The sequence below is a fragment of the Cucumis melo genome, chromosome 6 (assembly GCF_025177605.1).
Source record: "Cucumis melo cultivar AY chromosome 6, USDA_Cmelo_AY_1.0, whole genome shotgun sequence".
Taxonomy (NCBI): Eukaryota; Viridiplantae; Streptophyta; class Magnoliopsida; order Cucurbitales; family Cucurbitaceae; genus Cucumis; species Cucumis melo.
Window position 1 is genome coordinate 28,972,929 of NC_066862.1, and position 71,241 is coordinate 29,044,169.

Consider the following 71,241-nt stretch of genomic DNA (forward strand, 5'->3'; position numbering starts at 1 on the left):
ACATCATGTACAAAGAATCTTTTATTTGGGTAGGCAAATGTAACGATCGTGTATCAAAGAATCTGAAAAAAAAATAGAATTGGATAAGCAAATCTATACGATTATGTAGACAATGTAAACAGCAATCCTGAAAGAAAAATCGTTTAGATTTGGATATTCAAATATAAACAATCATGTAATAAAAATTTTGGGAAAAAAATCACTTCGAAATTATGTGTAGTCAAATCTAAACGACGTAAACAATCGTGAATTGCTTTGTTATAGTTTTTATAAAACCCTTAAATTTTTTGTATTTTCTATTGTAGGGCTATGTTTTTTTTTTTCATTTTCAAAATTGTTCTGCAAATATTTTTCCGTTTTGTTATATATTTTAAAAAACCCCTAAAATTGATCCTAATTGTCTATTTCTCCTCCAAAGTGTTGAAATTTTATTTTAAAATGGTTAAAATCACTTTGTGTAACGACCCAACTCCTTATGCTGAATCGAAGTCATTACTAAATATAGAACAAGTGGTTTAAGTCTAAAAATTTTATTAAAAGCATACGGTTCAAGAAATTCATTTATAAAAACATAAACAAGGTAGTCATGCAAAAATGTAAAAACGTTCGGAAATCCTACTCGGGCCCTATCTACATAAAAGATAGTGAAAAATAAAAAGTACTCAAACTCAAATGCTAAAATCTGAAATAAGAAATAAGCGGAAGCGGTAGTCCCTATGGCCCTCCTCGGTCTCACTTCGGGTCGCTCGCCAGCTTGCCCTTGCCCTTGCCTCGTCCTCTACCTGAAAACATGAAATGGAGAGAATGAGTATAAAAATACTCAGTAAGGGACCCACTACTAGTCCCACTAGGTGCCTGTTAACTTCCTGTTAGAGTCCTGATAACTGGTACCCAATCTCTGGCACGTTCCCGAACACGTGCAATCATGCGCTCCCGTAGGAACGTAACTCTGGTCTTCGGTGCCCGGGGGACACCTAGGACAGTCGGGATGCGAGGACCCCGTCGAGTCACTCGAGTCATGTCTATATCATGCTGGACTGGCGTCCCGTCGGACCACACAGTCCTCAATAGGTGGTGATCCCGAAGGACACCCATGCAGGTACGACTCTAACAGAATCGAGCTAACAGGTACCCTAATTGCAGTATACATACACATGGCATCAGCATATAACATGTCACATAAATCATTTCTACACTCTCCGTCCCGACATTCGTCGTAACCATAATAAATCTTGCCACACATAACAGGCTATAGCACAACTATATCGTCATTTGCATCATACTAACATTTATTTCAGGCATCATACTGTCAATTCTCAATATGCAACATAGGGCATACACAGTCTCATACTTCAAACATGAAACTAGTAGTAGAATCTCTTACCTGGAGATCTACTTGTCGAGTCCTAACCGCGAGGCAGTACGCTTTCCAAGCGACGAAGTCCTAACTGTTTCATAAGTCAAAATTCGTAAATAGGTCGCCAACGACTAACGGTTCAAGACTCAATTGAAATAACTTACCCTAGAGAGGTTGCAGTGCTCGAGCCCCTACTGAAGAAATCCCGCGCTGCAGCAATTTCTTGGTCCAAGACGTCCCTTGAGGAAAAATAATTTAATTTAGACCCAAATTAATTTAACTAACGTCCGAGCATGGAGTCTTACCGGAAAAACCACAATAATTAATTAGATTACCAAAATTTAGGTGGATGGAGCCAAATTAGTCCTGGCGGCTCGGCTGGAAGAAGACAGGACCGGCTCGGCTTGGGCAGACGCGGCTCGGCTCGGTACAGGAAGCTACGCGGGCGGCTCGGCTTGCAACAGGGAGGAGATGCGGCTCGGCTACGCGGAACGCGCGGCGCGGCTTCCCACGCGGACGCGGTTCACACGCGGGGAGGGCCGGACGCGGCGCGGCTTCAGTTTCGGCTTCGGGCGCGCGGACGGTGGAGCGGCTCCGGGTTCGTTCGTCGGCTGGAGTGAAGCGCGGCGGATCGGCTTTGAGCGGCGGCTGCGGGAGACGGCTGGGCGCGGAGCGAAGCGGCTCCCTTCGGCTCGATCGGGTGGCGCGGCTGACGGAACTCCTCGGATCGACGCGGCGCTGCGAGCTTCGGCGGATCGGCTTGATCGAAGCGACGCGGCGCGGCTCAGCTACTCTCCTGATCGGAGCGGCGCGGCGTCGGCGGTCCCCCCCTTAGGTCGAAGCGGCGCGGCGGGTTCCGGCTCGGCTGGCGGCTGCGGACTCGGCTGCAGACGCGCGGAGGATGGCTCGGCTTCCCTTCGGCTTGCAGACGCGCTGTGGATCGGCTCGGCGCTTGTCGAAGCTGGCGGCGTGCGGCGTGCGGCGGCGGCGTGCGGCGGCGACGTGCGGCGGCGCGGAGGGTGGCGGCGGCTAGGGTTTCCCTTTTTTTTTTCTTTTCTTCTTTGGGGAGATGAGGAGTCTCACGTCTCCCAATGCCTCTTTTTAAAAGAAATCCCAAAATAAAAAGAATTTAATAGCCCCCTTTTCCTCTCTCTCCACCCTTGACCCTTTCCAAGGCAATTAATTAATTTGCCACTCCATTGATTTACTAATTTACCCCTAACTTCAATAGTTTATAAAAAAGGAAACAACTTTAGTTTAATAAGGATAATATTAACTACACTTAGTATTAATATTATTAGTGGTCCAAAATAACAAAGGAAACCGAAAAATGTTGGGCGTTACAATCTTCCCTCCTAAAAAAAAACTTTCGTCCTCGAAAGTTCTAATCCTCGAACAGCTCGGGGTGCTGGGCTCTAATGTCCTCTTCTTTCTCCCACGTTGCCTCTTCCACTCCATGGTTTTGCCAAAGGATTTTGACCAGTGGAATTTCTCGACTGCGAAGCTTCTTGACCTCCCTTGCCAGGACCTCGACAGGCTGCTCCTCGTAGCTCAGATTCTCGCTAACCTGCAGTGGCTCGAAGTCCACCACATGTGTTGGGTCTGCGACATATTTCCTCAGCATGGAGATATGGAATACGTCGTGCACTGCAGCAAACGATGGGGGTAGCGCCAAGCGGTAAGCCACGGGGCCAATCCGCTCCAATATCTCGAACGGCCCTACGAAGCGTGGGCTCAGCTTCCCCTTCTTTGCGAACCTCAGAACACCCTTCATGGGTGCAACCTTCAGAAAGACCATATCTCCCACTTCAAACTCGAGGTCCTTACGTCGTACATCAGCGTAACTCTTCTGTCTGCTCTGGGCTGTCAGCATACGAGCTCGGATCTTCTGTATGGCTGCGTTGGTCGTCTGCACTAATTCGGGGCCTAGCATCCTCTGCTCTCCAACCTCGCCCCAGCAGACAGGGGATCTACAGCACTTGCCATACAGAGCCTCGAACGGTGCCATACCGATAGTAGCCTGGTAGCTGTTGTTATAGGCAAACTCCATCAGATGCAGATGGGAGTCCCAACTTCCTGAAAACTCTAATACGCAGGCTCGCAGCATGTCTTCTAAAATCTGGTTCAATCTCTCTGTCTGACCATCAGTCTGAGGGTGGAATGCCGTGCTGAAGTCCAACCTTGTACCTAATGCAATTTGAAGTCCTTTCCAGAACTTCGATGTGAAACGGGCGTCTCTGTCTGAAATGATGGATACGGGTACTCCATGTAGTCTCACAATCTCTGTCATATATAGCTGCCCCCACTTACTGGCAGTGTAAGTGGATTTCCCTGGCACGAAATGGGCCGACTTCGTGAGTCTGTCGACCACGACCCAGATCACCGTGTAGCCCCTTAGGGTCTTGGGCAGTCCCGTAATAAAATCCATCGACACACTCTCCCACTTCCACCCTGGCACACTCAAGGGTTGCAACAATCCTGCTGGATGCTGCCTAGGTGCCTTCACCTGCTGGCACACCAAGCATCTACTGACAAAGTCTGCCACATCCCTCTTCATGCCCCTCCACCAATAGACACTCCTTAAGTCCTGGTACATCTTCGTACTCCCAGGGTGCATGGTAAACGGGGAACTGTGAGCCTCAGTCAAAAGCTCCGTCTTAACTGCGCTGTCTTCCGGCACACACAGGCGTCCTTCAAACATAAGGCCATCGTCAGAGGATATGGAGAAGCCTTCACCTTGCTCTGTCTCTACCACGCGACGCTTCTCTGCCAAGTAAGGGTCATTCAGCTGAGCAGCAATGATCTTTTGCCTCAAGGTTGGCTGAACTGTCAACTGAGCCAACTGTGCGGTAACCTCACCTACTGAGACTGCAATCTCTGCCCTCTCAAAGTCCCTGAGTAAGGGGGTCTGCTTGGTGATTAGCGCTGCTGAATGTGCAACTTTCCTACTCAGCGCATCAGCCACTACGTTTGCTTTACCTGGGTGGTATAGGATCTCGCAGTCGTAGTCTTTCACCAACTCAAGCCACCTCCTCTGCCTCATGTTCAACTCCTTCTGGGTGAAGGAGTACTTCAGGCTCTTATGATCGGTGTAAATCTGAATCTTCTCACCGTACAGATAGTGCCTCCATATCTTCAGTGCAAAGACTACAGCTGCCAACTCCAAGTCATGGGTAGGGTAGTTCTGCTCATGGATCTTCAACTGGCGGGAGGCATAAGCAACTACCTTACCCTGCTGCATCAGGACACAACCTAGTCCCTTCTTGGAGGCGTCACTATAGATTACAAAGTTTCCCGAACCATCGGGCACTGTCAGGACCGGTGCAGTCACTAGCTTCTGTTTGAGCTCCTGAAAGCTCCTCTCGCAAGCTGGGCTCCAGACAAAAGGGGTTCCCTTCCTGGTCAACTGGGTCAACGGGCTGGCTATACGTGAGAAGTCTTCCACGAACCTCCTGTAGTAACCTGCCAAGCCCAGAAAACTTCGAATTTCACTAACCGTGGACGGTCGGGTCCAGTTGGTCACCGCTTCAATCTTTGCGGGATCTACTGAAACTCCCTCACTGGAAACCACATGGCCAAGAAACGTCACCTTCCTTAACCAGAATTCACACTTGGAGAACTTGGCATACAACTTGTTGGCTCGAAGGGTCTCCAAAACTTGGTGTAAGTGCTCCTCGTGCTCAGCCTCAGTTTTTGAGTAAATGAGGATGTCGTCAATGAAGACTATGACGAACGAGTCTAGAAACTCCTTAAACACCCTGTTCATCAGATCCATGAATACTGCAGGAGCGTTAGTCAAGCCGAAAGACATCACAACGAATTCGTAATGTCCGTACCTCGATCGAAAGGCCGTCTTGGGGATGTCACCGTCCCTAATCCTCAACTGGTGATAGCCTGATCGCAGGTCGATCTTGGAGAAGACGGTGGCTCCCTGCAACTGATCGAACAGGTCATCAATCCTGGGCAAGGGGTAGCGGTTTTTGACTGTCACCTTGTTCAGCTCTCGGTAGTCAATACAAAGGCGCATTGACCCATCCTTCTTCTTCACGAACAATACTGGGGCTCCCCCAAGGCGACACACTGGGCCGGATGAAGCCTTTGTCCAGCAACTCCTGTAACTGGACCTTTAACTCCTTTAGCTCAGCTGGAGCCATTCTGTAAGGGGTCCTCGAGATAGGAGCAGTGCCCGGCTCTAACTCGATGGCGAAGTCTACCTCTCTGGGAGGCGGAAGTCCTGGGAGTTCGTCTGGGAAAACGTCGGGGTACTCTCTTACCACTGGTTCGGAAGATAGGGAAACTTCTGGCTCTCTCACATCCACTACGCTTGCCAAAATACCCCAAGTACCCTGGCTGAGTAGTTTACTAGCCTTCATGGCTGAGATGACCTTGGGTATACATACCATGCCTGCCCCCCTGAATTTGAAACTAGCCTCGGAGGGAGGGTTGAAGACAACTTCCTTGCCATAACAGTCTATATTGGCATGGTTGGCTGACAGCCAATCCATGCCTAGTATCACATCAAAATCCTGCATGTCTAACACTAGTAAGGTCACGTCTAACATACGATTTGCTATCTCTACCCGACATGCCTTTATTTGTTCTTTGGATAACAGGACCTCCCCAGATGGAGTAGAAACCGACAAAACACTACCCAAAGGCTCTACCTCTAAACCCACATGCTGAACGAAAACGGAGGATATAAACGAGTGGGATGACCCAGAGTCAAATAGCACAAAAGCATAGTGCCCCAAAATTGGGAGCGTACCTGTCACCACAGTGCCAGCTCGCTCGGCCTCCTGCCGGGTAGTGGCGAAAACTCTCCCCTGCTGGGCCGCAGAAGGCTGGGGCGGTGTCGTCTCAAAGGGTTTCCGAGGACACATATCAGCAGTGTGCCCCGGCTGTCTGCACCTAAAGCAGACTCCACTTCCAGCCAAGCAACGACCTCCGTGGACTCTCCCGCAGGTAGTACAAGCGGGTAGCTCTCTCAGAGTCCTCCCGGCTGCTGCAAGCTCCCGTCGGTGTCTCTGGAAGACACCTCCTGACCTCAGTGTTCGCTGCGGTGCTACGTCAGGCTGCGTCTCAACCTTTCTCTTCTGTCCCAAGGCTGACCCTCTGCCGGCAGCCTTAGACGCATCGGCTCTCTCAGGCAGGCTCAAATCCAGTGCTATACGTAGTGCATCAGCATGCGTGGCTGGGCGGAGGGCTCTGACAATGCCCTGAAGGTCTAGCCTGAGTCCTCTAACAAATTTCTCCGTCCTGGCAGCCTCATCTCTTACCATATCGGGAGCAAAGCGGGACAGCATATCGAACTCGGCGTCGTACTGCTCCACCGTCATGTCGCCTTGCTCCAAGTTTAGGAACTCTTGCAGCTTGGCGTGCTTCACATTGGCGGAGAAAAACTTAGCATAGAAGTTCTCCTTGAACTGCTCCCATGTTATTTTGCTTACATCGCCCCCTAGCATTCTCTCCGCGGTCTCCCACCAGGCGGTGCCCCTGTCCTCCAAGAAGAAGACTGCACACTGCACCTTCTGGTCTTCTGGGCACTTCATGTACCGGAAAATAGTCTCTATGGACGTCAACCACATTTGGGCCTTTGTGGGGTTGTCCATGGATCCGTCAAAGGTCTTGGGATTATACTTCCTGAAATCCCGTAAGTGTTTCGCCTCGGCCGACAGTTGAACTGGTACTGGTTGAGCTTCCTCAGGGGCTGGAGGAGCGACGGCCTGAGCCTGAACAGGGGCGGCCTGGGCCTGAGCAGGGGCGGCCTCGGCCTGAACAGGGGCGGCCTCGGCCTGAACAGGGGCGGCCTGGTTCTGCTGGGCGGCAAGGAAAGGCGCCAAAGCAGCTTGCAGCATGTCCTGATAACGCTGCTCCATTGCGGCGAGATCCGCCTGGGTGACCGGTGCGTTTGGGTCGACTGCCGGTGCAACAGGTGGCGCCTCCGGCTGGCCACGACCGGCTCCTCTGCCTCCCCTACCACCTCCTCGGCGTGTACCTCTACGTGGCGGCATTCTCCCTAAAATTCACCAACAAACTTTTCACCACAAGAACTTAACACCCTATATCTAGGTCTTAGACTATTCAGGCAAAATTGTAATCTTAACATTAGCAAGGCTTTAGACATACCTGGCGAGTGCCGAAGGACCGTATAGCCATAGGGTGAAGTAAAACCAAACAAAAATGACTTACATCGTAGGTCAGTCTACAGAACCTAAAACACTGTGCTCTGATACCAACTGTAACGACCCAACTCCTTATGCTGAATCGAAGTCATTACTAAATATAGAACAAGTGGTTTAAGTCTAAAAATTTTATTAAAAGCATACGGTTCAAGAAATTCATTTATAAAAACATAAACAAGGTAGTCATGCAAAAATGTAAAAACGTTCGGAAATCCTACTCGGGCCCTATCTACATAAAAGATAGTGAAAAATAAAAAGTACTCAAACTCAAATGCTAAAATCTGAAATAAGAAATAAGCGGAAGCGGTAGTCCCTATGGCCCTCCTCGGTCTCACTTCGGGTCGCTCGCCAGCTTGCCCTTGCCCTTGCCTCGTCCTCTACCTGAAAACATGAAATGGAGAGAATGAGTATAAAAATACTCAGTAAGGGACCCACTACTAGTCCCACTAGGTGCCTGTTAACTTCCTGTTAGAGTCCTGATAACTGGTACCCAATCTCTGGCACGTTCCCGAACACGTGCAATCATGCGCTCCCGTAGGAACGTAACTCTGGTCTTCGGTGCCCGGGGGACACCTAGGACAGTCGGGATGCGAGGACCCCGTCGAGTCACTCGAGTCATGTCTATATCATGCTGGACTGGCGTCCCGTCGGACCACACAGTCCTCAATAGGTGGTGATCCCGAAGGACACCCATGCAGGTACGACTCTAACAGAATCGAGCTAACAGGTACCCTAATTGCAGTATACATACACATGGCATCAGCATATAACATGTCACATAAATCATTTCTACACTCTCCGTCCCGACATTCGTCGTAACCATAATAAATCTTGCCACACATAACAGGCTATAGCACAACTATATCGTCATTTGCATCATACTAACATTTATTTCAGGCATCATACTGTCAATTCTCAATATGCAACATAGGGCATACACAGTCTCATACTTCAAACATGAAACTAGTAGTAGAATCTCTTACCTGGAGATCTACTTGTCGAGTCCTAACCGCGAGGCAGTACGCTTTCCAAGCGACGAAGTCCTAACTGTTTCATAAGTCAAAATTCGTAAATAGGTCGCCAACGACTAACGGTTCAAGACTCAATTGAAATAACTTACCCTAGAGAGGTTGCAGTGCTCGAGCCCCTACTGAAGAAATCCCGCGCTGCAGCAATTTCTTGGTCCAAGACGTCCCTTGAGGAAAAATAATTTAATTTAGACCCAAATTAATTTAACTAACGTCCGAGCATGGAGTCTTACCGGAAAAACCACAATAATTAATTAGATTACCAAAATTTAGGTGGATGGAGCCAAATTAGTCCTGGCGGCTCGGCTGGAAGAAGACAGGACCGGCTCGGCTTGGGCAGACGCGGCTCGGCTCGGTACAGGAAGCTACGCGGGCGGCTCGGCTTGCAACAGGGAGGAGATGCGGCTCGGCTACGCGGAACGCGCGGCGCGGCTTCCCACGCGGACGCGGTTCACACGCGGGGAGGGCCGGACGCGGCGCGGCTTCAGTTTCGGCTTCGGGCGCGCGGACGGTGGAGCGGCTCCGGGTTCGTTCGTCGGCTGGAGTGAAGCGCGGCGGATCGGCTTTGAGCGGCGGCTGCGGGAGACGGCTGGGCGCGGAGCGAAGCGGCTCCCTTCGGCTCGATCGGGTGGCGCGGCTGACGAAACTCCTCGGATCGACGCGGCGCTGCGAGCTTCGGCGGATCGGCTTGATCGAAGCGACGCGGCGCGGCTCAGCTACTCTCCTGATCGGAGCGGCGCGGCGTCGGCGGTCCCCCCTTAGGTCGAAGCGGCGCGGCGGGTTCCGGCTCGGCTGGCGGCTGCGGACTCGGCTGCAGACGCGCGGAGGATGGCTCGGCTTCCCTTCGGCTTGCAGACGCGCTGTGGATCGGCTCGGCGCTTGTCGAAGCTGGCGGCGTGCGGCGTGCGGCGGCGGCGTGCGGCGGCGACGTGCGGCGGCGCGGAGGGTGGCGGCGGCTAGGGTTTCCCTTTTTTTTTTCTTTTCTTCTTTGGGGAGATGAGGAGTCTCACGTCTCCCAATGCCTCTTTTTAAAAGAAATCCCAAAATAAAAAGAATTTAATAGCCCCCTTTTCCTCTCTCTCCACCCTTGACCCTTTCCAAGGCAATTAATTAATTTGCCACTCCATTGATTTACTAATTTACCCCTAACTTCAATAGTTTATAAAAAAGGAAACAACTTTAGTTTAATAAGGATAATATTAACTACACTTAGTATTAATATTATTAGTGGTCCAAAATAACAAAGGAAACCGAAAAATGTTGGGCGTTACACTTTGATCATTTTCAAAATAATTATGAAATGAATTTTAACTATTCTATACCGATTTTGATAAATGAAAACTAGATTTAAAAGCGTAAAATTATAAATCAATCATTCTTTTTGAGTGATTTTGAGGGTGATAAAAATGATTTTAATAATTTTAAAATTCCTTCCAAAAAAATAGTTTATTACATGATAAAAAATGATTTTAAAACTATAAAAAAAAAAAAAAAAAAAAAAAAAAAAAATCTATCTCGAAACACATTTTTAACCGCACAAAATCAATGAATTAATATTTAAATTTTACATTAAGCCAAAAGTAGTTTTAGAAGTGTTGAATAAATGAGAAGACAAAAGATAAAGTTGTAATAGTGGAATGACACACCAAAAGCTATAATATATTATATTATGATAGACTATACTTAAATCCATGAGTTTAAAGTAATCTTATAAACAGCATTATTTAGAGCTTTGGTAGTTGGGGTGACACATCTTTACTCTTAATATAAAAACATAACACATCACATATGATGCAATTCCTATTAGCATTATTATCATTATTATTTTATTTACCCCTAATGATCATCTAGATGCCTTTATTTAAAGCTTCATTGAAACCATGGAAACCCTTTAAATGATATTTAATTAATTGATTTCTTTTATATATATAAAGAATCAACATTATGATATTCTTTTAATTAAAATAATTAATATAAGGACAAAAGCAAGGTATATTTAGGTTCATTGCTTTTGGTTCTTGGTGTCTCCTTGATTACATACAAAACAAAAAATATATGTTTTTTAATATATACATTAACATTTATAATAATCAACCAATAAGGGTTTTTTTTCCTTCTTTTCTTTCCTTATAATAATAATAATAATAGGGAAACTTTTTTTTTAATTTCTTTTAGCAAGCCAATAATGCTATTTCTTCTAACATGGATTTTTTTTATTTTTTTTTATTTTATAACTAACCAATGAGGTGATTCTTTTTTATTATTTTTTGGGTTTTGGGTCTTTTGTATTTTATGAAAGTATTAAATTTTCAAAAGAAAAATATTAATTTGTCCTTTTTTTTCTTTTGCTTGATTTTGCTTTTTCTTTTGCTCATTTTTTTTTTTATTTTTGGAAAATTTGCTTTATTTTACTTTGGAGTTGAATTTTCTGTCTTTTTCAAAAGAAACAAATAAATATTTTTTTTAGGAAAAATAAAAGTTAAAAAAAAAAAAAAGCTGTAATTTTGTGAGTGTATAGAGAGTGTTTCACATTTGAAGGACATGCTTCTCCATGGGAAACACACGTGTGAGGCACGTGATTATCACGTGATCATTACCACCACGTAGGATCTTTTTTTTTTTTTTTTTTTTTTTGCTTAATGTTTATTTATTCAAAAATAATAATGACAAAATTATTTACTCATTGTATAAAAAATCATATTTTGTCCACTCTGTTATTTTTAAAGTTAAAAATACTTTTAATAAATTTTAAATTTTTGAAAAAAATAAATTTAATTTTGTGGTTTTGTTAAACAAAATTTTAAATTTATATTTATATTGTATTTTTAAAATTTTTGAATTTGTTGGTAATTTAGTAGATAATATTAATTAGATTAATGAATTTAATAGGAATTTAAAATTAATTAGATTGATATTTTTAACTTAATTAAAAGAGGTACCAAACCTATTATAATATCAAATCATATATACTTTTTTAATTAACATTAGATTAGTATTATTATTCCATATACCTAATTGAATAGTTAATCAAAATTGATTCTCATGAGCCAACAAAACCATATAACTAAACCAAACAAATATATTTATCTATAAACAAATACAAGCATCTAATGCTTAGAATATAGTTCTCATAATGCACATATAATCACATATATTCAACACTAAAATATTTAATATTCATATATATAAAAGAAAAAAGAATCAAAAAAATCTATAAAATAAACAAAAGATAAACTATAAAATAGAAAGGCAAAAAAAAAAAAAATCCCTTTTATAAAGATTCTCTTCTCATTTCAATTGCTCATGATAAAATCATCATATGTATATACTTCCAATCAAAAGTTATAAAGAAAAATGTAGAAGTATATTTATAATCATCAAATTTTTTTTAAAAAAAAGTGTAATAAATTTAATTATAATTTATTTTTTGAAAAATCCTCTCTTTTTAATTTTTTTTTATAATATGTCGTCGGTGTACAAATGATATTTAAAAGGTATTTGATTTTTATTTAAATTTATAAGTTTTTGTAAGAGATTTATGACCTTATATTAATTTCATTTTCATTAGAAATAAATCTTATCAAAACTCGTAAATTACTTGATTTGTTTGTTTTTTCTAAAATTTATACCATTAAATTACGTTTGATTCAATGTTAATATATTTAAAAGAACCACACAAAATAAAATAAAATATTACAAGCTCAAAGTATGTAAACGTACGTTTTATTTATTTTTTTTCATTTATTTAAACTTCCGTGTAGTGTCTCAAAAACATAACACTATTCGGTTTTCTTTTATCATTTTAAACTTAGTATTGATATCAAATTACGGTATCAATAATAATATTTTACAAATTTGACCCAATAAAATGACGTATATATGTATGTATATATACATATATAATATATAGTTTTATTATTATATGTAATAGTTGGTATCTTAGGTAAACCACCAAAGAAAAATGTAGTTGTTAGACCACTTGCATTGCATTATACAAGACTCCAAAGTCATTGGACTATTTCAAAAATGTTCACATCTTAATAAATGCATTGTCTAAATAAATAAATTGTCACAGTCGAAGTTGATCATTAAACAATAATAATAAAATAAAAAATAAATTTAAAATTCAACGAAACTAAATATAAGAATTACGTTTAGAAATTTCTTAAATAGAATAAAAAAATAAGTTTCAACGTGTGTAAAGACCGATTGTTTATAAGGATCAATGATTCTTATTTTTCATATGAAAAGAGAAAAAAGAAAAGTTGATAGGAGTGATTTAACATATTGTCATAGTATTTTACAACGTTTGATCTGATGCTCAATAAAAGAAAGATCGAGATGTACGTATACCTAGACATGATGAAATACCATTGTATTTATATAACCAAGAAATGATTGTTATCATGCATAAAAAGGAGTGAGGTTGATTATAGACCTATGCAGAAGGAGGTCGAGCTATTAATGAGATATTATTCATGAAAGAACGAACCCCGTGTTCGAGACTTAGATCTAGAATTATATTGGTGAATTAAACATAAATTTGTAGTAATTTATAAAAAAAATGTATTTTAAATAAATTGAAAAGATTCTGAAAAATGAAAATAAGTAATATATGATTCAATATATTTAAATTTTAATTAAAAAAATAAATATAACAATCAAAGTTTAATTTGACTTTATTGGCATCCATCTTTTCCATGAATCTCATAATTCTAATAATTCTTTTAGATACCTTAGTTTTTTTTATTATTATTATTTTATGGTAGCCCTATTTAGATTAAAGTTGTAATTAACTATCCATTTCTTTATTTAAAAAATAGTTGTTGACAAAAATTGTTGAAAATGTTTACAAGTATAATTAAATCTCACCGTCTATCGGTGAAAGATAACGATATACACCAATCTATCTATTAATGTCTATCACTTGACAATAATAAACATCGATATAACTGGATCTTATTATATTTACAATTTGATTCATTTTATTAAAGGAAAAAATAGATTTATAAAACTTACTTTTGTTTTTTTCCTTAAAAAGTAAAAAGGTTCGCCTATGGATATAAATTAAAATATGAATCATTTCGAGGGAATTAATTCTCTTTTATCATGTATTATTTTAATCTATATAATAATTATGTTTTTTTACTTTAATTATTATGTTTCTATTCATTTTTACAGTTGTTTTTAGTAATTATCGTGTATAATATTTGTAGTAAGCTTTGCATTAATATCATGTTCCTGTTCTTAGGCGTGATCATGTTAGTGAAAGCTTTTATTATGCAGTAGAATATCGGGCGATATAAAAATTATTAGTCCTTTTATTAACAACTTGCTACAACACAAGCGTACAACTTACAATTTAAAGAACTGCAAAACTTAAGCTAACTATTACTATATACGTGACACATCAAGTACTTAGCAATGGCCTTCTCTTGCTTCGCCTACCAACACTTCTTCTTTTAACCTAGGAAGGAAAAACTTAAAACGTAAGCTAATAGCTTAGTGAGCGACAAGGACTTAGAAATATATTTTGAGGAACATACTTGCACACAATAAAAGTTTTCTTATTTTCAGAAGCGTCGTCTTAACGCCTCATTAAATGTTAAACAGCATAATAGTCACATTAGTCTCTACTTATTTCTGATATTGAACCTTCCTGATCGACGTAGGGACCATTGTGATGATTACTACTCCATCATCAGCATCTCTACGGGACCCTCATTCAATACTAGTTGCTTCGGCGATCCCTATGAATTTTTTTTTCTCTTATCCTTCTTTTAGGTAGCTCTAAAAAAGTTGTGGTTTGCCTTGTATTATTCTAGACTTTAATTTTCTCGTTTGCACTCTTTGAGGAGAGTTGTTTGGTAATTTCTTGGAAGTTTTTTTTCAAAAAAAAAAAAAAAAGAGGGAATTCTAGAAGTGTATTAATTGCATCACTTATAATTTTTATAAGTCGATCAATTTAGATTTTTCCCTATAAATTTATTTTAAAATATATAGTTAATAAACAACTTTCACATAAAGAACAAGTTCCAAAAAGATTTGTTACTCAGCTTAGTGGATCAATTGTAACAAGACCGATAACCATGAACGGATGTCTCCCACAACTCACTAACAATTTTCGTAAAATTAAAAGAATAACAATAAATAAAATTAAATAATCTAAAAGAGAAAATCATTACATTTATATATCTATCTGTAGTGGTCTTTTCACTCTAATATCTACGTGCAAATTCATTATTGCATAGCAATGTTAGTCGACATTCATAGAACGAAAGGAGTAGAAACATTAAGAAACATCTCCTAACCTGTTGGACCACAGGTTGATCTAATTCGTACACCTGTCATGGGACCATTATTAACCAAATTATGTGACGATTTTGTTCGTTGAAGTCTTAGATGGATGACTCTAGCTAGAGTCCCTTGTCATTCCCACTTACGAGGGAGGAGAAGCCAACGGTTTTTTCGTAGAAAAAAGTGTGCTTTCCATCTTCACGGTAACAGACGAAATATACGTACGTACAGTGATAATATTTTTTATAATGATTAAGAAGTCTATGTTACAATGTATTCAAATAGTTGAAATGGAAATTTTAGAGACCCATAGACTTAAGTTGCTCTCCCCCATTCCTAACCCATGGTTTTGGTTAAAGAAATGGGGGAAAGGGTTGTTCTTGAGGTTTCCAATTTGTCTTATTTTGGTGACATAATTGAATGGGGAGTGAAAGGGAAATGCAAATTAATAAAGCAATGTCTCTTTGTGCAAATTGATCCCATTAGCTTTTGCTATTTGGTCCCTTTCTTCTTTCTTTCTTTTCTTTTTCCTTTTATTATTTAAGTGACAAAGATATATATATATATATGTGTGTGTGGGTCAAATCACATCCATTCCCACTCTCTCCTTTTTTTTTTTCTCTAGTCAATTTTATGTCTCTTTCTAAACAGCTAAGCCAAGGCTATTCCATTCCATTATTATACATTCTTGAATTAGGGTTTAGAAAATCAATCAAATATCTAAAATAATTCAATTAATTATTTTAAAATTTAACTACGTTTAATTTTGATTTCTATACTTTTAAAAGATTCATTTTAGTCAATTTTGATTCAACATTTTAAAAAATACCGTTGGACTCAAAATGAATGAAACAAGAACTAAATCGATACTTAAACATATCGTTAATTATAAACTTTGGGTAAAAATTTTGTATATGCTTTATCTTTCACCATTTGCACACACATCTCTAAAATTTATATATCTATATATATATATTTTTTTTTTTTTTTGCCTATATCTTGGTTCTTGTGTTTTTTCAAGTGTTGTCCATTTTCACTTTGTTTCTTCTAAATTTAAAATGTTTGGTTTGATTTGTGCATTTTTCAAAAGTTACATTTTAGACTATTTTCTTTTTATCTTATCTTTCAAAAAAAAAAACCCCAAATTATTATTATTTTAAAGATTCCCATAATTTGTATCGAAGAGTTCTCGTTAAATATGGTATGAGTTATTATATTGTCAATAAAGATTTTTTCTTACACCACAATAATATAGTATAGACTAAATTATAAAAACACTTATAATTTAAAGTTGGACATTGGTTTTACTAAAATATACTCCTATGCTTTCAAATTTTTCAATAACATTCATAATCATGTCAAAATTTTTGTTCTTTTAGAATTTTCGACAAAAATTCAAACTTAAAATTATACTATTGATGTATTACCTAAAACAATACAATATAGTGATCCAAATTTCAATTATTTCTATGTAATAGTGAGTTTTTATTTGAAATTTGAAATTATTTATATTTTAAATTTAGTTTTGAATTGTTTATGAAAGTTCGAACAATTTTACACCTTCGAAAAATTAAAAATATTTTAAAAATAAAAGGTAAATTTATAAGATATTTTATATGTATATTATTTTTAAAATATAAATTCTTTAAATTTTCAAACAAAAATTGAGACTTAAATTATGGGTCGGATGATTTAAAATGATACGATGATTAATTTCTTTTTTATTTTACTACCATACTATTCCAAAATTTCGAGTTTCGTTTAAATTTAATTATTTTTACTCTATTTAAATTTTTTTAAAATGATAAAAATTAAATTACATTTTTCTATAATATAACCCATTATGATTGTTTGATTTATATTTGAGATATTGTACAAATTATTTCTTTTCCTTTTTTTTTTCTTTTAGGAATAGGTGTTATACAAGTCATTATCACCTTACATGAAACATTATTATAAAAAGAAATGGAGTAAAGAACATTGAAGTTTTCCCTAATTATGTCATTTATTGAAAATTAGGGATGGCAAAAAAAAAAAAAAATTATTGCTAGTCGGTCCCTCTTGAGGACCACACCATGGGGACCAATATCGAAATTTAATGAAAATTTTCATACGAGAAAGAGTTGAATCGATATGAACTCTCCAAACATCAAATTATTATTCATATTTTATTTGATAATTTTGATTTAATTTTAGTAATTTTCAATTTTATTCTTTTTACGAGCTTTTTTTTTTAAATCCTTAAGTTGTTTCAAAAGTTAAGTTTTATGATAATGTATTTTAAATTTAGCAAGAAGCTTCTTGGATTTGGTAATTTATGTGTTGAACTCCACGTTAAAACATAATATGATAGATCGTTTTATTCGTAAAATGTCCGAATTTTTGACCTAATGAAAAATTAGTTCTTGTTTTAAGATATCGAACTTAAAATAGACACACAATTTTTTATGATTGCAATCGTATTGATTTGCGATTTTAATGATAAGAATCGAGGGTTCTCTAATTCAAACGATTCTTAATTTCAATTAAGAAAACTTTAAAATTATCTATTTAAGTATAATCAGATAGGTGAATGAATTTTGGAGTAAAAGTAGAATTTTAGTTCCAGAATTGATCTAATTTACTTCTGATTTCTGAGTTTCAAGAAATATAAATTTTTTAACTTAATCTTAGTCTCTAAATTTTAAAATATTTATTGTATTTAATTTTATTTTTATTATCTCTAATTTTAAAATTTATACTTTTTAACCTTCTTATTTGGTTGAATACTAATTTTAGTGTTGATATCTAACAAATTTTAAAATTAATTTGAAAAAAAAAATACTGTTTAAAATATTTAAAAATTCCGGAAATTGAGGTCATTTTTTAATTACAAAAATAAGATTTAAAATTAAAAAGAAAATGTAATAAATGAAATTCGACGAATCTGGAAACAAGAAACATAAATATAATAATAAATGGCATGAATTTAATTAACTGACGTGGCTATCCAACATCCACGTGGCGATCTATTGGGGACCTCGAAGGCAGCGGTGGCATCAAATTTCTGTGCCACCTGGTAAAGTAATGAGCAATCGGAAAAAGGACAGGAACCGGGTAGCGGGCAGGAGAGAGCGATCACTGACGTACGACAAATCGTCTGGGAAAAGAATGGGACTGGGCGACGTGTCGTTTGGAGGAGAAGAACACGACAAACGAATCTGGGAAGAGTGAAACCGCGGGTTCTGGGCCCCATTTATTTATTTATTACTCTTTTTATTTCTTTTATCTTTCTTTAGTACTTCTCCCCATTTGCACTTCCTAGAGCGTGTACTACACCTCCTTTACACCATTCCCGTAACAATGGTAGGGTTAGTGGTATGATAATATGTGTACTACACCTCCTCTACACCATTCCCGTAACAATGGTAGGGTTAGTGGTATGATAATATAATCCAAACCGTCCCTAACAATTTAGTTCTTTTACTCTAAATTAGGCTTTTAGAGAAGTCTAAGGAACAATATTCCACGATAATGATAGAGTAAAATATCTCTTAAGAAATTGAATAGTAATCAAACGAAATTCAATTATTTCAACTCGGTCGTCGTTTCAAAAACTTAAAATGTTACGACTTAAATATCTCGTATGTTCCAATATTATTGAATATGATCAACAACCAAATGTCAACAAAGTGAGACTTTCATACTACACATATTGTTCTTTAATTCATTTGTTTGACGTTTTTCTTTAATCAATAGCCTACTTTTAACTAATGGTTTAGCACTTAAAAGACAACTTACTCGTTTATTTGAGATTGAAATTTTATATCTCCATCTACACTTAGAAATAATAATTAGCATTTTCAAATAAATTCATAAATTTAAGATATAATTTGATAAATTTTAAAAACAATGATGAAAATTTTGAATTAAAACGTCTTTCTTAGTCCTTATACTTTAGTTATTTTTAATTCTCTAAGTTTCGTTTATGTATTTTCAAAATATGATGATATGATATGAAAGAAATATATAATTAAAGAATGGTATTAAATGACAAAGAAAAAAAATGAAATGAAAATTAGAAAAAAAGAAGAAGAAGAAGAAGAAGAAGAAAAAAAAAAAAGTAATTAAAGAGCATTAAATGAGACCCGTGAACTCATAAACCAAACTCTTTTGTTGATTTCATCAAAGTCTACGCCTTTAGACTTCTTTCCCTTCCCCTCTCTTTTTCTCTTTGACTCCAAACTAATTACCCTTTTTCTTTTTCCTTTTTTCTATTTTCAAATTATATATATATATATATTTATAAATAATTACAATTTTTTTTGTGAAACATAATATGTGTATATCTTCTAAACTAGTAGTTTTCTTTTTAAGAAATCAATATTAAATCAATAGCGGATTTAAAGTACAAAAACCAAAATGATATTTTTAACGATTGGTTTTAGGAAACACTTTTAAATTTATAATGATTCGGTCCTACAAATCAATATTTGTATTATAGTTTTTTTTTCTCTATTAAATCCTTAATAAATCAACATTTTTAAAATTTTTTATTAGACATATATTTAAATCGTATTTCTAGTAGAGCTATGAACTTTTACTTTTGTATTTAGAATATACTTTCGAATCTTTTTAAAAAAATTTGATAGGAGTAAAATTATAATTTTAAAATTTTATAAATCAAATAGACATAAACCTCAAAGTTTACCTACATAATTTATAATCTAACCTTTTATTAGCATTTCGTCCTCGAATACTAAACATTAAATGATGTAATTGATGAATATTTGAAATTTAAACACTACCATCACTTATGATTCCATATGATTTGTTATTTACTAATCTTTGGAAAATCATTTCGAATTTGTTATTATAAAATATAAAATATTAAAAATAAATTAGGAGGAAACATATTAATTAAATTTTAAAAAAACCTAATAGATATTTTATCTATACCTCTTCATGTATACTTTGGAGGGTACACATCATAAAGGTTTAGATATTAAGATTTTAATATATTTTAAATCATATTTAATTTTAGCCACAAATAATCAAAGTTGTGGAAAAAATAGTCCCACAAAAAAAAAAGAGAAGAAAAATCAATTCATCTAAATTAAACAAAAGCAAATACTCATATAGTATAAGAAATCAACACTCACAAAGACAATGTCCCTTTAGTAAAAGTTGTGCTTAGACTTCATTACACACATCTTTAGAAAAAAAAAACAAAAAAAAACAAATGACATTTAATTAATTAAGAAGGGTATTAAATACTTTTCTTGTTTTTTTTTTTTTCCATAAAAAAAGTGTGATGGTTCATTCGAAGAAGGTATCGTATGTGTTACGAGTCAAAGCATCGATCATGTTAAATGTCTCATGCTTCTACAATGATACAGTTGAAAAAGCTTCATCTTTTGCTTTCTCAATAATAATTAAGACTTTGAATAGATTAAATTCATATACCACCTATTTGATATATCAAAACTGGTTCACTTTCAAAAGAAAAAGAAAAAAAATCGATTTTTTTTTTATAAAAAGAATCTGATTTTACATAAAATGAGATTTTTTAAAGCTCGATAATATACGAAATAGGCGAATGTTCCTAACTTAATAAGGGATCGTTTGGGTCAAAGATTATCTATGACTATAATAATCATCTCTTGCAACAGTAAAATATACGGTTTAAAAGCTTCCAATTAGTTACAGTAAAAACTATTTCAAAACTCTTAATTTACTATAGTATTTATTATTTGACATTCATCATTTTTTTTTTTTTTTTGTTATAGTTTTTACTATTTCCTTATGAAACTAAAATAGTATATACACCAAACACATACTATTATAATTCAAACTAAAATAAATCTATACCCGAAACAAAAATTATTCTAATTAAACTATGATAACTCACTCATTGTTTCAAATACCACCAAAAGTTATACTTCAATTCGCTAATAAACATAAATTTGAAAGGTTATATTATGAGATTAATTACAATATAAAATCAAGAAACATTTAATGTCATTTTGATGGGGTCAACATTTCTTGAGGACCCATGAATAATAGGAACCATTTTATAAAACAAGAAAAACAAAGCCATTAACTTTTGTGAATCTATGGTTGGAAATTTCTAAAATGAATTATAGTATGAAAGTAATAAACTCAATTTTGAAAAAAATAATGATTCTTGGTGGACCTCTATATATATATATATATATATATAATTCTCTTTTGTGTGTAGAGTAAGTTTCCTCTTGTATTGACTGAGAATAATCCAAAGAAGAAGAATTTTCCACAATGCCAAAATGTCAAAGTTAGTTGAAAGTAGCATATAGTAAAAAAAGATTATAGAAACTATAATTACAACATTGAATAAATGGTTTTTTAACCCAGGAAAAAAAATCAATTTATATTATTAAATTTCGAGAATCGTGTCAATTACGGATGGAATAATCTAATTTCATTCATATGTGAAAGTTTAAAAGTTTAATTAATGAAATTTCAAGTCGTACGTACATCGAAAAAATGCAATTGATGGTGTAAATTGATATAAAGTTTAAATAAGTATAAATATCTCAATGTTTAGTTGTATAAATGGACTGCGACATTTATAGATAAAAAAAACATTAAAAAAGAAAGATCGTATGAAATCAATATTTAGATTCAAGAAATTGTGGATGAATTACTCGAAAGGAATATCTAGAAATACATTTATGAGATATAAAGAACAAGTCTAACCCCTTCTATACTTCTTTCTTGGAGGTACCAAACTAAAATATTTAGGTATTCGTTAGGCGTTAAGAACGATAGATGTCACTTGTAATACGTTTAGTTTATGAAATTTTAAGATTCTGTTTAAGTGGTGTTTTTTTTTATAAATTAAGTAGATCTATGCAGTTTCACCCTGCGTCTTTAAATATCTAACGATAATCGATTCCTAAAATTTAAATTTAGTATTGTCTAATAAAACGTGAACTTGTTTTTTTTTTTTTTTTCGTTTTCTTCCTCTTCTTTCCCACTCATGCATTATTTGAATATAACATGGTAGCTTTGTGTCGTTATCTTCATTAGCATAGTCTTTCACTCTTTCAATTCCTTTGAAAACTCATTTGCCGATCTATTTGATCTACGAGATAAATCAACGTTTTAAAGAAAAAACCAAATCAAATTTTAAATAGTAAAAACAATAGTATGTTATTATTATCTTATAATTTGAAAAAAAGAATTAAACATTTTTAAATTGATAAAAAAAAAAGGTTTTTCAAGAATTAAAAAGAATATAAATTATTTTCACTCTATGATCAAAATAAAATACCATTAAAGGATAAAAACTCTTTAGACTTGATTTTGTCATAAAATATAAATAAATTACCTATTTTATCATTCTTGATAATTTCCAAAAAGATACTTAACATCCGTTTGGATTGATTTAATAAAAAATATTTTTCAAAAACCTCACTTTTATTTAATTTTTTTTAAATTCGTTTAAAATACACCTAAAAACTTATTTTAGAATGACTTCCAAATCCTTTGATTTTTTTTTTCAAAATAACTTATTTTTTTAAATTAAACACTTAAAATGGACGATTAATTTTGAAGAAAAAAGAAAAAGGAAAGAATGAAACGTCCAAATTTCAACCCAAAAACACAAGAAGGAAAGCATTTAATTAGTTTAAATGTGTTGTTATTTTCTTCTAGCTTAAGTAAAATAAAATTGATTAAGAAAAATAAAATTAACAAAAATAATTAAAAAAAAAAAAAAGAGTTTTTCCATAAAGGGAAAAAAAGGTTCTAAATTTGGAAGGAACAAAAAAGAAAAAAAGAAAAAAAAAAGAAGAAAGAAATTGAGCACGTGAAGTTCACGCGTGACCCGAGAGCGTGGAACCTCGCTTTTATGTGTTTGCTTTTTTCTTCTTCTTTGTCGTACACATAATGACGTCACTACCGCTGGAAACTTAGAGTCTTAGAGAGGGAAAGATTAAAAAAAAAAAAGGAAGCCTTTTGTGTGGGCCCCCCCCCCTCTCCTAGTTATTTTGTGTAGGAAAAGATATTTTGTTTTTTTTAAGCATAAAAAATGAGTATTACTTTTTCTTTTTTACCCCTTTTTTCTCAACTTATTTACGCCCATGCCACTAAGTTGGTGAAAACTCATGTGGGCCTTATTGCCTCCATCTCAATAGCTTTGTTTTTCATCTTTTCAACTTATACACAAAAACAACAATTAAAACAACTAATGTAATAAATTATTTTATTGTTTTTTTCACTAATATTTTCAGTTTTAAAATTGAGAAACTAATAATTTTTATTGTGTTGGTTAACTAATTTTAAAATTTGGGTGTTTTAGATATGATTTGTAGAACCAAAATCATTTTGTAATAATTGAATTTAGAAGAAGATATGAATACAGTTAAAAGAAGATAAAATACACAAAGTTCTAAAGGACAAGAAAGTAAATTGACATTGATTTCTTTTTTGTTTTTTTTTTTGCCTTTTTGCTCATTTTGCAAATTGGAGCCAACGGATTTTTGGAAGAAAAAAAAAACGAAAAACCATTTATAAAAACCTGAAATGGTTTTTCATTTTCTCGTTTCTTCTTTAAAAACCTCCTTCCATCTTCTCCATTTTTCTCTCCCATGGATTCCTCAAATCCCACCACCGCCGTAACTAAAACCTGCTTCCTTCCCTCCTCCTCCGCCGCCGACGACGACATGGAACCCGGAATCTCATCTCACCCTTTCTTCTCCAGAACCTTCCGTTCCCGATCTTCCCGTTTCGACGATCCTGTCCCTCTTCCTCATTTCTTGGACTCCTGTTTCCTTTGCCGGAAACCTCTCGGGAACAACACCGATATCTTCATGTACAGGTTTGTTAATCATTAGTCCTTCATCTTTTTTCCATTTTGGATTTAGGGGTTTTTTTTTGTATATCAAGGATTTGAAACTGAAGAATCTTGTTATGGGTTTTTCTTTTACAGAGGGGATACTCCGTTTTGTAGTGAAGAATGTAGACAAGAACAAATAGAAATAGATGAGATGAAAGAGAAGAAATGGAGGAGGTCATCAGCTGCTGCTATGAAAGCGTTAAGGAATAAAAAAGATCAACAAAGAAGAAGATCTACTTCTCCTAATAAATCTTCTCCTCCGTCGGATTATCCTTTCTGTGCCGGCACCGTCGCCGCCGCTTAGGTTTTAAAAGAAACTCATAAGAACAAAAAAAAAAAAAAAAAACAGGGAAGAAGAAGAAGAAGAGATGGGGTTTGAGAATCTGCAAAAGGGGGAAGAGATTTATGTGAGATTGATTGTGTTTTTCGTTTCCTTTTTTGCGATTTTTTGTTTTTGGGTTTGGAAACTGGAAATCACTCTCTGATTATACATATGGGAGTTTTAGGGAAGAGGGTGATTAAATCTGTATCTAAACTATGGATTCTGCCTCTTCTTCTTCTTCTTCTTCTTCTTCTTGAGACTGTTTTTTTTCTTCTTCTTTTTTTTTTCTTTTTGGCCCTTAATCTTTTGGGGTTTGATTTTGAGATATTAGATGATAAATAACATTCAGATCTTACTATATTTCATCAATACTATGTTTCATCAATTATCTGTAATGGGTTTGTAGAATTAGTCGTTAAGTTGCACTAATCTACCTCAAAATCATCTTTCTTAACAAATCTGTTTATACCTTAAGAAAGTTTTTATTCAATAAAATTCTTAATTGCCATTTCAGGTGTTCTTTGTTTAAAGAAACTCCGATTGATTCATCTTTTTACAAAATTGTTTGAGAAGTGCTATACAGAGTATTAGCTTACTGAACCATCTCACAGTTATGCAATAAGAAATGCATAATTGTTAATTTGTTGAGAGTGAAAGTAATTTGGAAAAATTGCATAAAGTGGAGTGGTGAGTTATTAATCTCAATTACATAGGTACTATATCACTATGAATGATGTGTTAACATAATTTGATGAGTAAACAGTAGGGGAAGAGATTATTATAATTTTGTAGAGTTTCAAACAGCTTCTAAATTTATAAAATTTTTGAAGATTAATTGAAAATTTTTGGGGAAGGGGATGTCATGTTAAAAATTAAATCAGAATATTTTATTATTAATCTTCTTTAAGTTAAAGTAATGGATAAGAAACTCAAAAGGTAAGTAAATTTGCAAAAATAATTTACAAGAGAAGAAAAAGTTCATACGAAGAGATATTAATAGCTTTATTGTTGTATTTAAAGCAAACAAATTAAAAAATCCCACAAGTTTTTTTTTTTCTTTTTTCTTTTTTCATTTTTAAAAAATAGTTTTAGTGTTTTTCTTCATGTGTTTCTATTACAAAATATACTTTTTAAATTTATATTGTATTTGATCTAATTTTAGGACTAAAATATATTCTTTTTCTCTTATCTAAAATTTATACTTTGAAATATTATAGTGATGAATATAAGAAAAGATAGAATATTACATAAATTGTTTTTTTATATTAAATAAAGTAGGTGAATTATTATGAATAACAAAAATGTAAAAAAATATTTATAAAATATTGTAAAAATTACAAAATTTTCAATATCTATTAATATATCTAAATTTTTGCTTTTTTTTTTAATAGAAAGTTGTAATTTAAAATTTCTTTAGGTATTATTTGAGATTTGTGATATTTAAAATTAGTAGTCAATTTTAGGGTTTTATTATAATGATTTTATGTTAAATTAAAGTTCATTTATTTTAGTGAGGATATAAAATAATAATGTATTGACCAATGAAAATAATTGATGAAAGAAAGATTAATTATTGTATTGGGCCACAAAGAAAATGGGAATTGACAGCTTAGACTTTACTTGGAGGAATCCATTTTCTTCCAAAGACTTTGGGTGTTGTGTTATTTTTTAAAACATAAATTATATAATCACCAAGCCATCAATCCATTTATTTTTTCTATATATTCTATATTTAAAAATTAATTTCTATTTAACATTACAATCATATTTAAAGACGTTATAATTGGATTATTTTACACGTAGATTGAGATTTTACGCTCGTTTGAGTATAGAGTTTTCGATTCGTCTCTAGCTTGCTCGCTTCTCTAGGGTTCATCACTTTTTCTATTTTCTTTGACTTTGACTCTCTAAATGGGAGTATTACCAGGTCGATTTAATGATGTAATGGATGCGATTAAAATGTATATTAAAAAAGAGAAAATGGTTCAAGCTTGGACCAAAACTTAAAAGCCCAAATAAACTAAGATTGGAAAACCGAAAAGAAAGCCATAAGCAGAAACATAAAAAAAAAAAAAAAAAGTTTTTTAAAAATTTGATATTTAGAAACCTAACGATACGAATTTTGGTTTTTGGTTTTTAGTTTTTGTATTTCAGGTTTTTTATTTTTTAATATTTTCTTTTATCTGTGGTTTCAAAAATCAAGTCAAATTTTGAAAACTAAAGTTTTTAAAAACTTATTTTTGTTTTCGAGTTTTGGGGAAGTAATAATTATAAAATAATTAAAATCATTTTTAACATTTTCTGTATTTAAAAGTGTAAAAATTATATATTTAATTAATTTAAAGCGTGTTTTGGTGTCATGTTGAACATGAAGAAAGTGATTTTTAACAATTCTCGTACTACTTTACATGGTGCTGAATTCTAGATTATAGAATTGCACTCTAGTTTTCGAAGTGTGTGCATTCTATGAGCTTTTTAATTCATACATGCTATCTTATAAAGGGAAAGGAGCCTTTTAAGAATGGAAGATCGAATCGTTGATATTCGAGATAGTAATTAATGTCTCATATATTGTGCTATACTAATATCTATTTAAGTCGTCACATTTTGACGAGAACATTTTGAACTCTTTTTTGACTATCTTATAATGACGAGATTTTTTTGTTTAAAATTTAGAAATTTAAAAATTAAACGGTTGATTTTGGTTTTATGTTTTTGTTAAAATTTGTGATGAAAAACTTATTAGATATAAACTGAAATTAAGTTAAAAGCTTCTTGTAAATTAAGATTTGTACTATATTAATTTTTCTACTTTTAATAATTTTTGAATTTAGCCTTTCAAGATTGATTTTGTTTTAAGTGTACATCTTTTTTATGATCTTTATCTTTAAATTTTCAGAGTTTTTTTTTTCTTTAAGTTTCTAATACCATAGTTTTGGTATAAATAATAATGAAAATTCGTATAATTCTTTTTGAACTTCGTATGAATTAAGATTTACAATTACGAATCAAGCATGATCTTGAATCTCCCTCTGTAACATCTTCACGGTTTCACTCTATCATCATCATCTATGTTGAATACGTCATTAGGTGTGATAAACGTTACGTGGTAGAACTTCTAAGAAATCTTCACTTGTTTCCAATTATACATACTAACAATCTCGCAACAAACTCTCCTCCACCAGTAACCCCAACTAGATCGATCCATATATGAAATTGAGAAAAATCACTTAAATTAGTTAAAGACATAATATCGTGAACTTAATATAACATTTTTTTTATTAAATTTCTATTGACAATATGATTATTTTCGTTGGTATTATATCATTTTATTAATTCAATACAGAGATGAATGACATTTACATTATATTGTAGAAAAAAAAAAACACGTAACACAAATAATAAGCAACAAAATTCAAATATCTACATATAAAATATATATCAACATTGACCTTTTTATCGATAATTTCATCAAACATTTTCATAAAATTGAAATCTCGACATTTTAAACTATTAAGGTATATTCTAACTAGTAGTTACAAACAATTATATAATACATATAGATACAAATATTAATCTATATTAATGACTTCGTAAATAAATGATCTTATTTTTTATAAATATTTTATTTCATTTTGATTGGAGAAAATTAAAATATCTCATCACATTATTGCAAGAGTGAACACATTACATAGTAATCATCATAATTTAAGACCACCCAGCTGTGTCGGCAAGGAAAAGAACAACTAATGAGAATCACACACGTGGCACTTTTTTTAAAGATTGTTATTACCCGCCATCTTCAATTACCTTACCTTTTATTCAACCACCTTCTTTGAACTTCCTCACTATATCCTTTATCCTCTCTATAGCTTCAGATCTCAAACAACCCAAAAATGGAAGGTTTAATCAAAGGCCTCATAGATGTTGCAATCGGCAACGACGGCGACAACAACGATCAACAATCGGCTTCCCAATCTCGCGAAGAAAGATCCAGATCCACTTGGGCACAGGTCAGTGATCAGTGAGTTTAGTAATAGTGTCGCTACTGAGCGATTGGGGTTCGATTTCTTTTATGTTTTGTAATGATTTGGAGTTGAAATGATTCAGGTGGTCACCGGGGAGGAAGATGGGGGAGATCGGAGAGATGGGTGTGATCGGAATCGGTGGAACAATGAGGTTTATTTTGGGCTTCGATTGATTCTGGAATTTGATGGGTTTGGATTGGATTTGATGTGGAATTGAAGTGTGGGGTTTTATTGATTGATTTTTTTAGGAAGAGGGTCGCTCACGGCGTGAGGAATGGGAGGTTGAGGATTCGAGGATTTCTGGTCAACGGAAGCAGGTTAGATCTGTTTACTTTACCATCCAAAAAGTTGAGATCGTTTTCTTCTTCTTTTCATTATTGTACTACTCGCAAGACGCTCCAATGCCATTTCCTTAGAATGGGGTTTAGTGTTTGAACGCTTAGATTAATTTGACGTTTTGGTCGAGTGTCTTAAGTTGAGGAATTATGATGTTGAATGTATGAGAGAAAAGCTATCGAAATTTTTTGAATTTGTACTCCATGGTTATTAGGAGTATGCAGATTTTTTAATCTTTATCCAACGACTGTTATTGGTAAGCTGTCACATCAATATTTTTTTAAGGAGTGGGGTTTCGATGCAATTATTTAAGATGAAATGAATATGCTAAGTATATGAGAGAGACCATGAGTTTTGGGTGTTAATATGACTTGAAGGTTCGAACTTGAGACTCCTCTTTGCCAGTGTGATACCATTATTTATTAGAAAATTTAATATCATTGAAGAAAACACAGAAAAATTTTTGGTTCTACCTAAAACACTTTTTAAGATCGGAGATGGCACCATTATTTATATATGTTACCATGATCTTAACTACTTCTAATCAATTTGGGGCCCTGTTAACTGTTCGGAATGTCATCGAGACTAAAAATGGAAACTCTACCTATTTTTTTACTTGTACTGTGTTGTGAAGATTAATAGACTATTCTTGATCATTTCTTTAAATACTAATTATCTATATTGGCTATCCTTACAGTATATCGAGTACTGCTTCACTTTGTTAGCCTCTTCCAATGACTTTTGATTTAATTTTTATCTTGGTATCACTCAAGTTGCTTATAAGAAAGAGGACTTTTCCTTCAAGTGGTAATAACTACTGTTGTTGCTTTTATTAGATTTACTTTTGTGGAATAATGTTTTCATCTATTTTGTTTTAGTATTTTAGTTCCAATTAGCATTTTCCTTTCCTCCACTCTCATTGGTATATTGCTAAACAAACGAAATGCATGAACAGAGTGAATATGGTAGCGAACATGGTTACAACAGAAACCAGTGGGCTAAAGAGGTTTTTCTTGTTCTTTATTTCTCAATGTCGTTTTTATTCAGTGAAATCACTTAGTTTTGTTCTCTCATGTATTCAAATGGAATTAACTGCACCATACAGGAGGGCTCTGAGGAGAAAAATGATGGGTGGGAAACCGTCCACAAAAAGCCAACTAGGCGACAACACAAGGTTATTTAAAATTTGAAAAACATTTTGACAAAATGTATGTTTGGTGTGTTATTTTATATGATTAATTAGTTTAATACTTCCCTCAGAGATGACCTGAAGCAAAATTTCAGTCCTTTTATACACATAAGCGAGAGCTCCTAGTGTTATGGAAGATGTAATTGAGTTTGAATGTCTGAATCTGATGTTTCCTGTAACATAATGATTAGAATCATTAGTTTGACTCTTGAAGTAAACAATTTTTGTAAGCACGATAATCGTGGGCATTTATGATAGTTTCTGTAAGCAATGTTTGTAAGCACGACAATCATGGGCTTTTATGATTTGAATCAATTATTTGGCTCTTGAAGTAAGCCATGTTTCTATATATTTGGGGTTGGACAATAGCATTAATGATTAGTAAATCTCATGTGTGGCATATTGTTATTATACCTTGGCCGCAAAGGGTGTTCGTCTTGGGATCATGCTTCTTACTTATAATCTGTGTGGTAGTCAGCTGTTTAGAGGATCAGTGGTGTCTAATACAACATTATGTTTGCTTATATTTTCTAATACAACATTAACTTTCCAGATTCTTTTACTAGTAGTGAACTAGGTTTCATGTAGTTGCTTGGACTTAAAATATTTGCTCCAAAATTTGCTCGTGCAACAAATTTGTAGATCCAAACAGATAATTGGGGAGGATACAAACGGCCTGCCAGTGAACAAAATTACTCTAATGAGGTGGAAGTTGGTGCTGAGCTAGAACCCTCAGAAGATGAGCTTGCTGATCTGTCTTATGCATGTAAAAAGCTTTGGCAACTTGATTTGAATCGTTTGGTACCTGGAAAAGATTATGAAATTGATTGTGGTGAAGGGAAGAGGGTCAGTGGAAGGGAAGACATGGCACAAGGAAGCCTCTTTAGTTGGGTTAGCGAAGACGTATTTAGAAAGCCAACATTTTCACGTTTTTGTTCTCTACTTGATAACTACAATCCAAATCAAGGGTGCAAAGAAGTTGTGACACCTGAGGAGAGGCAAGAGCAAGCAGCATTCATTGAAGAAATTAGTAGAACTGCACCAATTAAGTACCTTCACAGGTATCTTTCATCCAAGGGAGTTGCATCCAATGACTATCAAGATTTTAAACGTATGCTGACTAGCTTGTGGTTCGATCTTTGTGGTCGGTGTGGAACATCTGGTTCCTCTTCTGCTTTTGAGCATGTTTTTGTTGGAGAAATCAAGCAACAAGGAGGGCAGGAGGTTTCTGGTTTCCACAACTGGCTTCAGGTAAGTGCCTCTCTGAGATTCCTCTCTTTAACGAGGTGTCACAAAAGATAAAACTGGTAATGCCTGAAATTTAAGCTTGAAATACTCGGTCAGTACAATAGGTATCTAGTCATGTTGAGGCCTTAGTTTCCTGCATTCGGTAAGGCAATAGTAACAGGTGCAGAATGAGGGAGGAAAAATTCCCTCCTCTTGCTTATTTTTAATTAATAATTCAAGCATAAAAAGTCATTTTTTGAGATTTTTTTTCTTTACTTTGCTAAATTCAAAATCGAAAGATCGAGCAACTTGTTCATCGGTGCCGGTCTTTGGTTTTGAAGGTTTTTCGTAATTACTCTATAGGCACTATTTTACCTAGTTGGAAATTCTAAAGAGAGGGATTTTGATGGACTTGGTTTTTTTATGTTCTCGAATTCTTTCCTTCTTTCTCAACTTGGCTCATTTCTCTGTTTCACAGTATTAAAAACCTTAGACAAGTATTTGATAAAAACTTCGATACGAAAATGATTTGAAGTTGGCCGTCGCCTCTGTACTTTTTTAACATGTGAAGTTGGCTGCATCCCGTGGTCTTAAATGCGCCAATGATGTACAACATTTTGTTCGTAAATTTACCAGTCTATCATTTTCTTAATATTAGTATTTTCTTTTCTGGAGATTCCTGAACTTGCTAATTTTCTTATACCTTTTTCATGTTCATTTATTCCAAATACAGTTTTACCTTGAAGAAGCTAAAGGGAGTGTTGATTATCAAGGTTACATTTTTCCCCGACGACGTGGCCAGTGTGTAAGTAACTCAACTTAACACTTCTTTTCTTTTCTTTTCGGGTAATTGATGATGAACTGTGAAGAAATAAGTTTGAATTCCCATATCTCATCATAGTGGAATTTTTTGAAGTCATTTGAAACTTCATCTGACATTTAACATTTCATCAGGGGCAAACAATGTAACCAAACCTGAAGTCTTCAAATAGAAAGATAATTATAGAACCCCATTTCCCTGTTCAGCATTTTTATAAAAGAAGCCATATATTTATTTATCAGAAATCCAAAGAATTCTGAACATTTTGGTAGCTTCCCTAAAAGATTAACCTTCACATAGTTAATGTTAAGGAAGTTGTCACAAAAAGAAAGATAGAATCATTCGAAAGAAAGAAACTTTTATTAAAAAAGTACAAAGGTGGATACTTCTGTGAGAAGACTCTTTCACTACTCTCAATGCTCACTCACTTTTCCTCACTTAAGTTTGTCCAACTGTTTCAAACCTTTTTTGATTTACAAAGGAGGACACACCTATTTATATGCATGAGACGTTTGGAGTTCAAGAAAAGATTTTTCTAGGCTCTTCTTGGATTCATAATATCCTAGATTCTATCAATATCTCGAAGAATTCTAGAATTCTTTAGAGCATAAAGAAAGGTTAAGGTATTTCTAAATCTTTACTATGGAGATATTTATTTCCAATTTACACATATTGAAAGTAAAGACGCAAAAAAACACAAAATCTACGTGGAAACCTTAGTATAGAGAGAAAATCACGTTTCTTATTATTTTTTGATAATAATAAAAGTACAAGGGGAAAATATTTATAGGCAACACGAGCATCATTAACAAAATAAAATTTAGGGTAAAGTAAATTACACAACTATTCTTGGTTTTCCACGTGACCCAAGCCTACTATTTCTAACAACATACTTTAACGTAGTTCTAGAAAATTTAATTTACACACTGAAGTCATAGATATGGCAAAAACCTTCTAATATTTAGTGCTACTTTCTATTTTAACACCTAGCATTCTTCAGGTTATTAAATTTGTTTTGTTCCATCAAACATTAGTTTTGATAGGAACAATCTTTCCCACTTTAAACTCAAGAGTTTGCCTCACTTTTTGGAAGTTAAGCATTCTGTTCTATGTAATCTAATACATATCTCTAACTTAACCACTTACTTTGCCAACCCTGCAGCCCGATTCAGAAACTCAACTGCTTACCATTCAGTTTGAATGGAATGGTATTCTCAAATCTGTCTCAAGCACTTTAGTAGGAGTTAGCCCTGAGTTTGAAGTTGCACTTTATACACTATGCTTCTTCCTTGGTGGAGAGGATAACCATGTCGAGCTCGGACCATATGCTGTTAATATCAAGTGTTATCGTTTAGGGAACAACATCGGGTCAGTGTTTCCAATAGCAGAGTGTTGAAGTTCCTTCACTGAGATTAATCCAATAAACATCTAAGAAAGGATTGTCTCACAGATTAAGAGATAAATAGTATGAGATTGTAACATCTATAGAAGATGACAACAGTAGTATCATAATATGTGATGGAAAAAGATGATTCTCAGGATGTACTATTAACTTCTAGGAGGATACTGAAACTTTTGTATTATTACATGGATCTGCAAATGGTTTGTGAAGATACTGAGTTAAGCAACTGATGTTTGTGATATGACTTGTGAAAAGTTATGTATTTTGTCATGTGATGGAATGTTAAGAGCAGGAGATTTTGTTCTTTATTTTAGTGGCTGCCCCAACTTAAGCAATGGAAATGGGAAAAGAACAAAAATGACGGGGAATAACCGGTTGATCCTTCTTGGATTCTGTGTAAAATATCAGCAAAATCATCCTTGTGATATACTTGAGAAAATATCTTTGGATTGGAGTTGAGAGATATTTTAGGGGGAAGGTCTATTCATAGTCCTTTTGGAAAGGGAGTTCCAATTTTCTTTTTTAGTTTATTTTACCCATTTCATAACCATTTAAATGTTTTATTTGTAGTTTTGAAAATTATTATCGATGAAAGTCACCCCGAAGAAATTGAGAGAAGACAAACATAAATTTCAAGAATAGAGAACTAAACACGAGATATTATTAAGAGCGACCTTGATTTTTAGTTTTTAGAAAAGTAAGCTTAAAAATCATACCTCTACCCAATAATATCTTTGTTTTGTTACATTGTGAGTTAAATTATTCCAAATTCTTTTTACTTATTCCTTTAAACCTTAACCACGTTTTAAGGTTTCTTGTTCTTTTAACTAGTCTTTAATAAACATAGCCACGTATAGGTAGAGTCTTTAACTACTGATGAACTAAATTCGCTTTGGCAATAGAATATCTCTACTTTGTTTTTCACTGGAAATGAATCTCATATATTAAGCATTCTACCTTCCTTTTAATTGACATTAAAAAAAAAAACAAAACAACCAAACAAACCTAACATCAATCCCTCTCGAGAAGGAGAGATAAAACAAGGGGAATTCTCTCTAAATCTGCAACGAAAAGTTAGAGCTGCTAAACTATGAGTAACTTTGTTCTCTTCTCTAAAGATTTTACAAAAGTGAAACATTTACGAAAGAAGTAAGAAAGAGAATCTTCTCAACAAAGAAAAAAAATAAACATCAGATAAATCAAAGATTTCATGATCTAAATTCTACTAAAAGTCTTAGTAATGTATCATCTTGTAAAATCATTAAAAATATAACTCCACGCCCAATATAAATTGTAAACTTAGCTTAATTGACATTATTAACATTTATAGATCAACGAGATGTTTTAAGTTTTAATTTTTCATTCCATTGGTAATAATATATTATACTTTGCATACCAATTTTGGAAAGAATATTTTAAATTTTAAGTTAAAATTTTTACAATTCAACCAAAGAAAAAGGTAATATAGCAATTTCGTAAGAACAACTCTGCCCAGAGTAATCTCAGCGGCTGCCCCGCCGCACGCCGGTGCCGGTGTTGAGATCGCGTCGCCCCTCACACTCACCGCCGCCAGGAAGAAGAGAATCGAACCAATGGCGCTTGACGTGCATATGTTCGAAGCTTTAAACCCTTCTCGTTTCATATCATTCTCTTTTCCTAATCCATGTAACTCGCGTTCTTCTCTCCGGATCGCCGTCCTTGATTCGCCGATCCAACCCACCCATTCCCCTTCCGTCGCCGCCATGTTCGTTCCCCCGGGCCTTGAAACCGATTGGATTTTTTCCACGGAATCTGGACACTATCACCTTCTATTCGATTCCCCTGGAATTTCACGCTTGATTCTAGTCGGAGATCAAGAACCGGTGGCTGGCCTTGATTCTCTTCCAATCTACAATCGTCAGGATTCGGCTTCGACCTGGAGTCGGCTAGTGGTGAGTTTACAGCCACTTCTTCTTGCTTTATTCCCAAAATCATGTTTCAAAAATGGAATTCCTGAAGTTCCAATTCTTAGTTTCGTCGATAACGTTATACGTAGGGTAGTTTTAGAGAGATGTATTGGTTCTTCCGTTGGTGAATTTCTGGTTGAGAATGTGGAAATCGAGAGAAAATCATTCGAAACTAGGGAATTTAGGAGACGATTGAGGTTCAAAAGGATGCCGAACTTGATTCAAACAGAAATTCGTCTGATTCCCGAGGCCAATCTTAATTTAGATGACGTTGAAATTCAAAACATGCAGTTCAAACCAGATACTAGGGTTTTGGTTCATCCTTACTTACCTCCAATGGCCGCAAGCCTTTCATTGATTGCCTCCTCCATTGACAAACAGATTCAAACTGGCCATAGACCGAAAGCCCTGTGTGTTGGAGTTGGTGGTGGAGCTCTGCTTTCCTTCCTTGCAACCCATTTAGATTTTGAAGTTATGGGTGTAGAAATGGACATGGAGGTTCTCAGAGTTGCACAACAGTATTTTGGATTGGTAGATAATGAATTTCTTCACATCTCCATTGGAGATGCTACTGAATTTCTTCAAAATGCTTCAAAGTCCGTCAAGAAACAGAAGTGTGAATCGTTTGGTGTTCACATGTCTTCTTTGTATGATGTAATCATGTTTGATTTGGATTCAAGTGATGCTCGAAACGGCATAAGTTCGCCACCACTGGAGTTTGTTGGGAGAGATGTTCTTTTGAGTGCTAGATCAGTTCTTTCTGAACATGGGATTCTTATAGTGAATGTGATTCCTCTTGATAAATTCTTCTTTGATGCATTGATAAATGAATTCAGATCCATTTTTGATGATTTGTTTCAGATAGATGTTGATAATGGTGAAAACTTTGTTGTCATTGCTTCTGTTTGTTCAATCAAGTCTTTTCCTAACGTTACAAAGAAAGAGATGAACAGCTTTTCATCTAGATTGAGATCATTCCTCTCAGGAGCATACATGGACTCCATAAAAAGGATATGATTTTCTTGAGATATGTATCATTCTGAAGAGACGGGTTTTGATCCTTGGATAATGGCTTCCAAACCTAGAGCTTGGAACCGACTGCTGGCTTGAAGAAACGATCTGGAGACCCCATTCATGAAGAGTTTGGGTTTTTCCTATACGGACTTTGGATGACCTTGATTTCAGATTTGTAATGGTGCTCTCGAGGTTTTGAAACTAATGTGGTACGATCCCCTGTCGTTGTCAATACACACGTTAATTTTCCATACTTCACCCTGCTCACAAGGGTTTGGAGTGGGGAGCGTGAGTGAGAGAGAGCAAGGAAGAGTGACAACGCCAGGAATGAGAAAAGAATAACTCTTAGCTTGTGAAAGCACTATTGTATTGCATTAGTTGAACGTGAGAGCACTAAAGGACCATACGCTCTTACTGCATTCAACATACTTCATTATTTTCAAAATTTGGGAAAAACAACAATATGATTGCGGTATTAAGTTCATCAATACAAGAAGACCCAAAGAGTTTGTTATCTACAGTTACAAAAAACAAGAGCCCAAATTTTGGTGAGTTCGAAAATTTTCAAGCTATGATAGAGGTTAGACCTTCTTCACCCTCCTTTGGTTAAGGGATGAAGGTTTGTTGTTTGGTTTATGTCAATGCCTTATTGTGGGTTCTGTGATTGTTGAGAACTGGGGCTCATGAGAGTTTTTTTTGTTCATATAACCCAATTTTAGATGATTAAGTGTGTGTGTGTGTGTGTGTTTTTTTAAATAAATAAATACATTACTCTACAGTTAGCTTTTGAGGAGGCTGCAGAGTTTGTTGTGTCATTTGGGTTATCATTTGTTTTGTTAGGTTTTTCAGAATGAAACATTTTAAACAATTTTCCAATGTGAAAACAGAGTTGGTGGGCCAAATGACTAACTTCTAAAATGGAGTTTCTCAAGGTTTGGAGTATAAAACTTGTACACTTACATCCCCTCCCCAAATAGATAAAGTAAATAATGAAGAACTTGTACAACTTTGAGTGCCATGAGGGATTGGGGATGCAACCTACATCTCAATTTTTCTTTCTTTTTTTTTTTTTTGTGTGTGTGATTAATTATGTTTTTCCATATTCAAAACCTTTGTTCAAAATGTAAAAGGAACCACATCAATACTATGATCGAAAAACTAAACTCGTTTTTCACAAAGTTTAAAATTTTGATGATTGTTCATTGAATTGTTTCAAACGTATTAGGATGAGAATGTTTTTATACAAAACAAATTTTCCTTTAGAATTTGCTAACCCAATGTTAGATGAAGGGAAGAGAGATCATAGTCATCCTCATCACAACTTAAAATAAAAAATAAAAAAAAAAACCTTTTATTCTTAGTTTCCAAGAGAAACAAATTTATTTTTATTTCCTCTTAAATATCATTCTCTTTAAGAGTACGATCGCTCATTTCAAATGTAATTCTCTTTATCGAACGAGAATGTAAAGTTTCTAGCATAAGATTGTCGAGAGTAGCCCCAAGTAGGCCTAAAACCACGCGAGGGAGTCCAAGCTCAAGGAGAACTAAGAGATAACATAGGAGAACATGCATTCTAAAAGGAAAAAGTCAAAGCTTTGGATTATAGGTTAAAAAGTCGAGTTGGTGAATGTATATCAATCGCCCTATTGATGTTAGCATTGTAAATCACCATGACATCGTCGAAGTTTCATGTAACCACAGGTTGAGAGGAAAGATGTTATAAATAACCATATTTGTTGACCATAAACACGGAAAATGTGAAAGTCAACACAAAGATTATTAGACAGTTGAAAAATAAAGAAAATAATAATATTTTTTCTTTACTCAAAATTGGGTAATGTCATTGGTTCTCAAATGAATTCTCTAGTTAGCTTTATCTACGCATATCTATTATCTCTCTTTCAATTCCTCACTCATTTTCCTTTTGATTTCATTAATGGGAAAAGAAAAAAGAAAGTTTGAAGAGATAAGAACCAATTGCCTCCACATAAAAATCTAATGGTTAGCCTAACAATTACATGGCCACAGCTCAGCTTTGTAGTCTCTTCTACAATAAAAGACTAAACTATCAAAATCAAAGTTTGGATTTTTCCCAATCCAAGTTTCTGCCTTCCTTTGCAATTCAATTGGCCAACACAATTAGAATCTTTTGGTCTCCATCAATCATATTCACCCTCTCATTTATGAGTTATTACATTAAAAAAAGAAAGAAAGAAAGAAAAAGCCTTAAGATCACTTGACCACCTCAAAGAGAGGAATCGCTTTGTTTTTTTTAAAAAAAGTAAGTCGATATTTGGTGGTTCATAATAAGATAGGTTTGTAATGTAATGTATTAAAAGAAAAACTAAAGTTTGGATCGAGCGTTTTAGGCTCAATTTGTAATACAAAATTCATTCTGTTCCAACAGTTTTCAATCAAATCATCTTTTTCATTGTTTTCACGCTTTACGATCTCATTTTTGTTGCATCTTTGATTGCTCACGCTTGCTAGCATGCTTTTGTTTCTCAGTAATCTTGATTACATTTCAGCTCTCTAAACGACCCCTAAGTTTCTTGCATAAGAGAGAAATGAACAAAGAGAAAATTTAGAGTTGTATGTGAATATAAACGAGGGATCATTTCTTTCAATAGATAAAGACATTAACTGCAACCTCAAGAGTCCATAATTTGGTTTTTATCCCACAATTATTGAATAGATGATAAAAGAGATTTTCAGACTTGTTTGAGAATGGCATTAAAAGATCGTTGCAGTTATCATAGAACTTATCCAAACATTACTTGGACTCCAAGGCTTGAGAATTCTTGAAACTTTTAATCTAAAGTATTATCATTTTGTCGTCATGTTTTAGAACCATAAACTTGTCCTATGTTAAGCGAATGCCCTAAGTATTTGATCCTAACATACATTTTATTAACTGAGCTAGAAATTCACAATGTATTCTAATTTATTTAAAAAAAAAACTTCAAACACATATATTAAGGAACAAAATTACACAATTAACCTTAAACATCAAAAAGGTTCAACCTTGGGGATGCTTTTCATTAAAAACCTATCTATTTAAAAGAAAAATCAAACCAAAAAACCAAAATGATGAAGATATCTTGTTAAAGATATGATTTTGATCTCTTCACCACATTGTACACATTGCTCAATAATATTACCATTTCTTTGGAACCAATTATTATTAAGCAAATTTTGAAAATTCATGAGTCCTACATCATTGGGACACTTGGGGGATTTTTCATGATTTTATTTCATAAATAAAAAATATGTATTATTATTAGAACACTTAAAACCAAAGAAATGAAAGAGAACTCTTTGTTTTGAGCCACATGTGTAGGATAAATAATATAAACAATGCAGTTAGAAAAAGTATTTACAAAAATATTTGTTATTTTCAAACTACTTAAAAAATAATGTTGTTTTTCATCTTTCTTTCTTGCTTGGTTGTTGTGTTTTTATCTTTTTTCTTTCTTTTTCTTTTTTCACATAATGTTTTATTTCTCTCTTTTATTTGAATTTTATTTTTCTTTTCTAAAATTTAATTTTTTTTAAAAAAAATTTAGTATTAATTTATTTTTCCTTTCACGATAAATCTATTTTTAATAGAAAAAAAAACATACTTTTACGTTAATTATGTAAGATAAATTTGCATATATTCTAGTCATCAATATTCTTTATTATATACTTTGTGTCTTTCTTATGGTATTGTCTATTTGGATGTTTCAATACCCTTTGTTATTTTTGTGAGGTATCTTTAATTAAGATCCTCTCGTCATATGTTCATGGTGATAATTTATTAATATCTAATATCCCGTTTGACAACTATTTTTCTTTTTGTTTTTATTTTTAAAATTAAGTCTGTTTTGTTTCATATCTATTTGTATATTTCTTAAATACAATGATTAAATTTAATACCCAATTTTTTTATAAAAGAAAAAACATTATTTGAAAGCTACCTTTTTTTAGTTCTCAAAGTTTGGTTTGTTTTCTTAAACCATTGGTAGAATATAAATAACAAAAGAAGAAAGTTGAATGTGAAATTAATGTATATATATATTTAATTCTTCTTTTGTATTTGTGTTTGTACGTTTTGTGTTTGTGTCACAGGAGTCACTTCTTCCAATTCATCGGGCTCTTGCACTCGAGCACGTCTTCTTTGAACTAGTACAGGTACAATAAGTACATCATACATATAGCATATGTTCTCCCTGTCCCCCTTGTTATCGTTGCATATATCTAGGACATGCTTGGGTTATTGATATGTAGGAGTTGTAAAACCACTACTAAGAATTGTTCCAAATAGCGACATCCCGGTTGTGGAACACTTTGATTGTTTTTTTTTTTTTCATTTAATAAAAATTATTTATTATTGTATCAGACATTATACTTTATATTTAATTATTCTCCAATCTTAATTGATTACTAAAAACTTACGACATTTAATTAATCCAAAACAAATGAATTATAATTTTTTTTTTTGTTAAAAATAGGTTTATCGTGAGAGAAAAAAATAAATTAACACTAAATTTAAAAACATAAGAATTCAAATTTTAGAAAAGAAAAATAAAATTCAAAAAAAAAAAGAAAGAAATAAAACATTATATGAAAAATGAAGAAAAAAAAAGAAGTGGGCAAAACTCGTCCAAGGAGAGAGGGAGAGAAATAGAAGGGAATGAAAGAAAGGAAAAATAAAAACACAACCACCAAGAAAGAGAGATGAAAAACATCATTATTTTTGTAATTAGTTTGAAAATTAACAATATTTTTTTTTTGTAAATACTTTATTTATCCCACATGTGTACATATAGCTTAAAGATGCTTTATTTTGAAGTCTTTCTTATCCTAATGAAACCAACACCAATAAAACTTTCAATATTATTTTCAAAAGGATTTTTTCTATCCACACATAATAGAGTGTGAAGAAAATGAAACATAGTCCACAAAATCACTTTCTTTGTGGGGTTTCATATAGTTTTGGCCAAGCAAATTGCTTAATTGAGGAAGAGATATAGTTTAGCTTTAGAGAGTTTCACTTGTTCTTTTTGCTGCCTTTTTGTTGGTCTACCAAAAAGAGGAAAAGAATAACATCAAGGTGAAGCAAAAAGTAAGATATTTTAGTCATTTATATCTCTTCAAAGTCTAAGTTTAGCTACAATCGTGGCTCAAAAAACACCGTATTTGTTTGCTAATTATTACGGTTTTTGAAAACTAAGTCTATTTTCTCTCCTTATTTTACAATGGTTTGCATCTTTCTTAAGTACATCACAAGAGTTGAATTCTTAACCAAATTCTAAAAACAAAAATAAGTTTTTAAAAGTTGTTTCTTTTGTTTTAGTTTTCACAATTTTCCTTAGTATTTGAAAACATAAAACATTGGTAGAAAGCAAAGTTAGAAGTGAAATCGGTGTTTGTAGGCTCAATTTTAAAAAGACTAGAAGGTGTTAAAAGCAAGGAAAGTTTAGTTCATAGTTATTGGTTCCCAAACAAATATCTAACAGATTCTAAGGACTTTCAAGATATTTTCTCTCTAAAATGAATGAGATTTTGTAGCTAATTTTTTCAAGGTGTGAAACAGAATCTTGAAGAAACTAAACTACTTTTACATTATGTAAGTTGACATATAGTGAAAAGAGAAATATTTGTAGAAGTAGAACACTTTTTTAAACTTGGTTTTGGTATTTTGAATGGTTTGACTTGCCTCTGCATTGTTATAGATATGATTGGAATTAAAGGACGCATTTTGATAATGAATTGGGTTGATTCGGAATGGATCAGTTGAACATTCTATTAGTAAGCTCGGTGTTGATGAATGTTTCGGGATTTCGAGCTCTACGATTCGAATAAAATGGAAGTAAATGGCGCGTAATATTGAAAAAGACTTTGAAATGGTAAAGCCAACAAGTTTTGATTTTATGTACTTTTTCCTTCTGAATGTGAGCCCACAGCCATTGTTGTCAGCTTCAAAGTTAAAAAGTGTACAAACTTTTTGAGAGATCTTTGTTCATAAATATGCAGCCTCTTCATACATTTCTCTACCTTCTCTTTGTTTTCAAGATATTCTAAAAAAAAATGACTTTAACGTTACGATCTTCTACTTCGTTCATCAATCTGAAAGATACCAAGATCATAAAGGCTCCCCTTCTTGAAGATCTCCATGGCATAATCTCCTTCAAGCAAGCAAAGCCACCGAGCCGTCTTCGAATAAGGAGCTCCCTACAAGAGACTAAGATTGAAAGAGGGGGTGAAAAATTGGAGAAACTTCATTCTCTATCTTCAAATCATCACACAGATGACTTGAGAGTTCCTGTGTTTGTTATGCTTCCACTCGACACGGTTACGCTTGGAGGGAGTCTGAACAAACCTCGGGCGATGAATGCGAGTTTAATGGCATTGAAGAGTGCAGGTGTAGAAGGAGTTATGGTGGATGCTTGGTGGGGATTAGTGGAGAAAGATGGACCTATGAAATACAATTGGGAAGGCTATGCTGAGCTTGTGCAAATGGTTCAAAAACATGGCTTGAAGCTCCAAGTAGTCATGTCTTTTCATCAGTGTGGAGGGAATGTTGGAGATTCTTGCAGGTAAAGATTATCTGATGAAGCTTTTTCGAATTCTTGCTTTTCTCCGTTTCATTTTTAATCTCTTTTCTCGATTTGTATACAGTTAGTAATCATTCTCGACTTTGTGAAATTCGGTTGACCTTCTCTCTTTGATCTTTCAGCATTCCTTTACCACCATGGGTGCTTGAAGAAATAAGCAAGAACCCGGATCTCGTTTACACCGACAGATCAGGGAGGAGGAATCCGGAATACATCTCATTGGGATGTGATTCTTTACCTGTTCTTAGAGGAAGAACACCAATCCAAGTTTATGCTGATTACATGAGAAGTTTCCGGGACCGATTTAGAGACTACTTGGGAGAAGTTATCATGGTAATCATCTATAATTCATTTAGTTCTCTTAATCCTTTATTGTCATCGGCGTCTCCGACTTTGTACGCATTTTAATTCTCCCACAACATGATAGCTTAGTGTAGTTATATCTGTTGGTAATCATATAGCTTCAAAAACCGAGCACAAATCCGTCGCATTGATAGAATTCAAGTCTTCTTTAGAAGGTGTTTGAAGTTTATTTGCAATTGTAGGAAGTTCAAGTTGGGGCTGGACCATGTGGGGAACTCAGATATCCATCTTATCCAGAAAGCAATGGAACTTGGAGATTTCCAGGAATTGGGGAATTCCAATGTTATGACAAGGTAATCCATGATTGACTCGATATACTTCTTGTTTCGTACTAATCTCGAACTTGTCGTTGGAAAAAAACCGTAACAGAACGATAATCCTGCTACATCAATATCAAACTAGGGGATGTTCAACAACTTGATTTACACAAATGTAAATCTTCAATGTTATTATCCAACTATTCATCACTTGTGGTTTAATCTTTGAATAGTCTATTAGTGAGAACAAGATAAGGAGAAACAGTGGAAAACAACTTTTAGAGAAGTAGTTAGTATTCAACGGTTTTTCGCAAACGATTTTTCAAACAGTCGTTTCGTCTCAAATTTTGATGATTTGTTTTCTATGTTCAACAGTACATGAGAGCATCCCTTGAGGCAGCAGCAGAGGCCATTGGAAAAAGAGATTGGGGAAGCAGTGGACCTCATGATTCTGGTCAATACAACCAATTCCCTGAAGATACTGGCTTCTTCAAAAAGGAAGGAACATGGAAAACCGAATACGGCGAATTCTTCCTCGCGTGGTACTCAAGCAAGCTATTACAGCATGGTGATAGCATATTAGCAGCTGCAAAGGGAATTTTCCGTGGAACTGGTGCAAAACTATCAGCAAAAGTAGCAGGAATTCATTGGCACTATGGTACACGTTCCCATGCTGCCGAGTTAACCGCTGGATACTACAACACTCGACATCGAGACGGGTACTCACCTATTGCAAAAATGTTAGCTAAACATGGAGTTGTGTTCAACTTCACTTGTATGGAAATGAGAGATGGACAACAACCTGGCTATGCAAATTGCTCACCAGAAGGATTGGTTAGACAAGTGAAAATGGCCACAAGAGATGCAAAGGTCGAACTTGCTGGTGAAAATGCATTAGAAAGGTATGATGGAGCAGCTTATGAGCAAATTTTAGCCACAAGTAGGTCAGATTCTGGAAATGGTTTGGCTGCATTCACTTACTTGAGAATGAACAAGAACCTTTTTGAACCAAACAATTGGAGAAACTTGGTCGAGTTCGTAAAGAGCATGTCAGAAGGCGGTCGAAACCGGAGACTTCCGGAGTCCGATTGCTGTGGCAGTGATCTTCATGTTGGATTCATCAAGGAGAAGAAGATCAAGGAAGTTGCTGCGGTGTAGATATGAAACAAGAACATAGTTATGATAGTGTGTTATAGTTTTTTAAAGAAAAGGAGAAAAAGAAGAAGAGAATAGGAAAGTCAAAACTCTTCTAATGTTTTTACCCTCATACTTTTATTTGTTATGAGGTAGTGTACTTCTAAATTTGTAATTATCGAGTCCCTTAGTAAAAAAAGTAAGTGAATGAAGTGGAAAAACCTGCAAGATCCAAAATCATATGTTGTTCAATAATATACAAAGTCATGAGTTGTAAATTAGAATGGAGTTCATTAGTTGAATTATAGTCCAACATTACTTGATAGGGAAGGACTTTGGGAAAGATCATTGGGAGGTTCCTAAAATGAGATTTTCAAAGCCAATTGTTTTAATGATTCATTTGAGTCGATGCATCTTCATCAATTAATATTGGGACTAAAACAAAATTATAACTTTTTTTATTTGATACATCAAAACCAACAAATTGTAATTTCTATTTTCTATTTTCACTTAAAATAGATTTTTTTTTGTTTCGATCTCAATATCAAAGAAACTTCTTGAAGGGTAAATTAGAAACTTCTTGAAGGGTAAATTAGTAAGATCATTCAAACTATTTGTTACCTTTAAAATACCAAAGAGAAAGGGCAAATGCCATTATAGTATAATGGAAGAAGATTCTTCCTTTAAAATGTAGCTCATCTACGTTTTGTTTTTAACGCGTCTCTTCTCTTACACTTCCATGTCGTCGTCGCACTCTAAACATAAAAGAGTTCCGAGAAGAGAGATCGAGAAAGTATGAGTTGCAAGAATGATATATTATATGATACTTGGACCAGATTTATTACACCTTCACAAAAATCTGTTCTCGATTCCAAACAGAGAGTAACAAGAAGAAAATAAGAAGGAAAAAACAATTGTACAGCTCTCTCTATGAGTTGAACAAGATTTACATATTCAAACATTTCGAAGACAATATGCTAAAAGGGATGAATTTTTGGGAATTGCAAAAGGTCAAAACTTTCATACTTCATTCTGAAGAATGCAATATTCTCAGTCAGTAACCAAAGTGAAGTTTTTTCAAAGATCAAACCTTCCCTTGTTTTCTAACCATATCATGCTTTTGATCAACAAATCTTGGAGATAACAAGACCCGATGAGACTGATTTTTACTGCTACTAGAGCTTGTTTTCTCTTCCGTCATTAGTAGCGCTTTCTGTAAACTTTCAACTACTTCTGTCATTGCTGGCCGACTCATCGCATTTTTGTTCAGGCAACGGTCTGCCAACTTTGCAACTTCCCGGGCGGAAGACAAGGAATACTGGTTTCTGAGTCGAGGATCAATTAACATGGTGAACATACTACTGTCAACCGGAAATTGTCTCACCCACTGAAGAAGTTTCTGCTCTCCCATGGGACGGTTTCTATCCAAAGCTCGTCTGCCCGTGAGAAGTTCATACAGAACCACACCGAAACTCCATACATCGCATTGGCTCTTTAGACGACCTGTCTCAATGTATTCAGGAGCAGCATATCCATGCGTTCCAACCACCTGACAAACAAAAAGAAACAAGGAATAGCTATTTGAGATTTGATTGTAACAATAAAGGTGCAACCTAATCTTTTCAATTTAGGGAAAGAGACGTATAGTTTACTCCCGTCACCGTGATATGTTATAAGTTGCATAATGTACAAACTATGAGCAACTAAGCTACTATACGTACTGCTGTAGAAACGTGTGAGTGATCACCACTTGGTCCTTCTCTAGCAAGGCCAAAGTCTGAGAGTTTAGGCTTGAAGTTCTCGTCCAATAGCACGTTCGAAGATTTAAAATCGCGATATATCACCTATGAAAATACACATGCAAAAAATGATCTCAACAAATTTATACACATCCTAAAAATTAATAGTAATGTCGGAATATTTTGAATCTATTATCAAGGGTCAGACAAGTGCACTTTACACTAGTCGGTAATGGCCCTGTTTTGTATTTTGAAAACATTTTTTCTAATAAAATTATTCTTCTTCTATCCATAGACGTAGCTAACGGTGTTAGTGAGCCATGTAGATCTATGTGTCAATCTTCTCTATTCTTTTATTGTTTTTGTATTCATTACTTGTCGATAACAAATAAATAAGAGTGTATCCTGTACATGTCATGTCCTAATTTTTTCCTTAAAATTGCTGTGTTGTATCCATGCTTCATAGACTAATGGGTATTTTAGTTGTGTTTTTTTGTTTCTTTTTTTTTTAAGTTTAGGATAATTTTGAAACTTCTAAAAATTTAGGAGTGTTTTTCTAGGCACATATACAGATACGTTGACGATAAGGGTTTTTTTTTCTATTATTAAAATAAAAGCCAATTGGTGTACTGATTTTAAGTTAAATTAAATTAGATTTTAAAAAAGTGAGGAAACATGGAGGGGTACAAAAAAAAGAGAAAAGACTGGTGACGATGAGTGGTGGTGGGGCAACAAGCGGGAGCATAGGCTACTTAAATCTTTTGTAAGCACCTTGTCCGAGAGAGAATCTTGCCTTCCCCTTTTGTAACTCTTATTTTGTTGGTCATAGAATGGTTTCCTACAGAAATGGCACCCTAATTATAATATATAAGTCAATATTAGAAAAGGATTTTTGGTTTATAGTTTTTTATCATAGCTTACCGACTGTTTCCTATGTTTAGAGTTTTTCACCCTTTAGACTGCATTTTTTAAATGAGAGCAAAATTTCAAAACAAAAACAAAAATTTGGAAGCTTAGAGGAAAATAGTTGTTCATAAACAAACATAGTTTCTTCAAAATAATGAACCAAAAACAGAAACATTCTCAAATAGGGCTCTAAGTTCTCTCTGAACTAGAGGTTAAAATTCCTTTTATTAGGTTTCTAAAAGAGCTCTCAGTTAGAAACCAAGGTAGTATGAGATGTTTTTGTCTCACATTAGCTAGAAAGAGATGACCAATGTGGTACTCAAGTGGCTTGGCTTTCCCAACCCAATAGTTGACTTTTGGGGTGTAGTTCTCCAAGGTGCTTAAGTACCTAACGTCGTCATTGAATGTGGATTATAATTGTAATGAGATGCTCAAAAGGGATTCGGTTCTTGTCCACTCACCAACACTATATCACCTAAACAGTTTACTAACACACGGCAGGAACCTCAGTTCCAACACCAGAAGCAAGCAAGAAATTTTACCAATGCAACATTTAACTTTAAACCACAAATTCAACCAAAAGCTTAAGCTTGTGGTTGAAAGCAAATTTAGTTATATATCACAACACTCCCCTCACTTGTGGGTTTGAAACATTTGAAAGGCCCAATAAGTGAATCAATTTTACCTCACTTATGGGTTTGGAATATTTGAAAATCCCAACAAGTGTAAATTAATTTTAATTGGGGAAGAAACGACGATGCAGGTGCTTGAACATAGGACCTCCCTGGACCTGCTCTGATGCCATATTAAACCACTAATTCAACCAAAAGCTTAAGCTTGTTTTTGAAGGCAAATTTAATTATATATCACAACACAATCAACTAACAAAAAACTAATGCATCTAAATTGTGGTACCTGAGCTTCTAATCCTCCATGTAGATAAGCCAAGCCCTGAGCAGCACCAATGATAATCTCTAATCTCTGCTTCCATGGAAGAGTCGGCGACATTCTTTGGAAAAGATGGTGTTCCAAGCTCTTGTTTGGAAGAAACTCGTAGACTAAGAGCCTTTGAATCCCTCTCACACCATTTTCAGCCGCATAACCCAGAAGTTTAACTAGATTTGGATGACTAACTACACTAAGAAATTGAACTTCTGCAAGCCATTCTTTATGACCCTACACAACAGAAGAACTGGACCATAAGAAACATTACTGCACAAATATACAGGAAAAAAGTTCAACTCATGTTGTTTAAATGTAATCTAATTACCTTTAGTACAAACTATAAAATTTAATTTATTTTTTCAATAGATAACAATGGCTTCATTGCGGGGAAAAGAATGAAAAAAAAAATACAAGGCAAATAAAAAGCCAAACCCATAAGACTAAAAAATTTAATGTTAAACAGAATCTGTTTGGATGTTACATTTTTGTTTAAAGTTATTTTCAACTGTTTTCACAATGTCCCTTGATTTGAGAACAAAACACCACCCATAAGCGATATGCATAAATCAAGACACACAAATGTACTAAATAAATAACAAACAAACAAACAAAAACTACCACAAATCAAGGAATGGATCTAACATGAGATGAAAGAGAAAGTCGGCTAGCTTTCAGTTTCAATATTTAGATTAATATGTTGCTTATGGAATATTATGTACAAGCAGATAATTAAAATATTGATAAACATTTATATATGATTAATGACAATCCTATAAAATATTAAATCCTCAGGTCCACTCCAAAGCATCCAGACAAAAGAACTGTATCAAGGGAATTTAGAATGATATGAGAGAGAAAAAATTGAGAAAGAAAGCAATACCTGCAAGCTATGCTGGTTGAGTTTTTTAATGGCAACCACAACAGGTTCACCATTGGGAGTTATGGGTTTAATTCTTCCTTTATACACAGACCCAAAACCACCCTCCCCAATCTTCAACATCCTGCTAAAGCCATTTGTTGCATCAACAAGCTCTTGGAGAGAGAAAGCCCTCAAATTTTGCTCCTTCTCTTTGTACAATTCAGGAATACTCCTTGAAGGTAATGAATTTGATGGTCTGAAACCATTTGCCTTGGCTGATTTGTTGGATTTTTCATCTTGGTTTAACTCTGGAGCAGATTTTGATATTCCTTTGGACTTTGATTTTCCCTTAGGATAAAAGAAACACTTCATCTTTTAAACCCAGAGGAAGGAAAAATGAAATGAAAAAACCACTTTTCAAGAAGCTAATGCTTATGGTCTTATGGTCTTACGGTCAAAACTCAAAAGTAAGAAAGTCAGAAATTCAGAAGATGTTATTCAATGAGGAAACAACAAATTCAATGAAACCTGGAGAGGGTAAAAAACCAAATAAAAACAAGGGATTTCAAAATTCCGATTAAGAACTAAGACCCCAAGTGAAAGAAAAAAAAACCCACAAACCCAGAAGCCAAAATAGAGAAAAGAAGGAAATTATATAGAGAAGAAAGCAAAAGAGAGAAACCCAAAAGCAAAAGATATTTCATCAAACAGGATGTGAACAAACAAACAGAACCCAGATGGAATCAAGGCTTAAAAGTGAACTAGGTGAAGAAAAGGAATAGAAATCGGAAAAGGATTGTTAAAAAAAGCGAAACCCTCGTGCAAATAAGTGGAAAACAGAAGAAAAAGGGATGGAAACGATGGGATTGTAAGAGATAAAAGGGGGAAGATGAATAAAATATAAGTATAAAAACAAGTATCGTGTATGAAAAGGAAAATGGGGAGAGAAGGAAAGGGAAAGGGACAGAAGTAAAATACCAGAATTTCCACAGCGGCAAAGACTGAAGAGAAGACCTTTCAAATGTGGGGATCATCCTAAATGAGAGTTGCAATCATCATAACGTCATATTAACGCGGTGGGTTTGTTCATATCATAGTATTCGTATGTCCCAAATCAAAAACGGTGAAATTTGAACGCGTTCATTCTTTTTTCTTTGGTTCGTCAAACCCAACTCTAAAGTCAAGAAGAAGAAAATACGTTAATCTTGCTTTGTGACTCACCTTTAACAAACATGTTTTCTTAATTTTCAAATAACAAAACATGTTGGTTAATTTCTTTCATTGTTTTTTACTGTGATTTGCATTTTTATTAAATATAACAATTATATTAACATATATATATATATATATATAGCAACATTTTTTTTTAAGAATGTGTATATAACAAAGCCGATTTGCTTATAAACTTCTATCGTTAATAGATCGTTCATGGTTTATTAATGATAAATAGACTTTCGACAATATACTTCTATCGCTAATAACTTGTTAATTATTGCATACTTTGCTTCTTTTTCCTTAAAAAAAAAGGTAATTAACCGTTGATCTTAAAAATGTATCTGTAAGTAAAAAATAATTGTTGTTCAAAACATTATTTTTCTAAAAATTAGATAAAAAATGTTTAAATAAAAAGGAATTTCAAACCAACCCTTAATATTCATTTAGTTTTAGTTTTAGGATTAAAGACTAAAGAGAATCCATTTCTATATTTTTAGACAAGAAAAAGTCTTCTAATTTGACCCAAAAAAGAAACTCAAATTGGATTCTTAGGATTGTTAAAAATCAATTCAAATAATCAAAGAGATTCACAATTTTAACTAGATTGATTTAGGGTTCAAATATTGGAGATAAAAGGCTTTAGAACCATAAGAAATTGCCACAAAAACCTTTTTTTTAGTCTTCATTTTGACTCATTAAAATACAAAGTGAACTTTGACTGTCTTTTTTTTCCTAATACCAAAAAAAAAAAAATACTAAACTAAAAATACTTTTACAAAGGACTTTGAAGGGTAAGAATTTAGTTATATTAAAGTATTATTATTTATTATTTATTATTTATTGCTTATTACTATTATTAATACCCTTCAAAGTCCTTTTTTTTTTCAAAAACAAAACCAAGTTTTTTTTTTTGGAAAATTAAAGTGATATTCATTTAGGTTTTACTTTTTATTATCAAAAATTAGAATTTTCTTTTTGTTTGTTTTATATGAAGTAATTAATTAGAATTTTTATTATAATTTTATCAAAAAAGATTATTTTTTTATTTTCAAAATATATTGTAATTTTTTAAAAACATTATAAAATGTAGGTAATAAAACAAAAAATCTAGAGATTAAATTGTGTTTATAAATTAATTTTCAAAAAATAAATAGTGATTAATTAGTATTATGAAAAAATAGTTTTAAAATACTTTTTATTGTTTTTGGAATTTTGGTTAAAAACTATCTCTTTTTACTTAATAAAAATGCAAACCATTAAGACGAAATATATTTAATTTTCAAAAACAAAAATGATCGCTTCAATAAATTATAATTGATTTTTTATTTTTATTTAGACAAAACTATCAAACTTTTGAGTAGTACTAAGTTTTACGAGTTAATTATATATTTATATATCAAACAATATCCAATTAAAAGAAATTTTATTTTAAATGATAAAATTTCTAAAAATATCTACAAATATAACAAAATATCATAATCTATTTATATAATAGATTATGATAGATAGGCTACTATTTGTATTTATCATGATACAGCTAGATAAAGACAATCCTTGATTTATCTTATATATATTATAATATTATAACTTAAATACTATATTTAAAAAATATTTCTAAATAAAATGCAGTCAACTTTCAAAGTCCATCATCATTGCTTTATCCCATGAAAACATAAATATTAGATAATTATAAAAATTTGAAAGAAAAAGTAAACATTGGAACCAAATTGAATTTAGATTTAAAAACAAACAAAAGAAATTAGAACATAGAATATGAGTTAAACAAAAAAGTTAAAAAGTAATTCAAATAACAAGAAAAGTAAGCCATTTTAAGGGATGCAAACAAAGGGTTGAAAAGGTCAAAGTACAAAACACAAATCGATAAGAGTCATTTTTATGCATATGTTGTGTCGTTCTACGATGTGTCGTATTGAGAATACGAGAGTTATTTTTCTAAATTCCTTTCGAACATCCTAGTTTTCAAGGTATTGTAATTGTAGAGTCGTACATGTGTATCGTTTAATTTTGATCAAAAAGTTAAAAAACTAATAAATAAACCGTTTATACTTTTTAAACAAAATTAAAATGCTTGTAATTTATATTATATTTACATTAGTAAGATTATGTTGTCTACTATGTTTCATGAATTATTTTTGTAAAATGTTGATAAAATTTTAATGTATTAATAATTTTGAAAATTTAAATAGATTTTGTTAGTACAACAAAACCTTCCATTTTAGAATAAAAAATTATATAAGTTATTATCGAGCTAAGTTTAATTTAACTTTTTTCGTAGAAATAGACTTGTTCATTAGAAACAATTTAAAAATTTCTTTTTTAATAAAAAAAATTATTGTCTAGAAAAAATATTCCTATATATTTCTTGTTGGTTGGTTAGGGAGACAAAGTTAGAAACTTTTAGAAAATAGTTTGAATTAGAGGACTTAGAAGAATTAATTTTGACAAAATCAAGTCTCAATTGTCAATTCGATGTTTTCAACTCTAGAAAAAAAAATCCAATCAATTTCGATAACACACGAGTGATTCAACTTTTTGATTAAGTCTGTCACGTAAATTAGAGTTAAAAATTCCTAATTCAATAATACTCTTTTGTGTTTTTTTTTTTTTTTCCGAATCTATGTATTAACATTAAATGCCAAAACCAATTTCTATCCTACATCACAAATTTCCACCATTCCTCACAAGAAAATTTCAAATTAAACACCAAATTTCCCAAACTACTCAAAGAACACTAAGCTATGAATTTGATGTTAGCACAAATTCAGGGGGTGATATTGGGCCCATACTAAGTTGACTTTGAAATAAAGTAGTTTCTTTGGGACTACCGCTTTCTCCATTTTTTAAGGGTACAAAAGTACTTTCTTTCAAACTTTGAAGTCTTTTAAATTTGTTTCTCTCTCTCTAGCTAATAATAGATGTGAAAAAGGGTTTGATATATATGGATTAAATTAAAGAAAATACTTTGAACTTTTTATCTATATAGTATAAAAATTTAATTTCTTTTCATGAGAATGGGTAGCAATGAACAAGAAAGGAAAATGGAGATGATAATGCTATTTTAGGTTATCACCTTATCGTTGCAAGTTCCAATTTATGTCTTCATTATTTTCATGGTAATTTGAAACACTCGTAAAAGTTGAGGATACTGTTGCAATTTTTGTAAGTAGTAGTCGAGAAATGCACAAGAAATCTCGTAGATTTGATTTTTTTTTTTTAATTGTGGTTTTTTGGTATATAATAAATAAATGACATACGATTTTGTTTTAGTTACCATCGGATGATGAAACATTCTTTTATTTCAATGTTATCATATTATAGTTTAAAATCTTCTATTTAGTACATGAGAGAAAATTTGTTCTAATAATTAAATTGTTGTGTTAATGTGTTACTTTCAAATATAGTAAAATAAGTCTAAATATTGAAAAATGTCATTGCTATCAGTGATAAAGAATGATAAACATCGACAGACTACTTTCTTCTAGTATTGATAGAAACTGACTATTAACGTCTATCATTGATATGCAATCAAATTTTATTATGTTTGTAAATATTTCAAGAGTGTCGTCGTTTAAAACGATTCTCCTAAATTTTATTATATAAGCTTCCTCGCTACCCACTTTTCATATTAATGAATTCCTAAACTATATGATATTTTATTAATTAGCATTATTGTGCAAACTAAAAATAAATGTGTATTAAAAAAATATAGATATAAATGAGTATTTACGAGCTCTAGCTTGGAATAGGTTAAAGTCAATAATCTATCAATAGCTCACTCATTGTTTGAGACAAAATATTAGTTATGTTAAACCCTTGTTTTGTTAAAGTAGAGCATTATTTACGATGCAATGGTTAAAATAGTCAATTCTTTTTTCTCCAATATTTTTAATAACTCCATCTGCTGGCAACCAACTCTGACGATCACCTCCAATAGTCAACTTACTTCAACAATTAACTCCAATAAAAACCATCTTCAACGGTTCAATTTTAGCAATGACTACCTCTAACAGCCAACTCTGATAATCATTTCTTATGACGATATATGCAACCTACTCCAACAAATTACTCAACGACCATATTGTAGTGCTTAACTAATACCATTCATTTATTGTAATTTGACATATCAAAAAACACTTGAGTATGACGAACCAAACAAATTTGTGTATAAAAACATTATTTAGAAAATGTAATCAAGCATATGACCGTTTTTACTTTAACGGATTGTGGAAAAAGAAACATCTATTAACATACCTTTATAAACTTGAAAATATATATCTATGAGATTACGATCATTATTTAACCAATTTCAGTATAAAATGAACTTTAAAAGTAGACATATAAACTTTGTATTTGAGTACAGTGACCGAAATGATATTTTAACATGTAAATAACAATGACTCCCTAAATATAAATGCAAAACAATAGAATATATGAGTGATTTTAAGGTTACATTATACAAGACAGAACCATACATATATATATCAATAAAATCTCAAAGACAGGACAGGACACAGTGAGAATGAATATAAATTGTAGCTTTAAAGTAAAGGGTAACAATCTTGAACTTGGACATAGGTATATGAAAGAACCTGGCTAAGCTGTCCCCCTCCTTTTGCCAATATTAAATGTTTGAATGAAGTCAGCAAAGCCCCTTTCCTTTCCTTCCTTCATTCAGCCCATCAGAGCTTATTATCTCACAAAGCTACAAAAGGCTAGAAGAATTTCACGTAGCTAGCTAATTGCGCACAGCATTCCAAGAAAAGTGAGTGAGTTTCAGGATATGAATTATGATTCTTTCTCGTAACTCGGGTTTCTAACCAGAATTCCATAGCAGTTTTCGACTCTGAACGGGCGGTGCCAACCCCGGAATGTCCCGAATGTCCTTGTTATTTGGATTCACCAACTAAGGAGAAGGAAGACAGAACCAGAAATGTTCAGCTAAATATATATAGAGAGAGAAGAATGAGGAAATGGTTGGTACCTTGACAATGATAATGGCAATGACACCAAGGACAATGATGAAGAGGAGGGCCATTATACATTTATCAGTTGCAACTTGTCTTCCTAATTCCTTCACCAGTTTGGAGGCTTTCTTCAGTGAGAAATGTATGGAGTCAAGCTCGTTCACGATCCTGCTCATTTGCTCGGTCTGCGCCTTCAGCGCTGCAGCTGTCTCCATTCCCACATTCACCGTTTCTTGAACTACCTATCGCACATATAGAACCACCGCATATCATTTTATTTCGAAGGTTAACAAGTGAACAGTTTTGCTCATTTCAAACTCGATAGAAAGAATGCAGAAATTAGATCTTCCAAAGACAAACTAACCTTTTTTGACCTCTCAATTGCTTCATCAGTTTCATCCATCATCCTGTTTCCACTATCAATCAATTGTTGATTTGTCATATCTGCAATAACATTAAAAGCCAATATATTAGTAATTTTCTTATACTATCTTGTTCATATTAGCAGTAATGTTGTGTTATTTTTTTTTATAAGAAATAGATACTTTCAAAGAACAAAAGAGAACAGACTAAGGACAAAGGACAAGAGGGTCCTCCCCGAAAAAAACTAAAAAATAAGGGTCTTTCGATTGTTGAAAATCATAGAAAGGTTATAAATACAAAAGTGTTTAGAGTAGTTCTACTCCACCAAGAAGCTGTGTGTTGAAACACAATTCAAAAAGAATCAAAAAAATTATAATTGTCTTCATAAGTACAAAAAAAAAAAGGAAGGAGTTTAGTTCCAACCTACCTCCTATTCTTCTCATTCCAAATACACCACAAAAGGGAACAGGTAGCACATCTCTACAAAATGTTACCCTTTGGACTAAAACCTTTGCCATTGAGCCCTTCAAGCACCCAACTATCAACCTTACTAAGAAGACAAAACTCCAGATTAAAGATTCTAAACAACATATTCCAAGCTTTCATAGCGAAGGCACGATGCAAAAATAAGTCGTCCAAGGTCTCCTTGTCATTGAAACAAAAGGCAGCACATCGAAGGATTGAGTGCAGCGTACTGGAATTTTTTTTAAGCTTCTCGTGAGTATTAAGACTTCTATAGGCGAGCAACCATAAGAAGAACTCCACCTTTTTTGGGATTTTAGTCTTCCAGATGTAACGAACCAAAAGTAAGGCGACGGTGAGGAATCTCGGTTAATTTAAGAAAGGTAGACTTCGTAATGAAATTACCAGCAGCATTAAGATTCCAGTTAAGACTATCACGATCATCCGTTGGGGCCTACGAATGAAGAGTTTCCAAAATGGTGGCCACCTTGTCAAAATCATTATCTGACACATTTCTTCAAAAACCCAGATTCCAAGAGTGACTAACATTACACCAGCAGTCAGCCATGAAAGCATCCTTATTTTAGCAAAATGGATAACAGATCAAGAAATTTTTTCGAAAGGGGTTGAGCCTCACATCAACTGTCCTTCCAAAATCTGATTTTTGTTCCATCTCCCAACAAAAAGGTCGAGAAATTAAAGAACATCTCCTTATGTTTCAAAATGCCAGCCCCCAACCTATAAAACTTCCCCTATTCAGGGCTTTAGTAGACCAACCATTCTCCTCCAAGGCGTAGATGGCCGCAACTAAATGTCTCCGTAAAGCATTGTATTCCTTACAAAATCCCCATAGCCATTTGGTGAGAAGAGCATTGTTCTTTTGCCGAAAGGAACCAATTCCAAGGCCGCCATAATAAATCGGGCGAAAGGTAGTATCCAACTTAACAAGGTGGGAAGCCAACTTAGTTGACCCCCTCATCCTAACAAAATCACTGACTATCTTCTCCATTTTATTGATGGCACCAATCAAGGCTTGCAAAAGGGAGAACAGATAGCAAGGAAGACTATTCAACACCGACTGAGTAAGGGTTAATTTGCCACCTTTGGAGAGGGACACATTCCTCCATCTATCAATTTTATACCTGAACCGCTCCTCAAGGGAGTTCCAAGCCTCTTTCCTATCGCTAGCCCCTCCAATAGAAAAACCCAAGTAATTAAAGGGGAGAGTATCCACCATGCAACCCAAGGTATTAACGTAAGAATCCAGATCGGCACTATCAAGGTCAATACCTATTAATGAAGTTTTGGCACTGTCAAGGGACAAGCCAGCTCCCAAGAGAGAGATTAATCACCCTCCACCAAGCCTCCAGATTTCCATCCTCCCACGAAGAACAGAGAAGAGTATCGTCCACGTACTGTGGGCGTTGGTTAAATCAACAGGCAGATTTTCGAAATGGAAACCTTTAGTGGTCCTCTTCTCATTATAGTAATGAATAAGACAACTAGGGGCATCTCCCACAATCGTAAAGAGAAAAGGGGGCAAGCAGATCTCCCTGATGAATGCCCCCTTTGGCAAATATATTTCCCTTTGGCTGCCTGTTGACAATGACCGAGAAATTAGTCTTCGATAAGCAGCCCCAAATCCATCTCCTCCATCTTTTACCAAAGCCTTTAAGCTTCGTAGACATATCAAGAAAGGACCAATCCAGCTTGTCATAGGCTTTCTCAAGGTCAAGCTTCAAAAGAACACATTCCTGCCTTTCAAAGATCAATCATCGATAGCCCTCTTAACCTATCAAAATTGCATCTAGAATTTGCATCCCCTCCACGAAAGCCATTTAAGTATCGCTAATTATAGAGGGAATGATCTTTTTAAGTCTCATTGCAAGCACCTTAAAAATGACCTTATACAGGGAGGTTATGAGGCTTATTGGTGTGAAGTCACTAACACAGACAACCTCTTTCTGTTTGGGAATAAGACTAACATAAGTTTGGTTGCATCTTCTATTAATGATTCTGTTTTTAAAAAAATCTTGAAACACCCTTACTAAATCAGATTTTAGAATGTTCCACGATTTTTTATAAAACTCTCCAATCATACCATCGGGGCTAAGGGACTTGAGACACCAATCATAAGCAGCTTCTCTGATCTCTTTTTCAATAAAAGGGGTCTCTAGAGCCTCTCCTATTGAGACCATCACAAATGAAAGGATAGGAGGACTTTGTGCCATACAGATCATATTTGTGTTATTGCAAAATCACTAAAAGGGGTCTCTAGCAGTAATGTTCTGTTATTGCAACTTCTTTTTTTTTAGTTTAAATTATATGTTGCTATTACAGTAGACATCATATCGGTTTAAAATTTTGCAACCTGTGCTGAAACCAGCTAACACTTGGACCAAAATATTCAGTTTTTTGCTCATTATAGTATTTCAGGCATATATTACAGCAACAATGTTCAGAAGTGGTTTCAATCATGAACTAAATGAATAACAAAAACCAATATGCTTACTTGAAGCTAGCAACACATTTTCTTCCCCATAACTTTCACCAGGTCCATCAAAGAGATCGATTCGCTTGTTGTCAAGAGTGCTTGCATGTCTGCATCATCATTAACAACAACCATTATTGATTATAAATGATTTCATCCACGAACAAAGATGTCAATGTTGACAGGTTATGTTATTTGTTCTTTTTTTATATATAGAAACAACTGTTTTATTAGAGAAAATGGAAGGACACAAAAGCATACGAAAAACCAACCCACAAAAAGACAATAAAGAAACGGTTTCCAACTAATTCAAATGTCTTTGTTCATTACATAAGCTCCTGAGTCAATCAAATGCTTTTCAACCGTGTTAAGTGTGGTAAGGGAAAGGGAAAGGAACCTGAGTCAAAATAAGAAAATAAGTTCTTACAAGCAACCAAATACATTTGTTTTAACTCAGTCGAGGAGAACAAAAGAAAATCACTGATTAGACAAGGAGAAGAACAGAGATATTCAGCAAGTCAAGTGAAAATGAAAAATTATATTAATGATAAGGTAGTACGAGATTCAGAAACACACGACAGTCCTGGACACATTTTGGAGAAATGCAAATTCATAGAACTAGTTTTCACTAACAAATGTATCAAAAAAAACAAAGTTAAAAATAGATATTGAATCTTACTGCTTTTTAAGGGCAACATATGAGTTCAACTCTTTGATCTGCGCAAGAAGATACAGAATATTTAATAACTATGAACTACCACAGCAGAAATAAGAAGGAACATTTCTGAAATATAAAAGAAAATTCCTTTACAAAATATTCAAAGTTTCTATCTCACCATAGACTGCTTTTTCTCACTCAGCATTTTGTTAGTGTTAGCGTTGTTCCCTCCTTCTAAATCTTTGACTTCTCTGTCAAACTCCTTAATAAGCCTGTAAAAGAAACAAACAAAAAGTGTTTACTAAGAACAAGACAAAGGAACTATATCTTTAATGATAACCCACCCTCATCAAGATTAAAAAGAATTTTAATTAAACATGAATGAAAGATACAGGTGAATAGTTTAATAGCATATTGTTGACTAGGTCCAGAAACTTCAAGATACAAGAATGAAATGAACACTGCCCAATGTTCTCCATCCAAGAACGCCCAAGGATGGTTAACTAAGAAAATATATGTATTTCATTGCCATATACCGAGGGTTAGAGTATAATAGAACATAGAAAAAGAACAATGATTTCAACTACAAATCAATAGGTTCCCTCTCAAACGAGCGAAGTGTAATACTTGAGATAGAATGAGTAATTTAATGCGTGTGTGCCCGCACATAAACAAATCATAAATATGTATGATCAGGTATTATTAAACATAATGGTGAAAATGTAGAAAAAGTATATATACAAATTTAGACATCATACCTATTCATTCACTTTCTTAAATAAACATTACAAAAGTTCATTCTTGACATCATCATTATTATGACTAATAGGGTCCACCTATTTTTAAAAAAAATTGTGATCCATGTTAATCAAATCCTAGGTAGTAAAAGTAGTAAAAGTAGTAAAACTTAAAAGGTGTAATTATACAACTCATAATATATTAGCATTTTCCATATACAAGGAAACTTTACATCTTTTAGGAAATTGAGATTTATATAGTTCCTCTAGTTATCACGGAGCTAAACAAGTTTCCGCTTAAGAGGCATAAACCCCTCACGATCCAAATAAGGAAAACATTCCAAAGCCAATAGTTTGAGGTTGCCCCTTGTCTAAACGCAAGCCTCGGGCGAAAATTCTTTTAAGATATTTCCTTCACACAATCACGTCACAAAAGAGATGGAGAGATTAAACTTCAGAAACGCCTTCTGATAGAACTTGAATTATTGGAAGAAAGTCCAGCAGAGAATATACAGACACCAAGAAAAGTAGAGTACAAACAGAGAATGAGATGTAATATACCTCTTACATTCTCGCATCTTATCTGTCAACTCTTCCAATTGTCTACTCCGCCTATTTGAATCTTTAATCTTCTCCAACTTCTGAAATCCATTTCTGTGGATATAATAAAAACAAGGCCAAACTAGAGGTTTAAGCTTATAAAACAAGCTCATGAACAAAGTTAATCAAAGTTCAAGCCCATTATTGGTGCATTAAGGGAAAAAAAAATAAAGAGAAACCAAAGAATCCTTACGACAAAGCTCGGAAGATATCATTGATTTGACCCTCGATATCTGCAAGTTCCTCGCTGATTGAAGATAATGTATCCATCTTCAAATTCAAATTTCCAATAAACAAAACACACGATTCTTGTCCTTCTCAGATATTAAGGCACATTACAAGCTAAAATCTTCAAAAATTCTTCAAGATCTTAAGCTCCCACCTCCCAAAATTCTCAGAATCCGATTAATCAATGTCAATGGCGAAAAACTCAACAAACAAATCCCAATGCGAGCCAAAAATCACAAACAAAATCAATCAGATCATCACCATCTCACATATTCATCATCTCTTGCGAAAACCCAATTGAAAAGGCGAGGCCAAGACTTCGAAACATCAGCCAACAGATCCAAAAACAAACCAACTACAAACAAACCCAGAAAAACAAAAAATGAAACCCGAATTCAGAGAGATCTGAACAATGCAGGTCAAAATGGCGATCTAAGAAAAAAAATCCAACAACCAATTCCTTTCAGATTCTTCCCCTTAAAATGAAACACACAAAAAAAAAAAAAAAAACAGCTCCACCTCGTGATTTACACAGAAACCTCCAATGTATTGTACAGAAATACTTGATTTTGATTGGGATTTTCTTTTTCCTAAGATCTAGAATTGAATAATACAAAATGGGGTTTCTATTTTTTTTTTTTTTTTACTTTTACTTTTTTTTTTTTTTTTGTTGGGTTTACAGAGGGGAAGGGGAAGAAGAAAGCGAAGGGGAGAGGGGGGTTTTTGGCTCTCAAGAAACAGAGGCGATGAAGTTTCGATTTTTTTTTTTTTTATATTTCTTAAGGAAACATAAATAAATTTTGAATTTTGTTTTTCGGTCCCGTAATTTTGGGCCAATAAATAAATGGAAATGTTTGTTTTGTTTGGTTGGAGGGTCACAAATCAAAAACCAATCGCACTTCATCACTCGTACCTCCACGCGCTTCCTTTTTTGAGTTTTTCTTTTTTTTCTATTTTGTAATAATATAATACATTTCTCTCTTATTATGTCTATAAAATTGTGGAAAATTATGATGTGTTTTAATTTCAAAATCGGGTGTGCATTTACTTTAATCGTCCATTCTATTAATCTGACATTTGAAGAAGTTTGCTAAGTGTGAAAATTAGTATATGAAAAATTGATAAGTGTAATGGTAATGAAGAGTTTGTATTGATTAATTAATGGAAACTTTTACAAGTTTTATTAACTTAAACTATATGTCACAATATTGATAAATTGAAACGTACAACAAAATGTAACTTCATGCACTTGTGAAAGTTGAGAATTGAAAATTTATATTGTTACAATTATTAGTTCAGAATCTTAATTGATACAACTCTTCACTTTGTAGGAAATAGTCTAAAAAGAGTTTTTCTTCCTGATTAACAAATCTTTCTATTAAACTTTAAATATAATAAAATGAGAAAATAAAAAGAACTTTAACATTTAAAAAAAGTTCATATTTTTACTTTCACACCAACATGAATGCAACAAACTATATCATCGCCTGTAGGCATTGCTTTCACCTATGGAAAACAACTAGAAAATAACATTATTAAATTAATCATCATTTATTTAAGAAAAAAAACTACCCTAGATTATGACCATACCTCTTAATCGAATGGACCAAAAAATAAATTGTTGAAATACCTTGAATTTGATGTGAGTTGCTATGAACGATCTAGTACAGGGGTTTCCCTAACCAATCAGTGAGTTGGGATAAAGGGCAGACACGAAGCTCTTTAGTTTTTCCTAATTATGCAAATGTAGTTATTTACGATTTTAACATTAGGGTTTAGAGTAGTGCATATATAAACTCTCTAACCTAGTGGTATATCATTGAATTCTTAAAACATTTTCTCTAATAACATTTGTTCTCCCTTTGCTTGTCGATGTAGCTAACACACTGTTAATGAACAATATATATCTATGTGTCAATCTCTACGCTTTACTGTGCTTAATTGTTTGATTTCATAACATAAATAAACAAAAATGAAATTCTAATGATTTGCCAACAACCTCGCTTATTTAGAGGGAGAACTAGATATCTTTTTTTTATAGAATTCGTGGAAATGGGTAATCGAATATCTTACCTCAAAGATAACAGTACAACTAGAGATGATAAAAATGTTCGCTTATCACTCTCTTCAATCAAGTTTAGCATTTTTCATTTAGTTGCTGATTAAAGATTAGGGGTGTACAATCAAATGGAATGTTTCATCCAACTAATATAGTTTCATTTGATTTAAAGTCATCGTGATACCTACTCTTTCTGTTCATTACTTACACACAAAAAAAATATACAAAAACAATAGCATAATATGATGGAGGAATAGTTTGAAATTTGTCAACTTGTTTTGTGGCGCGTGGATCTCACTCCCTTCCAAATGCATGTGGCCATTTACTCTTGTGTAAAAAGTTAGCTTTTTTAAAAAAAAAAATCAAAACTATTTACAATTATATTCAAGTTACAATTTTTTTTTCTTTTATCAGGAAAAAAATATTTTAAGCTTTGAAGGCAAATTTCTTCAAAATTGACTATCTAAAGTCAATTGTGTCAATAGTGGACAAATAAAATTGATGATTTAAGATCAAATTACCTTTTAAGAAAAATTGAAACCATTTAAAAAGTGCCCACCAACCCCATTTATTCCCATTAAATTGAAAAATAGCAGAGCGAAGAATTTACCTTTTTAACTTCTTAAAAAGAACAAAGTTCTCCTTTCATTTTGAAAAAGAAGTTTGTCAGATAAAATAAGCTTATAACTTAAAGTTTTTAAAAATAATAACAATTAATGGAAAAAAATCCATAAAACAATTAGACGAAGATCACTGTCAACTTTTGAAATGGTAACAAATGTTTTATCTTTAACTTGTATTCAATACACCACTTTTTTCACCCTTAGACTATGATATATTACAACATTGTCATATTAAAAAGGTTTACTTCCACATGTGGGTGCAGAGGAAATAAATAAATTAAAAACTTAAACAAAACGGATTAAAGAGAAAAAGGCAGAAACCCTAAACCCCATTGACAATTTTGATTTACCTAACCTAAAGTTTTTAAAGAATTCGAAAATCAATTTCATACCATCATTCCATTGACATCTTTCTTAGTTGAAAAGAAAACAGGTCGACACTATAATGATAGTAATCCATACAAACAAATATTTTCGATTATACTTCTAAATTAAGAATAGTCGTTTCGTTTCAATGATCTCATTTCAACTCTTTTAACTACTAGAAGAGTACAAAGTAGCAGGAGAATGAAATCTTCAAAGAAACATAAGAGAGTGAAAGAAGGCATAAAGCTCTAAGAGCTGAGGGCTGATTTTCACTATACAACAACATAACATTGGCAGGATAATTCCATCCTTTTGACCTACTGCTCTGCTATACATACCATTACTTACAAAAAAGAGAGAAAAAAAACAGCACAAGTGTAACACTAATATCAAAGCTCAACTCTAGCGGTTTTTTCGTTATCGGTTGAACTCGTTCTATATACAATACTTGCTACATTGAAAGTGAGGGAGAGAGAAGGAAATAAACCCATCTGCTCCTCGATCGGCCATCCGTTCTGCACGCCTGTGCAAGCAGGTTCCAGGCAGGTACCTTTCAATTGTAAAAAAACTCATGGGAGGGTAAAGAATTTTGAACAAAAATGAACTTCCATTTAACAGCATTTCTTGTGTTTCTTCCCCTTTTGGAAAAACCTCATGCTGGAAAGGTCGTCCACAGATAAAGAGTACTAACTACGGGATGTTCACGATCAGACCAGTAAGATCGGTGGGTTGGTGCTGGTCTCTTGATCCATTTGTTTCTGCACAGCCTTCACGGCTGCAACTCTTGCTGCATTCGCTGCTTTGTTTGCAGCAGTTACAGCTTTGTTAACTCTTTCGTCCACTCTTCCTGCATTGAACGCTTTCTCTGCAGCTCTTCTTGCTTCCTGCTCCAGTGATGACACTCAGGTTAATATGATTGTTATAATTATAAATACATTAGTTACTATGAAGTTTGAAAGGAAGGAACAGTATCACTATTAAAAATCATGTTCTTTGTAATTGTACCTATATCTAATCATTAAAGTGTTCCTTATAACTCAAGGACATAGATGTACCATCTGTAGAACATATCCTGCTGTTCAAGTAAGGTCGTCCTAATTATTGAAGTGTTGTCAGAATGTCAAAAGATAAATCGTGTTACTGGCTTCAGTTTGTTAAAAGGAGTAGCATAAACTTTGAATCTACGCCACATTTGAGGCTTACTACTTCCCTCACCCTACCGGGTTTTGACTAAGTTCCAAAGCTATCAGCAATGAACTACTGGAGCAAACACATCATAAGCTCCACTAATGTGGGGAGAAAAGTATAAATATGTTGGTGCACGTGCATGACTGCATGTTTATACACCTATTCAGCTTATCACAGCCACAAAAAGGGTCAAAGAAAGAGAGAGAGAGAGAGAGAGAGAGAAAGCACGACATAGATATCTCATTAAAAGTGCACAACATAGAGCTTGTGCTGTACAGCAATATTTGATGTGGGTGTAAAAATTGGTAAAACAAAAGTTCAACTTATAGAAAGGTTGAATTACAATTCAGACTCCTACAAAATCCCAAGAAAATAATGAACTTGATCAGCCTTGAGGTCAGGTTCTTATACGCTAGGGACGAGTGATCAAGAAGCAGAATGAATCACTGTTTTATATATGGGGTCCATGTTAGTTACTGTGTGGCATTATTTGACAAATTGAGTGTGTTTTATATAGAGGAGCACATTAGAGAGGTAAGGAGCCTCTCAAATCCTCCTTTCTCCCCTTGTAATTTCTCTTAAACAAAAACAATAGAAGTACGTTCAATCAGAAATCTTAGGTTCCAATATTATTCACTAAAACAAACAATAAAAATTCTACCTGGACCGCAGCGAGAACTTTAGCGTGGCTGACAGCATAAGAAGACCCTGGATGGCTGATTTCAAGGCTGGGAACATCAAGAACCCCATTTTGCCAGTGACCAGATTGTGTCTCTCCATTCCTAAAAGTATACACACCAAGTCCTTGCCTATTTCCTTCGTGCCAAGCTCCCTCATAACGATGTCCATTGCCAAACCGATAAACTCCAAAACCGTGCATCTTGTCTGCAAAATACTCTCCTGCATATGTGTCTCCGTTTCTGCATTGTGAGATATTATAACAGTCATCAACCATTTGTAAATTCAAATTTCTTGGATATCAGATGCATAAACCACCGAGAGAAACTCGAATAGAATCTGTTAACAGTACGCCACTTCCATTCACCATCTACTGGACAAAATAGACAAGTCTCCTTAAGAATAGCTCATCTATTCAAGAGATAAATCTGGCAATTCCAAATACCATTTTCAAACTAGAGAAGAGAGATCATCACGAAAATAATAATTATAATAAAACACGAGCTTGCCTTTTCAAGAAAAAAAAAATCAATTCAAATTACGATAAGTGAAAGTGCACGATCAAAGGAGAAGTTCTAATTACTTCTTAAACTTGAAAAGATCGACTATAGTTTCCTAATAAGTTCCATTTGAATGTATTTGACTAACAAAGCTAACAATGGAAACAAAAATCAAGTCATAAGACTCATCAATAACAAGCTAGAAACGATCAGATAATGATAACAACACTACCCACTCCAACATCCCATCATCAAATAAGAAAAACAGGCATAACCAACAAGATCACAAATGGAATAAACACAAAGCTTCCAACAAAAACATACAACGAAATGATTCTCAAGATTCAGAACCACAAAAAACATACCTAAAATGGTAGTGACCCAGTCCATGTTTAACGCCCCACTTAAACTCCCCAACATAGCGGCTCCCATCTTGGCAAGTATGAACTCCACAGCCATGGCACTGGCCATTAGACCACTCCCCAGCGTAGACATCCCCTGTGTAGAATCTATAAATCCCAATCCCATTCCTCAATCCTTGTCTGTACTGACCACGGTACCTACTCCCTTTAGCCCATGTTTCTACTCCATACCCATCATACTTCTCATCAATCCAATCGCCTTCATACCTTCCACTCATATGATAGTGATAAACCCCACTACCTGAGCACCTCCCTTTGTGAAATTCCCCCTCGTAAACATCCCCATTACTGTAAACTCTGACCCAAGAACCCGACATCAACCGTTTCTCCGATTTGGGTTTCGATCCAATTGACCAACGAACATTGGAAACAGCCTTCTTAGCAGCAGAAGATGAGAAAGCGCTAATTGGGGATGATCGAACAAGAAACAAACGAATCGGAGAAGGAAGACGAGGGACAGCAAGATTGAGGAATACCAAAACAGCGATGGAGAAGAAAAGTAGAACAAACAACTTGAGAACAACAGAACGACGAGGGTTCGAAAGAAAGAAGTAAATGAAAGGCAAAGAGAGGATGATAAGTAATCGCGAGTGAACTCGAAGTAACTCGCGACAACGAAAATGACGAAAGATTTGAAAAGCCAGTGATTTAGTTGCAAAAGGGAAAGAAAAGGAAGAAGGTGATGACATGAAAGACGGAAATCGAGATAACAGAGAAGTGGATTGGGTCATAGAAAACCCTTCGTAGAACTCAGGGAAAAGCTTAGAAACCGCCATTGATGAAAAAACCGAAATGAGTTCTTCATGAACAGACCCAGAAAGCCGAATTGGGAAGAGAAATTCACAGAGATGAAATCTTGGGTTGGAATTTGCTGGGTTCAATGATTGAAGAAGGGAATAATCTTCTTGTGGGTGGGGGGGTTTGTAGGATCAAAAGCTCTGGGTTTTTGTTGGGTATGTGTTGTTCTTTCGTTGGTTAATTCTACGGGAATGACATTGCCAAAAAACTGCAAAAGCTTAGCGATCTTTGTATGAAATGGTATCGCTGATTTTGTATCTGTGAGAAAGCAAGAAGACGAAACCAGATGATGTAAGAACAGTGACATCTTTTGTATTTACTGAAAATGCCATTTCCCCTTTTGCTTTATTATTATTTTTTATTTCTTTTTAAATTATAATTCCAACTTTCATACTTTTTTAACTTTTAAATTTAGGTTTAGCAAATCGCATCTAAAAATGAATGTTTTCAGTAATTAATAACATTCTTAAATTTTAATTTTGTTTTTGTTTACAGTAATATTTTAATTACAATGATGAAATTTGAGTGAAGAAATAGATTTAATTTTTAAAAACATAATAATTACAAATTGATACTAAATTTTCGTTTTAATGTTGGGTTTATTAGAGCATTAAACTAAATCTTTTATAGAATAAGTTTTAAATTTTTTATTAAAAAAATACTAAATATGTTAATAATATTTTCAACCTAACAACTTACCTCAATTGTTATTGGTATAAGTTAAGGACTAAAAATTTCTCAATTCAAATTCTCTCCTTTCTAATAAGTATTAAATACTAAATAATAAGAAATACGTTCGTCGTAATTATGACGATGTATTGTAAAATAAAATATATTGTGAAATTGAAACAAAGGTGAATAGCCATTGAAAGTCAGATTATTACTCTATTATTAAAAATTACACACTTTGCTTACAAAAAATCTAAACACTCAAATTAAACAAATAAAAAGGTTATTTTAAATTATTTAATTTTAGTATATTTGTAAATCATAAATTTAGTTTTTCAAAGTTTTGACAAATTTTTATTAAATAAAAATGCTTACGTTTGTAGAAAGACTAAACAAAAGTTGTTTAGAAAATTAACAAGAAATAGATAATAAGAATTAAATTTAAAATGTACTGAAAGATAAAAATATCAAAATTGAATATTTAAACTTTTTTTTCTTAAATTAGAAAAATAAAAGTCAATGATGAAATCATAAAAAGAAAAAGAAAAGTGAAAGATAACAATTCTTTCTTTTTCATGATTATAATAAACCTAATATTTTCTTTTTTCTATATGGCCATTTAAACTATAATCTAAATTTGAAATGAGGTAGTTGGTTGCTCTAGGTCTATTCTAGATGGTAATGTTGATTTGTTCTTTAAAATATCAATTTACACTTCGAAACTCGAGTTCTAATTTAAAGTTTAGTATTTGTAAGTATGTAGATTAACACTCTCTTTAGTTCTAGGTTAAAATTTATCGTACAAAAATATATAGTTGTTTTAATTGAACTTTTTAATTGTTATAAGTGAATCAATTTAGACGTTCTATGAAAGATTATATTTGAAAATTGTTCGTGCATTCAATTTTGTATATTCGTGCATACTTTTTCAAATGTCCGGTTAATAAAGTAGACGATTAGTATTCGTGCATAGACAAATTTTGAATGAAATCGTAATAGATATTCTAAATTGATCCATTTATGAAAATATAGGTCTTTAATTGATAAGAATATAAGTCTCGCAAGAATATAATAAATGGTGGCTTAAATAGATATAATTATTGATTAGTTATTTATTTAAGTTAATACGACTTCCCAATACTCAAAGTACAAAATAGATTTTTTTTAAATTAAAAAAAATCGTGTTTAAAAAATTCTTCACCGTATTCCCATTTATTCATACTAGTAAACAATGTCTGTGATGCACGTGAAAACCACACACGAAAAAAATTATAGTTTTAACTTAACTATAAAAAAATTGAAACAAATATTTCAATATTTTCATTTTTATATTCATATTGTAATGAGTGGAAAATGAATTTATTCGGTAAAGAGAAAATTTTGATTTGTTTGCACAATTTAAATTTTGTTTCTTAACATATTGGGCTTACGTATTGCAAACTTAACTATCCAGAAAAAGTGGAAAATAAAAAGGTTGTTGTGTAATATCAGTTATGGAAGATGAAAAAGTTGCGTATGTCCCTAATAACATAGAATTTAATTAAAAATAAAGTTGAAAGGCAAAAGGAAGAATTTGAAATGTTAAAAGAGATACAGAGAATTTAATATGAGAGGAATATGAATAGTCGGAAGAAATGAGACAATAATTACAATAATTAGTTTCTAATTGAAAAAAATTAAAGGGAAAATTACAATAAAACCAAAGTAGGAAACGAGTAAGTGAACTAAAAGAAATGACAAAATTGGAAACAAAAAGTTTATTCACTTCCATTTTTTATATATACTATAGATATAGGTTTTTAACACCCACGGATTATTAAGTTTTGTTAATTTTTTTAAATATATTTTCCTTATTTATAACCATCGAGATAATTGAAAAAAATATAGTGAAGTCTTAATCAACAAAAATATCTCGTGATTAATCAGCCATACACACGCACGAAAAGCTTTTAGTTTAAACGATCATATAATATAGCCTAAAAAATGGTTTAAATATTGGTTCACAGATCGTTCATATCTTGGTAAATGATCGTTTGAATCTATCACTTATTTATCTGTGCTAGATAGATAGATAGTGATAGTGGTCTATCTCTGTCTACCTCGAATAGACGAATGATTATTTAGATGTACCAATTTTTAAACGATCTTATAAACATGATTTTGTACTAAATCTAAAAGATCGTGAAAATAATGTACCAAGATCGTTTAGATATTGATACATGATCGTTTAGATTTAGTAAAAGATCGTTTAAATCTATCACTTATCAATATGGAATAAATAGTGATCTATCTCTGTCTATTTGGAATAGACGATTGATCGTTTAGATTTTGGTACATGATCGTGTAGTGAGAAAAGATGATGAAAGATGACGAAGAAAGAAAAAATTCTGGAAGAGGAATTAAGAAATCACAAAAAAGAAGAAGTGAGAATACGAAAAAGGAGAAGTTATAATATGAACAAGATGCGCAAGACTTCAATACTCGTCTCAGGAAATTCAAAACCAACAAGAGCAAATTTAGAATTTATGAAAAACAATGGTAGCTTCCTAGACTTTTTATTTGTTACATGTCATAAATATTTTTCACGTTTTGTTCCGTATATGTAATCATAAACAATTATGCGTAGCATATTAAGCTTTTATCTAATTCTTTAATATTTTGTCCTAAATAACCTTTGTGTTTACATAACAATGTCTCCATCTTTGTGTTATTTGACTAATAACATCACTTTAAGAAGTTGTTAATTACAAATTTTAAGTAACCTATTTGAAATCTAGTTTATGTATCGACGTAAATTCTACCGACTTTATTTTTTAAATCACTTTGAAAGGTCTCAAACAAACAAAAGTAATCGTACTCACTTATATATTGTTGATCTTTTTTCTTCTTCAACCAATACCATATTTTGTTTACTCGTAATAATAATTTTATAACTCAAAAAAGAAAAAAATCTAAATCCTAATTCTTTTTAAGTTCTTATGTTTTGTTGTTTATTTTCTACTCTAAGTTTGAAAACAACAAAAGAGATTAAAAGAATTATTTTTATTTTTTTAAACTTAACAAGGAATTCAAATATTATTTAAAAAGCATATGAGCAATAAAGAGATGAGGAAAAACACTTTTAATTAATTAATCTTATTCATCATTCTAAATTGTTTATACTAAAATTGGGAGATTGTATCTATCACTTTATAAGGAAAGATTGAAGTATAGCTTTATAAGATTGAGATTACTTTTTTTTTTTTTTCTTTTCTTTCCTTTTTATTTTTATTTTATTTTATTACTTTTAATAAGATATTTAAAAAAAGGAAAAGAAAAGGAAAAAAGCAAAAAAAAAAAAAAAGAGAGAGAGAGAGAGAGAGAAAGAAATAGAAGGAATTGAAGGCTTA

At 33.4% G+C, this 71,241-nt stretch overlaps 7 protein-coding genes across 9 annotated transcripts; 4 read left to right on the forward strand and 3 right to left on the reverse strand.

Moving 5' to 3' along the window:
• Positions 1–23,382: 23,382 nt before the first annotated feature.
• Positions 23,383–24,415, forward strand: LOC103490823 (FCS-Like Zinc finger 2). Its single transcript, XM_008450529.3, has 2 exons — positions 23,383–23,706; positions 23,818–24,415. The coding sequence occupies exons 1-2, from the start codon at positions 23,477–23,479 to the stop codon at positions 24,026–24,028; spliced, it is 441 nt and encodes a 146-aa protein (XP_008448751.1). The 5' UTR covers positions 23,383–23,476; the 3' UTR covers positions 24,029–24,415.
• Positions 24,416–27,700: 3,285 nt separating this feature from the next.
• Positions 27,701–33,356, forward strand: LOC103490825 (uncharacterized). Of its 2 annotated transcripts, XM_008450531.2 has the most exons (8): positions 27,701–28,059; positions 28,157–28,225; positions 28,323–28,391; positions 29,366–29,416; positions 29,516–29,584; positions 30,242–30,850; positions 31,560–31,631; positions 32,809–33,356. In XM_008450531.2, the coding sequence occupies exons 1-8, from the start codon at positions 27,943–27,945 to the stop codon at positions 33,040–33,042; spliced, it is 1,290 nt and encodes a 429-aa protein (XP_008448753.2). In that variant the 5' UTR covers positions 27,701–27,942; the 3' UTR covers positions 33,043–33,356. The 2 variants fall into 2 exon arrangements, with proteins under 2 accessions (XP_008448753.2, XP_050942398.1); XM_051086441.1 differs by lacking the exons at positions 29,366–29,416; positions 29,516–29,584.
• Positions 33,357–34,640: 1,284 nt separating this feature from the next.
• On the forward strand, positions 34,641–36,011 carry LOC103490826 (uncharacterized). Its single transcript, XM_008450536.3, has one exon. It carries the CDS (start codon positions 34,641–34,643, stop codon positions 36,009–36,011), a length of 1,371 nt encoding a protein of 456 aa, XP_008448758.2.
• A 5,821-nt stretch (positions 36,012–41,832) lies between these two features.
• Positions 41,833–44,645, forward strand: LOC103490827 (beta-amylase 3, chloroplastic). The gene is made up of 4 exons (XM_008450537.3): positions 41,833–42,589; positions 42,730–42,940; positions 43,153–43,263; positions 43,603–44,645. The coding sequence occupies exons 1-4, from the start codon at positions 42,081–42,083 to the stop codon at positions 44,383–44,385; spliced, it is 1,614 nt and encodes a 537-aa protein (XP_008448759.1). The 5' UTR covers positions 41,833–42,080; the 3' UTR covers positions 44,386–44,645.
• A 512-nt stretch (positions 44,646–45,157) lies between these two features.
• Positions 45,158–49,798, reverse strand: LOC103490828 (probable serine/threonine-protein kinase PBL19). The gene is made up of 4 exons (XM_008450538.3): positions 48,832–49,798; positions 47,922–48,182; positions 46,083–46,205; positions 45,158–45,910 (listed from the first exon to the last, which is right to left on the reverse strand). Exons 1-4 carry the CDS (start codon positions 49,180–49,182, stop codon positions 45,446–45,448), a joined length of 1,200 nt encoding a protein of 399 aa, XP_008448760.2. The 5' UTR covers positions 49,183–49,798; the 3' UTR covers positions 45,158–45,445.
• A 4,656-nt stretch (positions 49,799–54,454) lies between these two features.
• Positions 54,455–61,353, reverse strand: LOC103490829 (novel plant SNARE 11). Of its 2 annotated transcripts, XM_008450540.3 has the most exons (9): positions 61,069–61,299; positions 60,515–60,904; positions 60,283–60,375; positions 59,163–59,256; positions 59,006–59,043; positions 58,348–58,436; positions 55,375–55,454; positions 55,028–55,252; positions 54,455–54,949 (listed from the first exon to the last, which is right to left on the reverse strand). In XM_008450540.3, the coding sequence occupies exons 2-9, from the start codon at positions 60,589–60,591 to the stop codon at positions 54,860–54,862; spliced, it is 786 nt and encodes a 261-aa protein (XP_008448762.2). In that variant the 5' UTR covers positions 60,592–60,904; positions 61,069–61,299; the 3' UTR covers positions 54,455–54,859. The 2 variants fall into 2 exon arrangements, with proteins under 2 accessions (XP_008448762.2, XP_008448761.2); XM_008450539.3 differs by having other exon boundaries at positions 60,515–61,353.
• Positions 61,354–63,831: 2,478 nt separating this feature from the next.
• LOC103490831 (phosphatidylinositol 4-phosphate 5-kinase 8-like) lies at positions 63,832–67,451 on the reverse strand. The gene is made up of 3 exons (XM_008450541.3): positions 66,329–67,451; positions 65,447–65,705; positions 63,832–64,481 (listed from the first exon to the last, which is right to left on the reverse strand). Exons 1-3 carry the CDS (start codon positions 67,159–67,161, stop codon positions 64,305–64,307), a joined length of 1,269 nt encoding a protein of 422 aa, XP_008448763.2. The 5' UTR covers positions 67,162–67,451; the 3' UTR covers positions 63,832–64,304.
• Positions 67,452–71,241: the final 3,790 nt, after the last annotated feature.

Coding starts and splice junctions, on each gene's coding strand:
- LOC103490825 (XM_008450531.2), top strand. CDS start 27,943: ATGGAAGGTTTAATCAAAGGCCTCATAGATGTTGCAATCGGCAACGAC. Junction 30,851..31,559: donor GTTTCCACAACTGGCTTCAG/GTAAGTGCCTCT, acceptor TTCCAAATACAG/TTTTACCTTGAAGAAGCTAA. Junction 31,632..32,808: donor CCCGACGACGTGGCCAGTGT/GTAAGTAACTCA, acceptor CCAACCCTGCAG/CCCGATTCAGAAACTCAACT.
- LOC103490823 (XM_008450529.3), top strand. CDS start 23,477: ATGGATTCCTCAAATCCCACCACCGCCGTAACTAAAACCTGCTTCCTT. Junction 23,707..23,817: donor ACCGATATCTTCATGTACAG/GTTTGTTAATCA, acceptor TTTCTTTTACAG/AGGGGATACTCCGTTTTGTA.
- LOC103490831 (XM_008450541.3), bottom strand. CDS start 67,161: ATGGCGGTTTCTAAGCTTTTCCCTGAGTTCTACGAAGGGTTTTCTATG. Junction 65,706..66,328: donor CTGGGTCACTACCATTTTAG/GTATGTTTTTTG, acceptor CTCACAATGCAG/AAACGGAGACACATATGCAG. Junction 64,482..65,446: donor AAGTTCTCGCTGCGGTCCAG/GTAGAATTTTTA, acceptor TCACTGGAGCAG/GAAGCAAGAAGAGCTGCAGA.
- LOC103490828 (XM_008450538.3), bottom strand. CDS start 49,182: ATGAAGTGTTTCTTTTATCCTAAGGGAAAATCAAAGTCCAAAGGAATA. Junction 48,183..48,831: donor TCAACCAGCATAGCTTGCAG/GTATTGCTTTCT, acceptor TCTGTTGTGTAG/GGTCATAAAGAATGGCTTGC. Junction 45,911..46,082: donor ACTCACACGTTTCTACAGCA/GTACGTATAGTA, acceptor TTTGTTTGTCAG/GTGGTTGGAACGCATGGATA.
- LOC103490826 (XM_008450536.3), top strand. CDS start 34,641: ATGGCGCTTGACGTGCATATGTTCGAAGCTTTAAACCCTTCTCGTTTC.
- LOC103490829 (XM_008450539.3), bottom strand. CDS start 60,591: ATGGATACATTATCTTCAATCAGCGAGGAACTTGCAGATATCGAGGGT. Junction 58,437..59,005: donor TATGTTGCCCTTAAAAAGCA/GTAAGATTCAAT, acceptor ATGATGATGCAG/ACATGCAAGCACTCTTGACA. Junction 54,950..55,027: donor TTGCCATTATCATTGTCAAG/GTACCAACCATT, acceptor CCTTCTCCTTAG/TTGGTGAATCCAAATAACAA.
- LOC103490827 (XM_008450537.3), top strand. CDS start 42,081: ATGACTTTAACGTTACGATCTTCTACTTCGTTCATCAATCTGAAAGAT. Junction 42,941..43,152: donor ACTTGGGAGAAGTTATCATG/GTAATCATCTAT, acceptor TTGCAATTGTAG/GAAGTTCAAGTTGGGGCTGG. Junction 43,264..43,602: donor AATTCCAATGTTATGACAAG/GTAATCCATGAT, acceptor TATGTTCAACAG/TACATGAGAGCATCCCTTGA.